General features: G+C 59.9%; 1 protein-coding gene across 1 annotated transcript; it reads left to right on the top strand.

Moving 5' to 3' along the window:
* Positions 1-47,780: 47,780 nt before the first annotated feature.
* Positions 47,781-61,583, top strand: PHF24 (PHD finger protein 24). Its single transcript, XM_077816982.1, has 7 exons — positions 47,781-48,170; positions 52,146-52,331; positions 54,737-54,815; positions 55,385-55,587; positions 57,475-57,641; positions 58,087-58,188; positions 61,487-61,583. The coding sequence occupies exons 1-7, from the start codon at positions 47,781-47,783 to the stop codon at positions 61,581-61,583; spliced, it is 1,224 nt and encodes a 407-aa protein (XP_077673108.1).
* Positions 61,584-70,157: the final 8,574 nt, after the last annotated feature.

Here is a 70,157-nt window from a genome sequence, read left to right as displayed (position 1 = left end):
GGGTGTGTGTCCGTGTCTGGGTTGGTGTGGAGGGTGTGTCCGTGTCCCGGGGTGTGTGTCCGTGTCTGGGTTGGTGTGGAGGGTGTGTCCGTGTCCCGGGGTGTGTGTCTGTGTCTGGGTGGGTGTGGAGGGTGTGTCCGTGTCCCGGGGTGTGTGTCCGTGTCTGGGTGGGTGTGGAGGGTGTGTCCGTGTCCCGGGGTGTGTGTCCGTGTCTGGGTGGGTGTGGAGGGTGTGTCCGTGTCCCGGGGTGTGTGTCCGTGTCTGGGTTGGTGTGGAGGGTGTGTCCGTGTCCCGGGGTGTGTGTCCGTGTCTGGGTTGGTGTGGAGGGTGTGTCCGTGTCCCGGGGTGTGTGTCTGTGTCTGGGTTGGTGTGGAGGGTGTGTGTGTCCCTGTGGAGGGGCTGTGGTGTGTCTGTGCCATGTGTTTGCACACGGGGGCTCAGTGCCCTTTGCCGAGTGGCTGGGAACCCGCTGTCCAGACTCCAGGCCCCCAGCTCCCTGCTGCCTGGACCTGTCACACTCCCCTGGCTGGCAGTGCCCGGGCTCCGGGCTGCCCGGCGGAGGCTGCTCCCTGCGGGAAGGTGCGGGCCGGGAGCTGGCAGGCTGCACAACAGAGGGCTAATGTATGAACCTGTTAATGAGGGCGGCTGCCTGGAGGCACCTGCAGGACGAGTTCAAGGAGACAGACGCGGCTTTGAACCGGCGCATACTGCCAGCGGCTTCCCTTTGGGCTTAGTTCTGTCACGTGTTTGCCAGGGAGAGCAGCTCCTGTGTAGCAAGCAGGAATCGGTCACTTGTGGTTCATTTTAAGACGTCTCCTCAATGGGGCTGAGTGAGCGACTGATGACTTGGATGACCCAGACACCCAATAGCACAAGGCTCAGCGCAAGTCAAAGAGCCGATATTTGTTGGTATCACCCCTTGAAAGGAGAAAGGCAAGAGCTACTGCTGGATCCCTGCCCCTGGGGCCGTGCAAAAGCCAGATCTGCTGCAGACTCCCCCCTCCCCCAAAGTATTATTCCCATTTTGCACAAGGGGAAACTGAGGCACAAAAAGGGGGCATGAGTTGCCGAAAAGAACCATGGAGTCAGAGGCAGGATCATCTCACAGTCTTGTGCTCAGCGGGCTGGGGGTGTAGTTTTGGGGGTGATGGGCTGTGGGTGACACTACAGGCTGTGGGTGCTGTAGGTTTAGGGTGTTGTTCTAGAAATGGAACTGAGGCAGGACCCTCTGCCAGGTGAGGATCACCCTGCGGACCATAAGCTGATCCAGGCATCGTCACTGGAGACCAAACGGCCGCTTCACAAGAGAGGTGGGCACTTGGAAACACCTACCCACGTGGTCTGCGGCTGGGCACAGTGGGTAAGTTTAGCTAGCTGGAGAGATTAGATTGGCATGAGCTCCTTGTGCCTGGCCAGCTGCCCGGGGCGAGCAGGGGGAATGGGTAAGAAGTGCCATGCTGTTTCTATGGCAGATCCCGGAGCAGCTGGAGACTCAGCTGGGGGAAGGAAAGGAGTTCAGTGACTTCCAGATGGGCTGGGAGGAGGCAGGGGTCAGCGCTGGGGCCAGTCAGGCAGGGGGCCCTGGGTCAGGGCAGGGCCTGGGTTCAGACTGGACACTGCTAAAATCTCTCAATCACTATCTCCCAGCAGCCCAGCCCAGCTCGGGAGATTTCGGCCCTCTGGAGTGTCCAGTCCTGGAGAATTTAGTTGCACCTGACCAGAAGCAGGGGCTGGGGGCAGGCTAGCTCCATGCCCAGCTCCGTAGCCGGGTGCAGTTGAAAGGCTGCCCTGGCTTGAGGGGGATCGTGGTGTGCTCACTCTGGGGCAGCCTGGCTGTATCTACATAGCTCTCCCCGCCAACAGCCCCTAGCCTGGCCTGTGGCGGTGGGCACAGGGAGCCTGCCCGGTGGTGGGTATCCACCTGCCAGGATCTGGAACCTGCCCAAGAGACCTGCCAGCCCCCGGCACCAGCCAGACCAGCTCTGGGAAGGGTGTGATCTGGGCTCGTCCTACACACCCCCTGCTCCCCTCTGCTCCGGCGAAGGGGCTTCAGCAGCCGGGGCCCTGAAAGGCAAGTGACGTGAGCGGCACCCGCTGGCCCCTCACTGCCCTCCCCATGGGAGCAGCTCACACACCTAGAGCCCGGGGGGCGGAGGGGAGAGTGAGCGGCAACCCACCGGCTGCCTGCAGCGCTGCCCCTCAGCCCCACCGCAGCCAGGGGCTGCCCTGGTGTAAATGAGGGCAGGATTTGGCCCATGTTGTGGGGTGGTTCTGTGTCGTGTACGTGTCTGAGAGAACGGGTTGGGGTGGGTGGTGCTGGCGGGTATGTTGGCGGGGTATGGGTTTGGGGTGACGTGGGAGTGTATGTTTGGGGGTGGAGGACTGTGGATGGTGGTATGAGGTGTAGGTTGGGGGTGATGGGCTGTGGGTGGCACCGTGGGTGACACCGTGGGTGTAGTTTTGGGAGTGATGAGCAGAGAGCTCACCCCCAGGCTGAGCCCAGCCAACCACTGACGCTTTAACCATCCAACACAGCCTCACAGAGATAGCGACTCCACCCTCTCCGCTGTCTGCACGTGCCCCGGTTCGGTCCCTGTCTGCCCCGAGATGGGGGTCAAGCCCTCGGAGCTGGGAGGGTGAGTCACCGGACAGCCCCGCTCAGCAACAACGCTGCAGAGATGACCCAAGTTACTGGTTATTGGGCCTTCCCGCCCTTCCCGCCCTAGACATCAATGCTGAGCCAAAGTCACACCCCACATGTCCCCCCCCACACACACACCCCCGCACACAACCGTACCCCACACGCATGCACATGTACCCCATAAGCACACCCGTACCCACACACATGTACCCCCACACATATCCCACACGCACACACCCCACACACACACCCGTACCCACACACATGTACCCCCACACACACACCCCACACACACCCGTACCCACACACATGTACCCACATGTACCCCATACGCACACCCCACACGCATGTACCACCCCACACGCACACACACGTTCCCACATGTACCCCACATGCACACACACACGTACCCCACACACACACACCCCACACACACACCCATACCTACACACATGTACCCCATACACACACCCTACACACATGCACCGCACACCCCCACACCACACACCCCCACACGTGCACACACATACCCCATGCACCCACAGACATGTACCTTCCTAGGCTGCCATCTTGACATTAGCCCAACCTTCAGTGCACAGCCATGTCAGCCAGAAGCTGGGAATGGACGACAGGGGATGGATCACTCGATGATAATAAATAAAAATAAATAAAAAATAGCCAGAGCTTCGCGAACCAGCTGAGCAGCAGGGGACAGCAGAGCAGCTCACAGCAGGAGTTTGCCTGGGAGTTCGCCTGGAGTGAGCCCAGTGAGGCTTACGTCTTGCAAACTGCTCTGAGGAAGCTCATAGTAGGAAGGTGATATGGAAGGGGGGGGTTCAGCTGCTGTGACCTGCACTGGATGTGCCATGTTTGTCTTTCTTCCACAGGACAGAAGCGACTTTGTCTGTACAAAGTGCAAGCTGGTCTCCATATTGGAAGAGAAGATTGAAGGTCTGGAGCAACAGATAACGACCCTGCGTTGCACACGAGAAACTGAGGATTTTCTGGACAAAACTCAGGATAGGCTTCTAGGGGCACAAAGCTCTAAAGGTATAGAGCAGGTTGCACAGAGGAGCCAAGAGGCCAGTGAAGAAGCTTGGCAACATGTGACCTCCAGAAGAAGAAGGGGGAATGTCCGGGTTCCAGTAACACAGACACAGGTAACTAACCGCTTTCATGTTCTCTCCGCAGGTACCGTTGCGGAGAGTGGACCAGATGATATGTCTGGGGCGAGAAAGCAGAAGGAGACTCCGCTGGTTGGAAGGCATGAGATGCGATGTCCTGAGGTTGGGGGTTCCACAACCACCACTCCCAAGAGGAGAAGGCGGGTGGTGGTGGTCGGGGACTCTCTCCTCCGGGGGACTGAGTCATCTATCTGCCGCCCTGACCGGGAAAACCGAGATGTCTGCTGCTTGCCGGGGGCTAAGATTCGCGATGTGACGGAGAGACTGCCGAGACTCAACAAGCCCTCAGATTGCTACCCCTTCCTGCTTCTCCACGTGGGCACCAATGATACTGCCAAGAATGACCTTGAGCGGATCACTGCAGACTACGTGGCTCTGGGAAGAAGGATAAAGGAGTTGGAGGCGCAAGTGGTGTTCTCGTCCATCCTCCCCGTGGAAGGAAAAGGCCGGGGTAGGGACCGTCGAATCGTGGAAGTCAACGAATGGCTACGCAGGTGGTGTCGGAGAGAAGGCTTTGGATTCTTTGACCATGGGATGGTATTCCATGAAGGAGGAGTGCTGGGCAGAGACGGCCTCCATCTTACGAAGAGAGGGAAGAGCATCTTTGCCAGCAGGCTGGCTAACCTAGTGAGGAGGGCTTTAAACTAGGTTCACCGGGGGAAGGAGACCAAAGCCCTGAGGTAAGTGGGAAAGCGGGATACCGGGAGGAAGCACAGGCAGGAACGTCTGTGAGGGGAGGGCTCCTGCCTCATACTGGGAATGAGGGGCGATCAACAGGTTAGCTCAAGTGCTTATATACAAATGCACAAAGCCTTGGAAACAAGCAGGGAGAACTGGAGGTCCTGGTGATGTCAAGGAACTATGACGTGATTGGAATAACAGAGACTTGGTGGGATAACTCACATAACTTGGTGGGATAACTGACTGGAGTACTGTCATGGATGGTTATAAACTGTTCAGGAAGGACAGGCAGGGCAGAAAAGGTGGGGGAGTAGCACTGTATGGAAGGGAGCAGTATGACTGCTCAGAGCTCCGGTACGAAACTGTAGAAAAACCTGAGTGTCTCTGGATTAAGTTTAGAAGTGTGAGCAACAAGAGGGATGTAGTGGTGGGAGTCTGCTATAGACCACCAGACCAGGGGGATGAGGTAGATGAGGCTTTCTTCCGGCAGCTCACGGAAGCTACTAGATCGCATGCCCTGATTCTCATGGGTGACTTTAATTTTCCTGATATCTGCTGGGAGAGCAATACTGCGGTGCATAGACAATCCAGGAAGTTTTTGGAAAAGCGTAGGGGACAATTTCCTGGTGCAAGTGCTAGAGGAGCCAACTAGGGGGGAGCTTTCCTTGACCTGCTGCTCACAAACCAGGAAGAATTAGTAGGGGAAGCAAAAGTGGATGGGAATCTGGGAGGCAGTGACCATGAGTTGGTTGAGTTCAGGATCCTGACGCAGGGAAGAAAGGTAAGCAGCAGGATACGGACCCTGGACTTCAGGAAAGCAGACTTCGACTCCCTCAGGGAACGGATGGCCAGGATCCCCTGGGGGACTAACTTGAAGGGGAAAGGAGTCCAGGAGAGCTGGCTGTATTTCAAGGAATCCCTGTTGAGGTTACAGGGACAAACCATCCCGATGAGTCGAAAGAATAGTAAATATGGCAGGCGACCAGCTTGGCTTAATAGTGAAATCCTAACGGATCTTAAACATAAAAAAGAAGCTTACAAGAAGTGGAAGGTTGGACATATGACCAGGGAAGAGTATAAAAATATTGCTCGGGCATGTAGGAATGATATCAGGAGGGCCAAATCGCACCTGGAGCTGCAGCTAGCAAGAGATGTCAAGAGTAACAAGAAGGGTTTCTTCAGGTATGTTGGCAACAAGAAGAAAGCCAAGGAAAGTGTGGGCCCCTTACTGAATGAGGGAGGCAACCTAGTGACAGAGGATGTGGAAAAAGCTAATGTACTCAATGCTTTTTTTGCCTCTGTCTTCACTAACAAGGTCAGCTCCCAGACTGCTGCGCTGGGCATCACAAAATGGGGAAGAGATGGCCAGCCCTCTGTGAAGATAGAGGTGGTTAGGGACTATTTAGAAAAGCTGGACGTGCACAAGTCCATGGGGCCGGACGAGTTGCATCCGAGAGTGCTGAAGGAATTGGCGGCTGTGATTGCAGAGCCATTGGCCATTATCTTTGAAAACTCGTGGCGAACGGGGGAAGTCCCGGATGACTGGAAAAAGGCTAATGTAGTGCCAATCTTTAAAAAAGGGAAGAAGGAGGATCCTGGGAACTACAGGCCAGTCAGCCTCACCTCAGTCCCTGGAAAAATCATGGAGCAGGTCCTCAAAGAATCAATCCTGATGCACTTGTATGAGAGGGAAGTGATCAGGAACAGCCAGCATGGATTCACCAAGGGAAGGTCATGCCTGACTAATCTAATCGCCTTTTATGATGAGATTACTGGTTCTGTGGATGAAGGGAAAGCAGTGGATGTATTGTTTCTTGACTTTAGCAAAGCTTTTGACACGGTCTCCCACAGTATTCTTGTCAGCAAGTTAAGGAAGTATGGGCTGGATGAATGCACTATAAGGTGGGTAGAAAGCTGGCTAGATTGTCGGGCTCAACGGGTAGTGATCAATGGCTCCATGTCTAGTTGGCAGCCGGTATCAAGTGGAGTGCCCCAGGGGTCGGTCATGGGGCCGGTTTTGTTCAATATCTTCATAAATGATCTGGAGGATCGTGTGGATTGCACTCTCAGCAAATTTGCAGATGATACTAAACTGGGAGGAGTGGTAGATACGCTGGAGGGGAGGGATAGGATACAGAAGGACCTAGACAAATTGGAGGATTGGGCCAAAAGAAATCTGATGAGGTTCAATAAGGATAAGTCCTGCACTTAGGATGGAAGAATCCAATGCACCGCTACAGACTAGGGACCGAATGGCTAGGCAGCAGTTCTACGGAAAAGGACCTAGGGGTGACAGTGGACGAGAAGCTGGATATGAGTCAGCAGTGTGCCCTTGTTGCCAAGAAGGCCAATGGCATTTTGGGATGTATAAGTAGGGGCATAGCGAGCAGATCGAGGGACATGATCGTTCCCCTCTATTCGACATTGGTGAGGCCTCATCTGGAGTACTGTGTCCAGTTTTGGGCCCCACACTACAAGAAGGATGTGGATAAATTGGAGAGAGTCCAGCGAAGGGCAACAAAAATGATCAGGGGTCTAGAACACATGACTTATGAGGAGAGGCTGAGGGAGCTGGGATTATTTAGCCTGCAGAAGAGAAGAATGAGGGGGGATTTGATAGCTGCTTTCAACTACCTGAAAGGGGGTTCCAAAGAGGATGGCTCTAGACTGTTCTCAATGGTAGCAGATGACAGAACGAGGAGTAATGGTCTCAAGTTGCAGTGGGGGAGGTTTAGATTGGATATTAGGAAAAACTTTTTCACTAAGAGGGTGGTGAAACACTGGAATGCGTTACCTAGGGAGGTGGTAGAATCTCCTTCCTTAGAGGTTTTTAAGGTCAGGCTTGACAAAGCCCTGGCTGGGATGATTTAACTGGGAATTGGTCCTGCTTCGAGCAGGGGGTTGGACTAGATGACCTTCAGGGGTCCCTTCCAACCCTGATATTCTATGATTCTATGATTCTATGATTCCCTGGTCTGTTCACTCCCTCTGGGGCACCTGGCACTGGCCACTGTCGGGAGACAGGATACTGGGCAAGATGGACCTTTGGTCTGACCCAGTATGGCCATGCTTATGCTCTTATTAGCCAACCTGGGGGTGACAGGGATGGCTACCTGGCTGTGTTCATGCCCACATGGGTTTGGGGGAATGCAAGGGATATATGTGGGGGGGTGTTCTGCAGGGGTGAGGGGTGAGTGCGAGGGGGGGCATTCTGCAGGGGTGAGGGGTGAGTGCGAGGGGGGCATTCTGCAGGGGTGGGGGGCGAGTGCGACAGGTGTATGTGGGGGGGGCATTCTGCAGGGCTGGGGGGCGAGTGCAGGGGGCGGTGATGGTGCTGCCTGTGGGAGCCAGCTGAGGTCTCTCAATCAGGGTGATCTGCAAACAGACCGGGGCAGACAAACCCCAAACACTGGTGGGTATTCCAATACTTAGATTTACCCAGCCAGCCCAAAACAGCTTCTCTAGCACCTCCCTGGGTACTCAGACGTCCACACAACGCAGTTCCCTTAAAGTACCAGCCTCAGGCCTCCATCCAGACACACATGTCAAACAGAGGATGATAAACTCTGAAAATCTTATTTCATCATATAAAAAAAAAAGTTCCCCTGACCCCAAAGGACCAAGCCCCAGACCCAGGTCAAATGATAACTCAGATCTTACCCAAAATACACGCTTACAGTCAATTCTTATGAACTAAACTAAAATTTATTTAAAAAGGAAAGAGTGTTGGTTAAAAGATCAATACACAGACAGACTTGCATTCAATTCTTGAGGTTCAGCTATACAGCAGAGATGAGTTTGTAGTGGCCAAAAGTCCTTTTAGAAATAGTCCATAGGTTATAGTCCAATGTCCATGTTCAGGGTGACTCCAGTCAGTGACTGGGCATCTCAGTCCTTGTGGTTTAAGGTTCCCACTCTTGAAACCCAAAGCAGATCTGAGATGAAGAAGGATCGTATCCCGAGATTTTTATATGTTTCCTGCAGCCATTTGGCCTGAGAAAACAATAGGCTTAATTTTCCTTCTTCCAAACATCCTGGCAATTAGACAGGATCATTTATCCATTAAACAGTTCAGACACAGGTTATCACAACCTTCAATGAGACACAGACAATACTATTGCACTCAAGTGTCTTCCTAAATGTTAATATTCCTTTTTTGATCTTTGAATCAAAGCTATAGCCATAGCCAAGACTTGTTTGCTGACATCACAAGACCTGAGCAAACATCTCCCCTTCTACCTCTAACAATGCAGACCTGCATTTCAAAGCTCTGTTCATTTCCATCTCTTCTTAACCAGTCTCTAAAGTCCGGCCCTGGGTCAGGTCAGTCTGGGAGTTAATTAACTCTTTCTGGCCCTGACACCTTTCAATGAGATATTATATTACACTCATAACGTCACAGGGGGGTATTCTGCAGGGGTGGGGGGCAAGTGCGAGGGGGGGTATTCTACAGGGGTGAGGGGCGAGTGCGAGGGGGGGCATTCTGCAGAGGTGAGGGGCGAGTGCGAGGGGGGGCATTCTGCAGGGGTGGGGGGTGAGTGGGGGGGGAATTCAGCAGCTGTTTGTATGAGCCCGCACTGGGCAACCAGAGTGCTCCATTTGCACTCGGGCTCTCGACCGTCCTGGCACTGTACGTGGCCCAGCCGGCTCGCATCCCCGCCCCCCCACAGGAGTGACCCCAGCCTGACGTGCGCCTCTGGGGGATCAGAACTGGGGCCTGCACAGACTCCCTCCCGCCACCTTCCTGAGCCCTGGCCCTCCCGCTGCCCGCTCTTCATCCCGGACCTGAGCCAAAGCCCAGTGGAGACAACGGCGCGACTCCCCCTGGTCCCACTCCTAGTGATGCCCCGTCTCCATCCACCCCAATAGCCCTGTGCCAACTCGCGCAAGAGCCTCCTGCTCCGCAGCACCCGCCCTGGGCGGCTCCCCGGCCCCTTCTGCCCCTTACCGCTCCATGGGAGCCACAAGCATCTCTGCTGCTCCCCCAGCTCCTGCCGTCTCTCTCGGGCTACTGCTTGCCATGCCCTCAGCCCAGAGGGTGCAGCCTCCACGCACTGGCTTGGGGCTGGAGCACGCGGAGAGGCAGGGAGTGTTATTAACCAGGAGGATGATTCGATTGCTGCTGAGTGATATCGCTGCACATCCAGCCCTGCCTGCAGTGCAGCGAGGGAGCACAATCAATACGGCGCTTTCCCGGAAACCCCGGCCAGCCAGAGTCCGAATGGGCTGCCAGGAAAGGGGTGGCCGCCCCAAGGCTGCTCGAACAAGATGCTGGGTCTGGGTCTGCGTCCCATCCACATCACCCAGCCCAGGCCCCCTTGTCTGTGCAGGGGGCTGAATGAACCGCAGCTCCCCAGAAGGGGAGGTGGTGAGAACCCCTGTAAATGCAGGGTCCCGCATCCGGGGACCCAAAGCCAGGGATCACCCTGCAGGGAAAGGAAAAGAAATAAATGTGACGGGAAGAAACTGAGTGGATATGGCTCTGCCAGCCCCCACGGCTTGACCAGACCTTTCATTCTGTGCCAAGAACTACAAAATCCCCTGGTGCCTGCCTGACGGAGGGCGATGAGCGGCCCTGGCCTGCTGGTGCAGAGGATGCTACCGCGCCAGGCAGAATGGCTGGGTACCAGGGGCTGGAGGGAGCAATTCCTCTCCCAGCTCCATTTCTGGGCTGAGTGGATCTTGGCCAGGGTTAATGGGTGCTGGAGGCCAGGTCCCAGTACCCCATGAGATGGGCTCCCCGACTCTCCAGCCACCAGCCCCAGGATTCTGCCCCAGCCCCCGTCACCCAGGACCCTGCCCCAGCTCCCAGCCACCTGCCCCAGGGGCCTGGCCCAGCCGCCTCAGCCCCAGGCCCTGCCCCAGCTCCCAGCCACCAGCCCCAGGGGCCTGACCTAGCCCCCCGAAGCCCAGGACTCTGCCCCAGCCCCCATCAGCTCCAGGCTCTACCCCAGGCCCAGCCACCCACCCCAGGAGCCTGCCCCAGCTCCAGCCACCCACCCCAGGATCCTGCCCCAGCTCCCATCACCCAGGACCCTGCCCCAGCTCCCAGCCACCTGCCCCAGGGGCCTGGCCCAGCCCCCTCAGCCCCAGCCCCTGCCCCAGCTCCCAGACATCCGCCCCAGGAGCCGTTCAGCAGTGTACCCAGCACGGCTGCATGGGACTCGGCTGGGGAAGCGGCTGCAGCATGACCCACCCGGCAGCGAGTTAATGGTAGTCCCAAGCCCTCGGTCTTCCCGAGGGCGCAGCGCATTGCCAGCGAGTCAGCGTCACTCTGCCCACTGTACGGGGCAGGAAAGTGAGGCAGAGGGCAAGGAGAAGTGACTCGCCCCAGGTCACAGAGTGAGTTCGTGTCAGAGCCAGGATTTGAACCCCTGCCTCCCAGTCCCACTCAGCAGCGAGGGCGGTGGGAGAGGGGGCAGAGCTGGGTGGGGGCCCTGCCTCCAGAGCCAGGGAGCCGGTTAAAGCGTCAGGGCGATAAGAAAACTCATTAACGGCCCACAGTTCATCTGCAGCTCCGCGAACTTCTGCCGCCCTCTGCCGGCTCCTCGCCACCGGCCTCCCCGTCTGCCCCCTCGCCAGCCTGCAGCTCAGCTGGACTTTCCGGACCTGGCACCAGGCTGAGCCATGGAAACAGCACAGGTGCCCGGCTCACCGCCACACGCTCTGCCGTGGCTACTCGGACAGTGGCAGGCCCACGGTCAGCTCAGTCTGCTGGCCAGAGGGAAGCGGGTGGCCTCAGCAGAGCCCACGCAGCACCTGGGGAGTCTCACCCGGCGGACTGAGTTCCCACTGGATTTCCTGCCGGTCGCGTTGCTGTGTGATCCTCTCACGACAGGGGCTCACACGGGAATCCAGTGGGCAAAAGACTATGGGAAATGCCGTGTCACTGCTCCAGGCACCTTGCTGGCTTTCGGCGGGGCTGGGAAGAGGAAAGAAGGGAGAGGAATTTAAAGAGCTGGGGAGTGAGGATGCTCTTGGCGGAAGCCCGCCGTGGAGTCAGCCACCTCCCAGGTGAAAGGAGGGGTTTGAATAGGCGGTTTGTGCGGAGCCCCCCATGCTCAGCTAAAGCCCCCATGAGCTTGCAGCATGACAGTCTGGGGGGCAGCAGAGCTGTCCTGCACAGGAGAAATCCCAAGCCCCCGAGCCCAGCTCCAATGGCTCAGCAGGCAAAGCACACAGGGCAGAGCTGGCCGCTTCACAGGGGTCAGGACGCAGCTCTGGCCCTGGTCCAGATTTAGCCCAGAATTCAGACACTTCCGAGAAAGAATCGAGGTTTCACACCTGGGGGAGCTGGACAACCTGCCTCCTAGTGAGAGACTCAGGGAGCTTGATCCATTGAGAGCATCCAAGGGAAGGCTGAGCGGTGACTCGACCCCGATCGACAGGTACCTCCTGCGGGAGGAGATCTCTCATTGCAGGGCAGGCTGGAACGAAGGGAGAAAGATTAACTGTGGAGGGAACTGACCACTGGAGAACCCCCCCCCCCCATCACCCGCAGTCCTTAAAGCCAGGCTGGGGGTCTCTCTAGCTGAGCCAGAAGCATGGGGCTGGACGCAGGAGTCACACGGGGGACTCTGGCCTGCCTGGTGCAAGAGGTCACAGGGGATGAGCACCATGGTCTCTTCTGGCCTGCAGCTCCTATGAATTCTGGAAAAAGAGAAGGAGGACTTGTGGCACCTTAGAGACTAACCAATTTATTTGAGCATAAGCTTTCGTGAGCTACAGCTCACTTCATCGGATGCATGCCGTGGAAAATACAGTGGGGGATTTATATACATAGAGAACATGAAACAATGGGTGTTACCATACACACTGTAACAAGAGTGATCAGGTAAGGTGAGCTATTACCAGCAGGAGAGCGGGGGAAAAAAACCTTTTGTAGTGATAATCAAGGTGGGCCATTTCCAGCAATTGACAAGAACGTCTGAGGAACAGTGGAGGGGAGGTTGGGGGGGTTAAACATGGGGAAATAGTTTTACTTTGTGTAATGACCCATCCACTCCCAGTCTTTATTCAAGTTTAAGTTAATTGAATTCTGGGACTTGTAGTTCTCAGGGAGCAGGGGACTTAGAGGCTGGGCTGCAAGGCATGCTGGGAAGGTTGCAGGGAGTATAAAAGCCAGTCTTTGCTCAAAACGGGGAAAGAGGTGGAGGGCACTAAGGGCTGTTTGGGAGCCTCTCCATGGAGGCAGACAGAGAGGAGGGCTGTTGAGGGGTTCTGCGCTGGCCATGTGGGAGGACTCGGGGCCAAGGGAGGTTTGGCTAGGAACTGTTCTTAGCCTGGCGGGGGAGGAGGGTTTTAGTCTAGCTGGAGGGCTGAGAAGAGGCTATGCTGGCCTAGACCTTGGCGCCTTCTCCAGGCACCCTCTGCTGCCACGTCAGCTCTGGTAGCGTCTCCACGAGCTGTCAGCGGCACAGCTCCCGGCTGGAGCACTGAGGAGCAGGGTGCCTTTGGGTGCTCCCAGTCCCCTCGAGGGGGACCCAACGGCAAGGCTTTGAGTCCTCCCGGCTGCGGGCACTGGAGCAGGGGAATACATGTACCAGCGTAACCTGGCTCACCCCTCCCAGGGCACCTTTCTTGGCTGACAGGCCTCAGTGTCTCCTCTTTGCAGGGGTTCGTCCTGTCTCCCCAAACCCGGATGGACGGACACCCAGTCTCAAGTCCAGTTTGACCCCATTTCCTCAGGCTCTCACGCTACATCCTAGAAGCGAAGCGATGCTTGCCTCATGTTCTGCCAGCACAAATCAGCTTTTACAGCAGTTTCAACCCCAGGCGCCCCTCCACCCAGGCCTGGCTGTCCCCTAGTTCTTCTCGGGCCACATTCTGAGATACAGACCTTTCCGAGTCATTCCCCTTTTGTCCACAGCCTTCAGCCAGCCCCGACTTGGTCAGTAGGCTCCTCGTCCACACACCACAGCTTGCTCCTGCCTCCATTCACACTCAGCCCTCAATGAAATCTCCATTCACCAGCCCCTCCCAGGTCTCCCGCCTGAGCCACTCTGCACCAGACGCCCGCTCCCCCCAGGGAGGCCTGGGCACTTCCCCATCTCCGCAGCATCTTCCTGGGCCCTTTTCTCAACTGCTGCCCGGCTCTTTAGAGCGGCAGGTGCCATCAGGAGGCAGCTAACTAGTCCCTGCTGAACCGATTCTGGTCCCTCTTAAAGGGGCTGGTCGCCCTGTGGCAGCCAGCGAGACCCAGAGCGCAGCCTGCATCCAGCCAGGGCAATCCCAGAGAGCACAGACCAGCTTGGCAATTCCCCAGCACTGGGGATCTGAGCTGAGAACGGAGCCGGGCGCTGAAGGAGTCCAGCACTTAGCCGTGATCTCCAGGTGGGCACACAATGGTGAAGGAACTCTGGGGCCAAACTCGCCCCTCCCTCCTGACGGCATCAAGCTGGAGTAACTCCTCTGCATGAAGAAAACAAAGGGCAAGGCTCAGATCCTCCTCCCAGGAGAGTCACGCACGGCATTGCAGAGGGTCACCCAGCTCTCTGCAGTGCCAATACCCAGGCCTGGCATTCAGACAAGCGCACCCTGTGATGGCAGCCTCGCGTGGGGCACGCTACCCCGCTGCAGCTCCTTCCACCTGAGCCTGGTAGGGCACTTTGTCCGTAAGCCCCAGGGAGTGAGGAATGGACAGAGGGGCCCCAGGCTGAGATACGCTCAGAGCAGGGACACACGGGTGGCTGGGGGGGTCTGTCCAACGCCCAGTGTCAGTTAGAGGGGTCTCAAGGCTGCTCTAATTTGTGGCCGCAAGGGGCCATTTTGGCAGCTGGGAATAGCCAGGTTGCAGCCATGCTCTCTTTACCCCAGCCATGGCCCCAAGGTGGGCACGGGGAGGTTAACCTCTTGGTGCCCCACGCTGGCATTGCCTGGAGAGGAAATCCATTTCCAACAACCCGTTAAAGGCCTGCCCCGGGACAGCCGGTCTGTGCCACACCCCAGCCGCGACAGCAAAGGAGATTCCACACGGTGCAGCCTGGCTGCTTCCGGGGGTGGAGGCGCTGTGTGCTCTGGGGTCTGGGCCTGTCCCAGCACTGCTCCAACAGGTTCAGTCACGTCTCCATTTGGGCATCCTGGGTAGTGCCCAGGTCATAGCCTGGCTCGTTCTGGGCATGGGCTGGGCTCAGGGTGTGGCTTGTTTAGCCCCGGGCACCGCAGCGCGGCCTCCAGGATGGGGACCAGGCCCGGTCCCATTGGCTGCACGACCGGGTGCTTTGTGGCCTGGGTTTCTCCGGTGGCCTCTGCGTGGTGATGGACCCTCGTTCGCTGGGCGGCACCGGCCTCTCGGCATGGCTGGCACCAACGTGCCCAGCCCAGCCGCTGCTGAGTCCTGAGTCTGCACAGGAGGCTGAAAAGCCGCCCATAGCGCTGAGCTGCTGAGTCACCGGTGAGCTCCTCTGCTGGGGGAATGCAGCGACTCGGTAATGCCGTGCAAGGCTGCTGCGAACCTGAGCGCTCGCCAGCCGCACTGGGACAGGCAGGACCAGTGCCGGAGCCGCGCGGCTGCAGGGAACACTGCTCCTATAGCCTCTGCCAGGCTCCCTGGCCTGGCCCAGCCCGGCCCTGGGTATCTGGAAGGCTCAGTTAAAAGCCCCCCACTGCCCAGGAGAGTCACTGGGTGATTGGGAGCCAGCTGAGAAGACTCTGGAGTAGGGGGACCCAGAGCACAAGCTTCAAAGCCTCCCAGCAGCACCCCCACCCTGCATCTAGAGAGCCCCCCCACCGCACCCTGGGCACCTCTCTGGCAGTCCCTGGCAGTTCTCCCCTTTGGAGAGTGAGGTTCTGACCCGGCCAGGGCACGACTGCACCCGTGCGTGAGCTCCCTGTGCCCTGGGCACGCCAGGTGCAGGGACCCCCGTCAGGATGCCTGCTGCTGCGGCCAGATAGGTGAAGCCAAGGCTGGCCTGTGCTTGCAGCTAGCAGAACCCTGGCTTCACACCCCAGCCGTGGGGGCAGGGGCTCCCTGGGCCCCATGGGTGGAAGTGTTCTCCAGCCATGGCCCTGTTGCCGGCACCCAGTGCCGAGAGGCTGAACAACAGCTTGAGTGGTTCGTTACCCGGTGTGCTACACCCAATAATCACAATGGGGTGGAGAAGCAGAAAAGTTTATTTGCAGCTGCAGAAAGGTACAGGGAGAATAAAATCTCAAATCCTGCACAACAGAGCAGGAAGTTACACAGGCTTTTATACATCCTTTTTCCCAGCATACTTATCCAATAGCAAGCTGCCCCAAGTATCCATATAGCCAGCCAATCCAGTTCCCAGCTAGTTCCCTGATTCTCTGGATCATTTGTTAAACTATACATAAAGCTGCTTTATTCAGCATTGTTCTTCCATATCTCCCCTGTTTGGCCTTGCTTAGTTTCAGGCAGTCTGACTCTGCAACATATTGTTGCAGATTCTCAGCATAACTGCTGTGTGTGCCTCCAGGCCGGGGGGGCCAAGGACACTTGGGCCTAGTACGCAGAGCTGCTGCGAGTGCCTCCAGGCAGGAGGGGGGGCCAAGGACACCTGGGCCTAGTGCGAGGGGGCTTCATCGACACTCGTGGTCTTCCATCCCCTCGAGTTACCTAGTGGCCATGCCCCAGTGTTCCCAACAACTCCCCCCTTTGAGAACACTCAACAGCCTTGGCTCTGAGTTTTCTCACTTGGGCTACTTATTTCTTTACAATATGACTTTGCATAAGCACTTTGTGATAGCCCTGAAAAGAATGACTTATTAACTTTTGCAAAAGGGCCCTGACACATGATACTGCACAGCATAATACCAGTAATACAAGCAATACAGGAAAGAGAATTTTCAATAGCAGGCTAAATAAACCACCAAGCCAAGACGACAAACCCCAGCCTGAAAACAAGGTTTGCAACCAATCGTTTTCTGGGGCAGTATAGGCAACCTGTGCTCCGGCTCGGGCATGGGCCTCAGCCTGTACCACCTTTTTATAGATTTCATAACTGCTATCATTTACATATACACAACATCGGGGCCTGACGAGGGCACAAACCCCTCCTTGGGATGCCAAGAGATAGTCCAAAGCCAGCCTGTTTTGGAGGGAAAACGTCCTGAGCTGCTGTACCTCTTTATTTAAAGTTTTTACTGCTGACCCTAAATTACTAACCAAGTTTTTTAACTTTAAGGCCACCTTCTTAAGTACCATCTGCAGCCTTACAGTATAGCAGCCTATGCATGCCATGGCTGGCCCAGTAAACAGTGGTGCTATTCCCAGTACAGAGCACCCTACCAGCTTCTCGGTTGTGAGGGGATTCTTCATATTGCTCTCTAATGCCATAGTCAGTCGCCGCAGGGTCTTTTCTCGTGACTCAACAGAGGTGTCTCGGGCATTTTTAATCTTTTCTTTGGGCAGTATGGCAGTTATGGAAAGATGAGGAACTCCATGAGCTATATAACAGCTACCTGTCCAGTTGGCTGGCAGCACCTTGTAAGCCTTTCGGCCACATACAAAATAGTGACCCTGTAGGGCTCAGTAAGGACTGTTTCTTAAGGCGATTCCTGGGATATTTAAGGCTGCTTTGGCTGCTTTTTTAAACAATTTATATGCCTCTATGGGAGCATCTTATTTTTTTGATTGGGTACAAGTGGGGGCGTTTCTAATTGTGCTGTTCAAATTACACTCGCCATAGGGATCACTACAAACCCACCATTGGCTTGATACATTGGAGATGTTAACTGGACAGCAAGTTACATTTCCAACCCCCTTTTTTGTGGTAAGATTATTTGTAAGTGTTTCCCTAAAAGGGGAGGAACCATTACACCCACACTGCTGGCCTCCCCTGTTGGTCTTTATCCAATACCCATCAGCCCACTGTGTAATAACACAGGAGCTTTTTCCCACAGGATGCCCATAGTGATCAGATTGGTTTCAGGTAAAACATAATACTCCCTCAGTGAGTACTGCAACTGAATACTCCTGGTCCTGATAGGTGGCTTGCTGTAAAGAGATCTTGTTCCAGAACGGCGAGTCTGTTCTTTCCTGCTCTTTGGTGGTGGCTAATTCTGCTAGGGTCAAGGGCAGCATGTCAAGGGGCATTCCCGTTTTGGGGGATAGTGGAGTTGGAGCACATACCCAGCAATCAGTCTGGTTTGTTAAAATAGCAACATGATGCGCAAGCAAAACAAAGGAGTTATGCTCCCGATATGCACAGTTTGGAAATACCAATACAGAGAATAACAATGTTACCCAATTAATTATTACCAGAGTCTTCCCAACCCAGGGTCTCCAGTACCCGGGTGGGCCCATTTTAGCATTAAGGTGCCCGCTATTTGTGTCTTTTAAACAGTAGCTTTAGCCCGAGATCTCACTAGATGAGGAGTCAGCAGGTTGGACGGTCCACTGTTCTGCTGATGAGGGGGCGGTTACTGCCTTCAGACGAGAGTGATGGATCCAGTTCTTGTGTCCCTCGATCTTTGCCGCTGTATGGGAGATCAGCAGGACGGTATAGGGTCCTTTCCACTTTTCCTGGAGAGGCTCGTCTTTCCAGGTGCGAACAAGCACAGAGTCACCGGGCTGTAAGGAGTGAACGGGAGAGCCCAAGGGGACAGGCTGGGAATCCTTGGTATACCTGTGACAAGAGAACAGCAGACAGGGAACACATATACTGTGACAAAAAAACATTACCCAACTCCCATTTCCCTGACAGAACCGGGGTGCCATTCATAGGCCATGCCCTTCCAAACATAATTTCAAAGGGACTGAGCCCTAATCTACCCTTTGGGAGAACGCGGATACGGAGTAGGACGAGGGGCAAAGCATCAGGCCATTGCAGTGAGGCTTCTTGGCACACTTTTGAGAGATGCCGTTTAAGGGTCTGATTGGTACGCTCCACTACCCCACTGGCTTGCGGTCTCCAGGGCGTATGGCGTTTCCAGGGGATCTGTAAGGCATGTGAGATGCTTTGAATGATTTTTGACGTGAAGTGTGTCCCATTGTCAGATTCCATCCACAGGGGGAGTCCAAAGCGAGGAATGATCTCCTTAACAAACTTGAGGGCCACTGTTCTGGCAGTGCAGTTACAGCATGGGAAGGCTTCTGGCCATCCGCTGAACCGATCCACTATGACAAGGAGATATTTGAACCCTTGGGTCTGAGGAAACTCAGTAAAGTCTATTTGCCACACTTGTCCAGGGCCCGGAGTGGGTTCTAGGGCAGCTGGTGGCACAGGATGTCCCGGTCGGGGGTTATTCTTTTGGCAGACTAAGCAGTCCGCTTATACCTGGGCAGCCAGGGGTCGGAGTCCGGAAGTGATAAAGTATTTTCCCATTAGCTGGATAAGTGCTTCCCTGCCAGCATGAGTGGTTTGATGTCGTTTCTGCAGCACTGGCCGGATTAGGCCCTTTGGTAAGAGGACCTTCCCTTCTGGGGAATGGAGCCATCCCTCCTTTCACAACAGCATAACCCGCCCTCCTTTGCCCATCTATTACAGTACTGCTACCATCAGTGTACCACTCATAATCTGCATTTGGGAGGGGTACATCCTTTAAATCCGGACAGCTGGAGTACTGGACATCTATGATCTCTAAACAGTCATGTTTCTGTTCCTCTGTTTCTGGCAAGAGGGTGGCTGGGTTAAGGGAGGGGCAAGGCTGTAAGGTGACTTCAGAGTTCTCTAACAGCTTAGCCTGGTACCGAGCAATCCGAGCCTGGGTGAGCCAAAGCCCTCCCTTTGCATCCAATAAGGCTCGGACCATATGGGGAGTATAGATTTGCATAACCCCTCCCAATGTTAGCTTCTCCGCTTCCTCAAGCAATAGGGCAGTAGCTGCGACTGCCCGTAAACATGCCGGCCAACCCTTTGCAACCTGATCCAATTGCTTAGAAAAATAAGCCACGGGAGGTCTCCATGCTCCTAACAGCTGTGTGAGCACTCCTAGGGCCACCCCCTTTGTTCATGTACATACAACTGAAACGGCTTAGAGAGATCCGGCAGGTCCAGAGCTGGGGCTTCCATTAATTTTCTTTTCAGGATTTTAAATGCCCTATCAGCCTCTGGGGTCCAATAGAAGGGGTCATGATCCGCTCCTTTTACACAGTCGTACAGGGGTTTAGCCCACAGTCCAAACTCTGGGATCCATATCCTGCAAAAGCCTGCCATACCCAGAAATGCCATGAGCCGCTTACAATTATTTGGAGAGGAACTTGACAGATAGATTCCTTTCTTTTTTTTTTTTCTCGCTTGAACGCTGACGCTCCCCTTGCCTTAGCTGTAACCTGATCCCTCTCCACCTCAGACAACAGGGTTCTCAGGAGGATATTACAGTCGTCTCAATCGGCTTGTGACTACTGAGGCACTCCTCAAAGACTGAAATAAACCTGCTTGCGTTCGTTGAGAATTCCCCAGCCTGTGTTTTAAAAGCTGCTAAGTCTATTGGATTGAATGGCACATGGGTGTAAACTTGCATAGTGGTAGCCTGACGTCCGTCTGCCCCTGGGCAAGCCACAACAGTCTCGGTAAGCAAAGGATAGAGTCCCACCGAGGGGGCAATCTCTGTAACCCGAGGCATCCTACCCTTATACGGTGGGAGTGTGGGGGCCGAAGGGGACACCGGCTCTGCCATTACAGTGGGGGTTGGGGGTCTGGGGACTAACATTAGCTGCTACCGAACCAGTCGGAGTCAGATTACAGTGCTGTAAAATATCTGGTCGAGTACATAAAGTCAGAAACAAATGCGCATACATATGTTCATTCCCTTTCCTTGTTCTCTGACAGAACAGGAGTAACTGAAGGATCGTGTTGTAATTAATTGACCCTCCTGGTGGCCACCACTCCTGGTCCTCTAGTTGATATTGAGGCCAGTCAACTGTACAGAATCGTTTTAATTGGCTCTTAGTTATCGGATCCGCACCAAATACCTTCCAGTTTGCTAGAATGCACTCTAGGGGCGTACACCGTGCCCTAACCTCTGAGCTCTGTCCCTGTCCCATACCTACAGGGTAACTCTGGGCGTCCCCAGGTTCCAACAGAGCATACAATCTGGATTTTAAAAGGTTCCTACCTTATCCAAGGGACCGGTTCTTCACCGTGGCCTGCAGCTGCTCCTCCCCCATGTCTAAGGGACCGGTTCTTCACCGCCGTCCACAACAGCTTCTCCACTATATGAGTGCGTTGCACCGTTGTGCCCTCTGGGGTCGATCAAATTGCATCTCCTCCGAGGCCCCCGATGAACTCACCGGTGCGCGCTGGGCGTCGGTTCTCGCCGCAATCTTCGACCTCCAGGAGGGGTCCGGGCAAGGCTAAATTGCAGCCTCGTCGCCCACCCAGGGATGCCAAAAGCTGTTGCCGGCACCCAGTGCCGAGAGGCTGAACAACAGCTTGAGTGGTTCGTTACCCGGTGTGCTACACCCAATAATCACAACGGGGTGGAGAAGCAGAAAAGTTTATTTGCAGCTGCAAAAAGGTACAGGGAGAATAAAATCTCAAATCCTGCACAACAGAGCAGGAAGTTACGCAGGCTTTTATACATCCTTTTTCCCAGCATACTTATCCAATAGCAAGCTGCCCCAAGTATCCATATAGCCAGCCAATCCAGTTCCCAGCTAGTTCCCTGATTCTCTGGATCATTTGTTAAACTATACATAAAGCTGCTTTATTCAGCATTGTTCTTCCATATCTCCCCTGTTTGGCCTTGCTTAGTTTCAGGCAGTCTGACTCTGCAACATATTGTTGCAGATTCTCAGCATAACTGCTGTGTGTGCCTCCAGGCCGGGGGGGCCAAGGACACTTGGGCCTAGTACGCAGAGCTGCTGCGAGTGCCTCCAGGCAGGAGGGGGGGCCAAGGACACCTGGGCCTAGTGCGAGGGGGCTTCATCGACACTCGTGGTCTTCCATCCCCTCGAGTTACCTAGTGGCCATGCCCCAGTGTTCCCAACAGCCCCAACACTCAGACGCCAGCCTCCCACCCCGATGCAGACAGAGCCACTTCAACCAGTGCCAGGAGGGAGCTGGGCAGGGAGCCTCCGGCCTGGACAGCAGCCGTTCTCTCTGCTCCCCACCCCCAGGGATCTCCAGCCACCGCCCGGGGCCTGGGCCCAGCTCCCGCACCATCCGCATCTCTAAGGCTTCTATTTCTGCCCCTCCCCATGCCAGGTACTCCCCTCCCAGCCCATAACAGCCCCCTGGCAGAGCACTGAGGAGCTCTCCTCCTTTAGCCCAGGATCCTCCCATAGGATTGAGATTGCTGGAAGTAACACAGGGAAGAATAGACCCAAATCCCCGAGTCTCCCTCTGACACCCCTCCCCTCCCCAGCATGAGGTTAATCCCATAGCAGCAGCGTACAGGCCCTGCCTTCCAGAGCCAGGGACATTGCAGAGGGGTGAGGAAGAGTGGGGGCAAATCCTTTGGAGACAGCGGTCCCGGTGGGGTCTCGCTGGCCAGCTCCTGGCTGATGCTCAGGGCCCAGGGCCTGGGAGCAGCAATTCACTCAATGGGCCAAGGGCTGAATGGTTTCTGGGCCTTGCTCCGTTTGCAGCTGAAGAGAACTGGATCTCACAGCCCCAAGCGAGGCAGCCTGGGGCTGGCCCCATCTGGATCTCACAGCCCCGAGCGAGGCAACCTGGGGCTGGCCCCATCTCTTCACTGGCATGTGACAAGAGCATGTCCAAGCCCAACTGCTCCAGCACCACGGGGCCGGCCCCCACAGTCAGGAGTCAGACTTAAAATTTGCACAGCTCTCCCACAATGATCAGTGGGGCTGCTCTACCTTGGCCTGCAGGTGTCACCTTCCCTGCTTCCCTCTGCACCCTGAGACTCCAGGGCATATCCTGGCCAGGGGGCTTTTTGCCACTGACTTCACTGGGGCCAGGATTTCCCCTTCCTCGTTTTCAAATGGAAGCTGAGACCCTCATGTAACCACAGGACTCCAGCAGCCGGGGCTTTCAGAAAAAAAGCAAATGTCATAAGGCTCGAGCTGAATTCATGAGAGCTGGCAGTTGGGCCTGGCCCTATGTGAGCACCCCGCCCCAGACATCCACCCTGCCCTGGATCCTGCTTCATTTCCTTTGAGAGGGGTCCTGTCAGGCAGCCCAATGGGTCCCCACAGGCCAGCAACAATCCTTGTCTTGTTCAAGCCAATGGTAAAAATCCCACTAACTTCCATGGTACAGGATTGGGCCCCATATTTGCAGCAGTGGAAGGCAAGGGTTGGATTCTGCCACATGGTAGCGGTGCTATGTGCCAAGTAAGATATCAGTCCGCACGGGTCCGGGTGGCAAGGAGGGCCCGTGGCGGGAAAGTCTCATTCTGTGGGAATCCGCTGACCTCTTGGGCACCCGCCCCCACCATCCCTCCTACCTCATGCCACAGGGGTGCACTATAGAGCCGGGGTGGAGCGGGCTGCACCCTGCCACAGTAGCCCTTCACTTCCCTTTGTTGAGAAAACAGACTGAGCTCCCGGCGTCTCTCACTCTAAGGCAGGTTGGCCAATCCTTAAATCGTGGCTCTTCCCCGAACCCTCTGCAATTTACCAACATCCTTCTTGAATGTGGGCACCAGAACCGGACCCAGGATCCCAGCAGAGGTTACACCAGGGCCAGATACAGGGTCAAATTACCTCTCTGCCGCTACTCGAGATCCCCCTGTGTTTGTACCCCAGGACTGCATTGGCCACAGCATTGTGCTGGAAGCTCATGTGGAATTGTTTATCCACCAGAACCCCTTTTTAGAGGCCTCGCTTCCCCCAGGACATGAGCCCCCGTGGTGCCGGTCTGGCCAGCACACCTCGAAGGGTGAGCTCCAGTTTGTTTTTAACCCGGTTTGGTGTCGAGGGGCTGGGGGGTCATGGTGGAGGATTCTGCATGCAGGTTAGAGCAGCCAAGCAGTAGTAGGGGCTTGACGCGGAGTGGAAGGACTGTGCCCGAGAGGACACGACATCAGCTCCGCTGCCTCTCGGCCGCCCAGCCCGGAACAATAAATGCTCGTCACAGGAGCCTGGCTGGCGGTGGGGGCTGGACACATGGCCAGCGGGGTCTGAGACTGGATGTACGGGGGGTGCTCTGTGTGAAGGGGGGTCCATCGCACAAGCCTGCAGGAGAGGGCAGGCAGGAAGGGCTGCTGAGCCTGTGGCCACGGGCCGGCTCACAGGAGGGGTGAGCTCAGACTCGGGGGCTGCAGTCAGGGCAGTTTGGAGTTTTCCAAATCCCTACAACTCTCTAGTGCTTCCCACGAGGAAAGCGACTGGCTAAGGAGGCCCTTTGCTCAGCCCCTGCTCCTGGCTCGCCTGCCGCATTGTCCCGGAAGAGGTTCATCGATCTCCAGGTGCCCCCACTGGGGATCGTGTCTAAGCAGCCAAGCGTAAGCAGCTCTGCCCTGATCCGGTTGTCTCAGGCACACGTGGGATGCAGCGGTTGGAGCCGTTTGCAACAGGCCGGTGTCCATCCGGGTTGTGACACCCACACCTGGCTTATTAAAGCACTTTTCGTTTGAATGGGCCCAGTTTTCCCATGATCCAGATCGCTGTGTGTGACTGGCCGATGGTCATTATTTACCGCTCTGCCAATCGGTGCGTCAGCCGTGAGACTGAGAAGCCGGGATCCTACGTTTACTGCCAGCCTGGGGGTGAAAGTATTGACCAGTACTGACCCCTGTGGAAAACCACTGGAAACACCCCCACTCATGAGGGTTCCCCTTTGACAGCTACCTCTTCGGATCTGTCCATTAGCCATTTCTTAAGCACGGGTTTCCCTCGGGGGCTGGGACCCGGCTGCGTTTTCATCTCAGCAGGCTTGGAGCCTCCTTTTTGATCCACCCACTCACTCATCTGGCCATGCCCTTGACCCTCCCCAGCTGGGTGTGATAACCCCACGCCCCTGTCTGGACCAGCTGGAGGAGAAGGGAGCCTTGCCCTGGTCCCAGGCCCTGAAAGGAACAATGAGTAACACGGCCTGCAGTGATGCAAGAACACGGGTACCAACCTCAAGCCAGGCTGGCAGGATGCTGGGCAAAACCCCCACATTGGCTGGAACTTCTATACTTAGATTTTACCAACCAATGATCAGGTGTGAACTCCCTCAGGTGCTGGAACAGCCTGATCATGAAGTCCCAGACGGTCCCCGTGGATGCTCCGATCTCCGTCACCGCACAGGGGGGCCTGTCTTTGCGATAGATGGTCCCTGCAACCAAGTATCACCGCAATATTCAGGTTGCTCCCAGCCCTAGCTTGACAAAGCCCTGGCTGGGATGATTTAGTTGGGGATCGGTCCTGCTTTGAGCAAGGGGTTGGACTAGATGCCCTCCTGAGGTCCCTTCCAACCCTGATCTTCTATGATTCTATGACCCGTCACTTTCCCCAGGACAGCTGTACATTAGATCTCACACCAAAGACAGCAATTGTAGCCAATCCTATAACAAACTACATACCGCTCTATTAACTAGGGGAAGGAAATGAGAATTATTTACAAGGTGAAAGCCAGTAACATACACATACAAATGAGATACAATCTAAGTTTCAAAAGGTGATAGACACTTCTGTATCAAGCGAGCTCTGTGAGTCTGTGATGGGGTGTCCGCCCCACACCAGCCTGGAAAGGGTTCACGTGTCTCAGAAGGGGTTAAGTTACCTGATAGGACACACCTGGAGGAAGGGCTGACCCAGGAGGGGCTGCAGCCAGGAAGCCTGCACTCATTGTCCCGGCTCGGAGAGGGAAAGGAGGGAACCCTGGGAAAGGCAGGAGCCCTGGGATCCTGGCCGAAGGGGAAAGGCTTACCCAGAGGGGTGGTGAAGAGGAAGGTTGATAAAGGCAGAACAGGAAAAGGCAGCAAGGATGGCACGGGGCAGACCTTGGCGGCTGATTGGAGGGTCCGTGGGCTGGGCCCAGAGCAGTGGGCAGACCTGGCTTCCCCTACCAGCCACCAGGGAAGTGACATAGCCTTGAATTGGAGAACTGCTGGGAACGATACACCGAACCAGTGACTTGGATAACCCAGACGGAGAAAACCATTGTGAGCTGGCTGGAGAGCCAAGCCTCGACAAGGGAGCACCCGGTCATGAAGAAGGAGAAACCTGGCTCCTGAGAGAGAGGGAGACCATGGGGCCATCAGCGCGGCCAGCAGCTAATCCCCAGCTGAGCCACAAGGAGGCGCCCTCGCAGTGAGTAGCGATACCCCGTTACAATGTCCTTTAGGGCTGTCCCAGGCTAAGCGCTGGGGATCTCTTGCTTGTTCCTAGGAAACCTGTCCCCCCGCAGAGTCCAAGCAGCATGGAGATAATCAGTTCCTTCTGAGAGGGGTTTTTGTCCCCCTCCTGCCATGGGCTCTGAGCTGCAGACTCAGCTGATGGGAGGAATCCAGTAGCAAGACTCATCTTTGTGGGGGGAAGAGGAGAACAACAAAGTCTTTTGTTCTCTTTGCCGTCCCCCAATAGTTCGTCTGGTGTTGATGGCCCTTGGCGTGAGCTGGCACCTGGTCTGCCAGCGTGCACCATCCTGCCCCCAGGGTGGTGATTTCGGGTCAGCTTTGGCTGGAGCAGGGAATTCAGAGGAAAAGTGGGAGGGGCCGGGGAGTCTGAGGAGCTCAGAGGAGACCAAGGGGGCTCCGCACGCGTGTGTTTGGGGGGAGAGGGCCTGGGGTGAAACCAGCAGCAGCACAATGATGCTGAGCAAAGGCAAACGTAGGCTGCGAAACGTCCGGATGCTGGCGAGATCCTCTGGACAAGTCTCCCACCGGAGCCCTGGAGAGCAGCCCCGGGGGCGTCCTGCGCTGGCCGTAGGGCCTGGCTGGGCCCCGCAGGCTCCTCCAGCCCCAGCGTCGCCATGGTTCTTGCCATGCTCGGTCACTGCTGACCAGGCACGCTCGGCTGCGCAGGCCCCCGCAGCCTGTGACCCCTCTCTGCTCCGGCGTCCCCAGGGAAGAGGGTGCCGGGTCACCACACACAGCTTACACACACACGGTGTGCACGCACCGCACGGCACCACACACGCACCGCACGGCACACACACAACACACACGGCACCACACACGCACCGCACGGCACCACACACACACGCACCGCACGGCACACACACACGCACCGCACGGCACACACACACACGCACCGCACAGCATACACACGCACACACACGGTGTGCACGCACCGCACGGCACCACACACGCACCGCACGGCACACACACACACGCACCGCACAGCACACACACAACACACACGCACCGCACAGCACCACACACACACACGCACCGCACAGCATACACACACGCACCGCACGGCACACACACACGCACCGCACGGCACCACACACACACACGCACCGCACACACACGCACACACACGCACCGCACGGCACCACACGGCACACACGCACCGCACAGCACCACACACACGCACCGCACACACACGCACACACACGCACCGCACAGCATACACACAACACACACGCACCGCACGGCACACACACACGCACCGCACAGCACACACACGCACCGCACAGCACCACACACACACACCGCACAGCACACACACGCACACACACGCACCGCACAGCATACACACACGCACCGCACGGCACACACACACGCACCGCACGGCACCACACACACACGCACCGCACAGCACCACACACACACACGCACCGCACACACACGCACACACACGCACCGCACGGCACCACACGGCACACACGCACCGCACAGCACCACACACACGCACCGCACACACACGCACACACACGCACCGCACAGCATACACACAACACACACGCACCGCACGGCACACACACACGCACCGCACAGCACACACACGCACCGCACAGCACCACACACACACACCGCACAGCACACACACGCACCGCACAGCACACACACACACACGCACCGCACAGCACACACACGCACCGCACGGCACACACACACACGCACCGCACGGCACCACACACACACGCACCGCACAGCACACACACAACACACACGCACCGCACACACACGCACACACACGCACCGCACAGCATACACACAACACACACGCACCGCACAGCACCACACACACACATGCACCGCACACACACGCACACACACACACCGCACAGCATACACACAACACACACGGCACCGCACGGCACCACACACACCGCACAGCACACACACGCACCGCACAGCACACACACGCACCGCACAGCATACACACACACGCACCGCACAGCACACACACAACACACACGTTCCGCACAGCACCACACACACACACGCACCGCACACACACGCACACACACGCACCGCACAGCATACACACACACGCACCGCACACACACGCACCGCACAGCATACACACAACACACACGCACCGCACAGCACCACACACACACACGCACCGCACACACACGCACACACACGCACCGCACAGCATACACACAACACACACGGCACCACACATACACACGCACCGCACAGCACACACACACACCGCACAGCATACACACAACACACACGGCACCGCACGGCACCACACACACACACGCACCGCACACACACGCACCGCACAGCACACACACGCACCGCACAGCATACACACAACACACACGCACCGCACAGCATACACACAACACACACGGCACCGCACGGCACCACACACACACACGCACCGCACACACACGCACACACACGCACCGCACAGCATACACACAACACACACGGCACCGCACGGCACCACACACACCGCACAGCACACACACACACACACACACGCACTGCACAGCACACACACGCACACACACGCACCGCACAGCATACACACAACACACACGGCACCGCACGGCACCACACACACGCACCGCACACACACGCACCGCACAGCACACACACACACGCACCGCACAGCACACACACGCACCGCACAGCACACACACGCACACACGCACCGCACAGCACACACACGCACCGCACAGCATACACACAACACACACGGCACCGCACGGCACCACACACACACACGCACCGCACAGCATACACACATACACACACACGCATGGCACAGCACACACACGCACCACACAGCATACACACACACACACACAGCACGACACACACACACACGCACCGCACAGCATACACACATACACACACACGCATGGCACAGCACACACACATACACACACACGCATGGCACAGCACACACACACACACACACACGTGCGCATCCCGCCCAGCACACACACACACACACACACACAGCACGACACACACACACACGCACCGCACAGCACACACACACACACACACACACGTGCGCACCCCGCCCAGCACACACACACACACACACACACGCAGCAGGGACTTGCCTGGCTGGAGTAAGCCTGGCAGCTGAGCCCCAGCCCAGGCTGTCCCCCTGCCCCGGCGGGCACACAGGGCACAGGGCACACAGGGCTGCCATTGTGGGGGAGCTGGGCCGAGGCCCCTCGCCAAGCAGGTGTGGTGAGGCCTGCTCACTCTGCGCACAGCCGTGCTGCGGCCTGGCACGTCTGGAGGTGGAGCCCCGGAGCTGGACAGCCCTCGCCCTGGGACTGACCGTGCCCTGCTCACCACCGGCCGGGCCAGCCCCAGGGCTGGTGTGACGAAGTGGGACTGTTCTTAATGTCTCCTCTGAATAGTGTGGAGGTGCCTCAGTTTCCCCTAGGCAGTTCTTAAGTATCTAGGGGGTGGGGTAAGGGTGTATGATCGTTGCAGAGCCCCAGAGGGCAGGTGTGTGCAGGGGTCTGAAGACAGAGAATGGCCGACACCCTGTTTCCTGGCCACTGATGGCCTGGGCCCGTCCCCCCTGCAAGGTGAGAGCTAAAGGGTTGGAGAACAAAGGAATCCGGTGACCTCCTGGCCCCGGACAGGGACAAAGCCCAGGGGAGGAGGGGCTGGAGGGGGTTTCAGTTTGGGGCTGGCTGGGACGGAGGGGCAGAGGATGCTGAATGCTCTGAGGTCAGACCCAGGAAGGGGGAAGCCGGGTGAGCTGTGTGTCCTGCAGACAGGCTGCTCACAGGAAGGCAACTGCCCCAGAGTCCTGCCTGGGAGCAGTTCCAGAGCATCGCCCGGGGACTCCATGACACCCCCAGTCAGGGGTTGCCTCCCATGTGGCCAGCGTGGGGTCGGAGCTTGTCAGTTTGCAGGTGCTGAGCCTGGCGGGGCTTGGAGGAGACAGTGCCAAGGAATATCCAGGTGTGCAGGGAGTGGGGTGAGGGGGGGCTCCCCTCAGAATCCGTGCTGTGCCCGGTGCAGTGCTAGGGGGCGCTGGGCTGCAGGGAGCAGGGTGGCAAGTAGTGGACATGTGACCCGCTGAATAATACTGTGCCCGGTGCCCCAGGCAGTGCCATGGTGCCGTCCCTCTGAGGGAGCTGAGCACAGCTCCTGTCCCGGTGCTGTCACTGGGATCAGAAGGGAATCTGTGATTGCAGCGTCCTGGCCAGTCCCTGCGTGTGCGGTTACTTTCTGCCTCCCTCAGTCCCCACTTCAGCTTCACTCAGACGTGGGATTCCTCTGCACGTCCTGGCCCAAACTCTGTCGCATGCCGTCCACCCCAGAGGTGGGTGCATTTCCGCGGCAGGTGGGTGGGTGAGCCCCGAGTGGGCAGCCTGGGAAGGATGTGGGAAGCGTTGGGATGATGGGTCATGAGCAGCGCTGCTGTGTATGGGGGGGGACGGGGACGCAGATGGTGTTTTAGCAGTTGCATGGGAGAGCGATGAGTTGGCCAGTGGGCTGGAAGCAGCCACGTCTCTCCTCTGCCTCCAGGGGAGAATCTACAGGACAGTCACAGGGGTCAGCTGGGACCCACTGCCCCATATCCCCCATGTCCTTCAGGCTCCCTCCCTCCCTCCCGCGCTCTCCTGGGAGCACCCGTTTCCTGCCTGGCCTTGAACTGGTTCCTTTGGCCCAGAGGAGGTTTGGAGTGTGGGTCTGTCCTGCTGCCCCTCTGTTCGCACCGCCCCACTGCAGTTCTGCCCCGGAAGTGTGAGGGGCTGGATTCTGGTGCAGAGCAGAGAGGGAAGAAGCTGCTGGGGAAGCCCTGCGGGGAGTGGGGGGCATGAATCAGCCCCAGGCTGGTGCTGACTCCCCAGCTCTGCCAGTGTCCCTACATCCTGCCCCCTGCTGCCCCAGCCCTGTGCTCACAGACCCCCACCACCATCTCAGTCAGTGCCCTTCCATCCTGGCCTCCAGTCCTAGTCCTCCCCCAGTTACTCCCTCGTGTGGCCAACCCTGTGCTCTTGGGTACCATGGCCCATTCAGAAGGATGAGAATCCACCAAACTCATTTCACTTGTGACCTAGCCTGGGATTTGATCCCAGCTCTGCAAGGGAGAAGGGCCAATGCACATGTTCCCAGAGACCCCCCCCCAGACCAGCTGACATGCGGCAGAGGCCAGTCGGTGTACCCCGGGCGCGCTGGGCCTGCCCTGGCCACAGGGGCATGGGCTGGGGAGCCCCCCGCCTTTCCGTCTCTGCTGCTCCGGCTCTGTGAAGGTGCCTCTGCTAGGCGGGGAAGGGTTAAAGCACCCAAAAGCTGCCGGATCTCCTGGGCTGGGGCTGGGCGGGGTGGGGAGAGGCTGGGCTGACCTTGCTCCTCTCTTTCCTGAGTGGATGCAGTCCCGCGCTGCAGTCCTTGAGGTTGTCACTAATGAAAGCAGCTCAGCCTGGGAGCCGGAGAGGAGACGTGGGGAAGGATTTCATTGGTATCTCCCAGCCAACGTCAGAATGGTTAAAAACCCGCTTCCTCTCCCAGCGAGGAGCCTAGCGCAGCTCAGGCCGTAGCTGGTACGGGGCCAGCAAGCCAGGCGGCATCTGCTCAGCCCCGCTTTCTCTTTGCCTGCGTGCGCGCTAGCCTCGGCCACCAGCTGCCAGCATCTTCCTCCTCCCGCGTCCTCCAGCAGCATCCGCTCCGGGTACCAGCCTCCCTTCTCCATCCACAGGCATCGCCTCTCCGGGGCAGCGAGGGAGCCCCGCCAGGGATGCAGTGAAGGCGGGCAAGGAGGAGGCTGTTGGGAGAAGCAGACGGAATGGGCACCGTGCGGGCAGCTCCTTAGGGCTCGTGCCGCGGCGCGTCCGGATCCCCACCCCGGTAAGTGGGGCGTAGCCTCCGTCGGGGGAGCAGTGCCGAGCCTGCTGCGAATGCACGGCGGAGAGCGTTCGGGAACTCGTTAGTGACAGGGTGGGGCACTTCACCCCGCTGGCCCCCTTCCTCTCCAGGACAGGCACCCCTCTCGCTGGCAGGGAGGAGCAGGGGTTCAGAGCTGGTCTGAGCTGTGGGGGACTGGCCTTGGTGTTGCCTTGGGGCGGAAAGTCAGACACCGGGGCCAGTCCGTTGGCTCTCTCCCTTGGGTGCAGGGTCCCGATGTGGGTGCTGGGCTGAGGAGGTCTCCTAAGAGCGGGTGGGCGTGGGAGCTCCGTGCCGGGGGGGGATGCTGAGTATGCTGCAGAGGAGGGGACTGTGCGGTCTTGGTATTTCTGCCGCCCTCTGGGAGATGGAGACGTGCGACAGAACCACAAAATCTCCTGCTCTCTGAGCCCGCAGAGCCGAGCCTCCTGCCCCAGGGCCAGGGTGCCAGGCTGCCCTGAGCCCCATCGGCTGCCTTGCTGCAAGCTCGCTCAGCAGCCTGGAAATGCCCCAATTCAAGCCGCTCCAGCCCTTCCCTTCTGGCCGTTGCTTGAATCTTGTCCGAGTGACCTGAGTGCTGGGGAAGGTGCCGGCGGGCAGCCCCGGGGCTAGAATCCCCGGCTAGCCACATAACAGGGGCAGCATGGGCACCGGCTGTGCCCCTGTGCCCCCGGGGCTGCCACTTGGGTTCCGGTGCAGCTCAGTGCCAAGGCGGGGGGCAGTCAGAGCCAGTGGAAATAGCATCCTGGGCCCCTCAGCGCTGCCTCCAGAACCCACCTTTGCTCAGCTGCACAGGCCTGCCTGCCCCTGCCCACGCCCACGCCCGGGCCAAGCAAAGGGGGCCAGCAGCCTGGCACCAGCTGCACTGCACGGGCCTGGCACGGCTGCTGGTCAGTCCCTCTGCCTCCCCCGCCCCCACAGGCGACCCTGCAGCGCCCCGGCCCCAGTGCAAGCGGCGAGCAGGACCGCGCCGGGTGACCAGACCCAGGGGCCACCAGGAAGCAGGAGCAGAGGGTGCGGGGAGCACCCTCTTTGGCTTCCCAGGAATGCTAGCCCAGCCTCCTACCCCCTGCCAACCGGCGCAGGCTACTGGCCCATGCTGCCTGCTCCCCAGGCTCCAAGAAGGGGCAAACGCTGGATGCTACAGAGGAGACTGCAGGCCTCTCCCAGCCCCACGGCTGTGAGGGAATCGCCCTGAGCCCAGCTGGGGGGACAATGGGCCCTGAGACCCTGTCCCCTTTCCAGACGCCCGCAAAGCCCCCAGCCCGCCCCGAGCTGTACCTGGTTGCCCTGCGCATAGATGGGGGCCGTCAGCCCCACAGGGACCCCATCCCCCGTCCCAATGAGGCCAGGTCCCAGGGTCGTTCCTGCCCTCCTGGAGAGCATGAGCCCACAGCTCACTGCTGAGCCCCAGGGGCAGTGCCCCCTGCAAGGTCCGTCCTGCCGTGGCAGCGCCCAGCCCCAGGCTCCCCACGCTTCCACCCCCTGGGCCATCGCCCGGAGCCACTTCTGGAGCTTTTCCTGGCCTGAAGTCTGTCTGTCCGTCTGGCCCAACTGGGGCCGGGCACCTCGGCCCCGGGGCAGCATCACGGGCTCCAGGTGCCCACCTCAGCCCTTTCCTTGCCCAGCCAGCGTCGGCTGGAATCCAGAGAGCGCAGCGCGGTGACTTGCTCCCAGCCCTTCCTTCCCCCGGGACCCACGGCAGGGCTGTGCCCGTCAGGACTTGGGCACCCCGCGCTCAGTGCTCCCGGCTCCCTGCTTCCCCAGCTGGCCACACCTCACGCTCAGCAGCTCTTCCTGGCTCTCTCCCGCTCGCCCCCAGTGCCCTCCCAGGGCAGCCCTAGCCCAGCCCTCCCCAGCCTTTGACTGCAGCCTCCCCTCCACACCCTCATCGCCCGGCACACATGCCAGCCCCGTGAGCCAGGAGGCCGGGCAGCCCCGGGCTCCAGTGGGGAAAAGCGAGGGGTGAAGGGATGGGTGGCGGGTGACTGGCAGAGCCGAGAGAGGGGCAGGGCGCATGCCTGGACCGGAGGGAGCCGGCGAGCTCCGGGCACCATATAACAGAGCAGTGACCGTCCCGTGGCCTGCTCCCCTCCGGGGCACTCAGTGACAGCCACCGGCACAGCGCCACGTTGGACAGGGCACCCCAGCTGCATCCTCCTCCTCAAGCCACTGCAGCCTCCTCCTCGAGACACAGGCCACCTGCCTCCAGCCGCGCTCTCCCCCGGCCAGGGCAGGCACCAGGGCCCTGCTCCCACGGCGGGGATTCGGGGTAGGCAGCAGGAGGGCGTCTTTCCCCTCTCCACCGTGCGCCAGCCTGGGCGTCTGGCTGCCATGTGCTTCCCCGCATGCACCCCTCACCCAGTATAGTGGGAGCAGCTGCCCTGGCATGGACACCGTCGCTGCGCCCCGGCAGGGGCAGAGCGTATGCCCTCCGTCAGGGAGACGCGGGCCTGCCCAGCCGGGGATCTCCTCTAGCCGTGGGCTGTCAGACGGGGGATCCGCCCTGACATGGCAGCCCGTAGCGGGCAGGAGCAGTGCCCACGTTTAGCCGGCACGTTACCCGGCGGTGCCTGCGAGGCTGTAACCCTGCAACAGGCTGCAGCGCTGGGGAGGCCCAAGGAGGGAGGGGGAGCTGCACCCAGACCAGGCGGAGCAGCTGGAGGAGACGCCAGCCCCAGGGGCAGCCCGGCTGCTGGGACTGCCAGCCCCGCCCCGCTGTCTGACAGACCCAGCACGGAGATCTCAGTAGCTAGACACGCAGCCGCGGCTGGCTTCCCTCCTTCCCAGGGGCTTTCCCCCGAGGGGGCTGGGGCAGGCAGGGCAAGAGAGAAGCTCCTTCCCTCCCGGCTCCAGGGAGCCTGCGGCACAGAAAGCCCAGAGGGCCCCATGCAGACGCCAGCTGTGAGCCGCCGTTTGCACTAGTGACAGACGTATGGGCCAGGCCCAGTTACTGGAGTGGGGACGGAGCAGGGGGCAGGGTTCAAACAACCCAGCGCTGGGCTCACAACCCTACCATAACAACCCAGCCCTGGGCTCTCCGCCTGACAATAACAACCCCGCCCTGTGCTCACAACCCTACCATGACAACCCAGCCCTGGGCTCTCCGCCTGACAATAACAACCCCGCCCTGTGCTCACAACCCTACCATGACAACCCAGCCCTGGGCTCTCCGCCTGACAATAACAACCCCGCCCTGTGCTCACAACCCTACCATGACAACCCAGCCCTGGGCTCACAACCCTACCATGACAACCCAGCGCTGGGCTCACAACCCTACCATAACAACCCAGCACTGGGCTCACAAACCTACCATAACAACACAGCCCTGGGCTCACAACCCTACCATAATAACCCAGCCCTGGGCTCTCCGCCTGACAATAACAACCCAGCCCTGGGCTCACAACCCTACCATAGCAACCCAGTCCTGGGCTCTCCGCCTGACAATAACAACCCCGCCCTGTGCTCACAACCCTACCATGACAACCCAGCCCTGGGCTCTCCGCCTGACAATAACAACCCCGCCCTGTGCTCACAACCCTACCATGACAACCCAGCGCTGGGCTCACAACCCTACCATGACAACCCAGCGCTGGGCTCACAACCCTACCATAACAACCCAGCACTGGGCTCACAAACCTACCATAACAACACAGCCCTGGGCTCACAACCCTACCATAATAACCCAGCCCTGGGCTCTCCGCCTGACAATAACAACCCAGCCCTGGGCTCACAACCCTACCATAGCAACCCAGTCCTGGGCTCTCCTCCTGACAATAACAACCCAGCCCATGCTCACAACCCTACCATAACAACCGAGCCCTGTGCTCCAAAACCTGACCATAACAACCCAGCCCTCTTTCTCACAGCCCTAAGACAGCACACCGACAGATGCTTGGGGGTCAGCGGGATTTCGGCTGGGCCGGGGCAGTGACTGGCCTGGGGAGCAGAGGGGGCTGAGGGTGAACGGATTGTAGCTCAGGGAGCAGGGGTGATGCATTGACCTTAATGGTGCAGTGGGGCGGGGGCTCTGGGGCCTAGGACCCATCGATTTGCGTTGGGGGCTGGGTCAGTGGTTTGTAGTTGTGGGGGGTGGGGGCAGATTCCTGGGCGTAGGTGGCTGGGGAACGACACGGCGGGGGCTGTGCACTCTGCTGGAGACCAGCTGCTCAAATCCCGGTTAGCACAGCTCCAGCAGGGCCGGCGTAGTCAGGGTTGAGCAGAGGGGCCGGAGCAGGGACTAGCTGGGGAGGGCAGGGAGCTGCAGGTCAGGGCTGAGGGCCCCTGGCAGGCGGGGTTAGGGGCCCAGGCCTGGACTAGTTGCTGACAGAAACGGTGCCTGATCCCAGCCCCCCAAACTGTCCTTCCGCAGCGGACACAGGGAGGCAGGAAGTCTCAGTGCAGCACCCCGCCACCCCCTCTCCTCTCCAGGCAGCAGGGGGGATCCCGGGACGTGGCCCCTCCAGATTCCGGACTGGGATTTCAGGACAAGGGACCAGCCCCAGCGACTCCATGCCAGGGTCCAGGGAGCCCTGGCCAGGCTGGGGCGGAGCGTGGGGAGCCCATGTGGTGCGAGTTCAGGGGCTGGCGGGGTAGGAGTGGGACCTGGCAGGGAGGGCAGCTCTGAAGGGGGCAGGGCCGGGAGCAATTGTTTTACAGGTCGGAGCTGCCAGCAGGAAGGTGCCCATGGTGCCAGGGCTGGATCTATTGCCTCCCACTGGAACAATCCCTCCCTGCCTCAGCCCAGCCCCTCACCCCCCCTCACCACACTGACTGCGCCAGCCATTCCCATAGCAGCTCCATGCCCTGCAGAGCCCCCCACCGCAGCCAGCTCTCACCCCCAGCCCCTGGCACCTTCCCACCACGGACCTGCTCACCTGTCTCAGAGGAGATGGGATCTCCTGAGCACTGATCCCAGCCCCTCTCCATGCCTCAGTTTCCCCCTTCTAAGGCGGGGGGGGGAATCTCCACCCTGCCTTGCCCTGTTTGGGGAAGCCAGGCACAGGCCCTGGAGGGAGGGGGGCTGGGGAGGGGAAAAGGGGCTTTTACTAGGGGGATACAAAGCAGGAGAGACCTGCCATCATGCAGGTTCCTCTCCCAGGGAAGATCAAGGCAGCTGTCCCCCGGCCCTCACTTGCTGAGCTGGAGCTGAGCCCGGGGGGAGCCAAGAGGCATTTTTAATGCCCTCTGACGGCCGAAGGGGGCTCCGAAGGCCGCCCAGCGGGGCAATCTGCTGCAGAGGAGCCTGGGCTGGAGAGAGCCCTGCGGGGGCAGAGGGAGGAGGGCTTCTGAGCTGGCCCCCGGCTGGCGGCTGGCTGAGCTGGCAGCTCCTCTCTCCAGTCTGTGTTTGATGGGGCTGCCGGGCACCAGGCAGGGCAGGGCAGCACAGAGCCCTGGGGTTTAGGGAACCGCGTTCTTCGCCCAGGGGAGAGGCGAGGCCTGACATGCCCCATGCACAGAGCCGGCAGTACCAGCATTACGCCAGGCACCCCCCCCGAACCCCCCCACAGTGCCTGAGCCCTGCCCCGGAAGGGGGGTCAGTCCCCACAGCCACTCTGCCAGAGCAGGGGAGGGTGTCCCTGCAGTGGACACTTGTCCCCTAGGAACCAGGCTGAGACTTGCCAGCTCGTGTCACACGGAATCTCAACTGGCCAGCAGACCATGCTGGCTTCCTGCCGCTGCCAGCATGAGCCCTGGCCCTCTTCCCAAGCCCTGAGCCACCCGTCCGCCAGCTCGGCCCCTCTAGCCGTGTGTGAGTCGTGCATGCACCCCGGCACCGCGGCTGTAGTCGGGCTGGCCCTGGCGGGCAGAGGAGATGGTGAGTTCCCCGTTCCCCCGCCTGTGCTGGGGAAGTGGACGAAGGCCTTAATGGGGTCAGAGCGGGAGAGGAAGATGGGCCTGCGAGGGAAGGGGAAGGCAGGGTCCAGGAGCGGTCAGGGTGGGGATCCCCTCTGTCCCAGCTGGGCCAGCCAGAGGTGTGGGGTGATGAGACCCGCCTGGGGCCAAATGCCTGGGCAGGTGGCTCAAAAAGGAGGCTCCAAAAACAGTCAAGGGGGAGCTGCTGAGGGGAAAGGTCAGTGCAGATGCAGCCCCAGGAAGGCAGTCGGGGTATCCCCTGAGCCTGGGGGGACGAGGCTCTGGGCCAAGGGGCTCAGGACCACCCGGCCACAGGAAGGAGGGTGCAAGCCCCTGACTCTAAAAGGGGAGCGGGTTAATCTGACTCCATTAGGCCCCAGGAGAGGGGCTGTTATTGTAAAGGCTCTGGGTGTGAGTGAGTTACTTTTGGAACTTGTGGGAAACTGAGGCAGGGTGCCTGCAGGGCTCCCCAGGCCAGGGGGTTGTGCCCTGGGATAGCATCTGTCTACACACTCCTCCAAAGATTCCTCCTCCCCCCGTCCTGAAAGCCCTTCCCATTCCTATGTACCCCTCCTGTCGCTGGGAGTTTGTTTCACACCCTGCAAAGAGGCCCCCTGCCTCAGTTGCTCTTGGCTGTCCCCTGGGCATGTGCTGCTCCCAGGGTCTGTGGTCATCGCTCTGCACTGTGGGAGGAGCATAGGTCTAGGAGCCAGCTCCTCCTGAGGGCTGTGCCCTGCTCTGACACATATGGGGTGTGACCCTTGGGCCTCAATTTCCCCTTCTGTATGTGGGGGTGCAGTTCCGGGTCTGCATAGCAGGGGTGGGGAGGAAGCGTTAGTTCGAGCCTGGGAGGTGCTTGTGATGTGCCGAGCGCTTTCACCCCCAAGCCTTCCCCCGGGGCTGAGCCCTTTGCCAGCAGGGGGGTGGCCTCTGCCCCCGGCTCCCAGTGGGGAGGGATGGGTGGCGAGCTGGCGCAGGGGTGGAGGGATGCTGCAGCCTCTTGCATGAAGCCTGGCGCTGCCGTGTGAAGGTTGAGGACAGAACAGCGTGTGGAGACTGCAGCTGTCTGCGGCCAGATTTGGCGTCTCCAGAGAGGAGATCTAAAAATAGCCCCTAGGCTGTGCCGGGCGACAAGGTCAGGCTGGCACTAGCCTGTGCCAAGGTGAGCGGCGGCACCGGGTACTCCATGCCAAGGTGTCAGCACATGCTGAGGGACCCGCCAGCAGGGCTCAGCGTGCTCCGGGGGGCAGGGCTCTGCGTGCCCCAGGGGGCAGGGCTCAGCGTGCCCCGGGGGGCAGGGCTCTGCGTGTCCCGGGGGGCAGGGCTCTGCGTGCCCCGGGGGCCAGGGCTCAGCGTGCCCCGGGGGGCAGGGCTCTGCGTGTCCCGGGGGGCAGGGCTCAGCGTGCCCCGGACAAGGCTGGCACATCAGCAGCACTGCTGCGTAGCGTCTCTGCCATGGCTGTGGGGCGGGAGAGCTGGAGACAGCCAAGCAAGGGTCAGGGGAGAACATGCCCTGGCTGGAGAGAGACGGGAGGGGGCTGCAGAGGGGAAGGCTCTCGCACCCCGAGCGGACACGCTGAACACGTGAAGGGAGCGGGGGAGGTCCAGGAGGTTGGCTGGACCCAGCGCCTGGGTGGGTGAGAGCCCGGGAGAACCATTGCAAGCTGAGGCCTGCAATGCCCGGGGAACCCAGGGAGCTGCTGGGGGCATTTCCCCCTGAGCTGCCTTGCGTGTGGGAGACTGTGACACGGGGAGCGTGGGTGCCAGGGACGGCGTCGAGGGCAGGGGTAGCTGCACCAGCTGCTTTTGCCTGCCTATCCCGAGGGCCTGTGCGCTGACCCTGGGGCATGGGGAGGGCAGCCTGGGAGACGGATGCTGCAGCCTGAGGTTCTAGCCACGTTGTTCGGTGCTCCCCTAAAGCCGGGGGGCACGGCAACACCCTGGGGCACACTAGGCACCACTCGCGCCAAGCTGTTGCAGTGGCAAGGGGGTGGAGGCCGGGGTGGCGGGAGCCCAGAGCCCTCAGCCAGGCAGGGAGGGAGCTCACGACGCTCTGAGCCCATGAGAGCGTGGAGCAGGCCCTGTGCCCCGCGGCAGCTCTGCCAGCAGGGAGGGCTTGGCAAAGGGGTCCCGGGGCTGTGGGAAGGGCCCGCGCGGGTGCGGGGCTGATAATAAATACAGGGGAGTCGTCTGTTCTGGCCGGGCAGGGCTGCCAATGGACCCGAGACGTGTTGGCTGGGGACAGGGAGCACCCAGGCCCCCGGCTAAGGAGATTCTAGGCCCAGGCTGGCGTGGGGGATGAGGAGTGATTGGGGGCCCACAGAGGAGGTGTTGATCTCGGCCTCAGTAAAGGAAAATCAGCAATTCCTCTGGCCACAGATCAGCGTGGCGGAGCCATGGAGGCTGGCGAGGGACGGCGCCAGGGCACGGGGGACATGGCTCCTTTAGCACCAGATGCCTACGGGGGCAGGGGGCTGGCACGCTGACTGGTGGTACTGCACTCGGAGTACGGCTGCTTGGGGTGTGGGTGGGGTTTTGGGGGCACTGTTATTTGCAGTATGGTTCCTCCAGACACATTGATCTGGGATACGGATACTGTTCTTGGAGTGCTGTTCTTCAGGTCCTGTCACCCCTCGCACCATTGCTGTTGGAAAGGGCATTAAGAGTACTGTTACTTGGGTACTGTTCCGGTTGTTGAGGGTACCAGTACTGGTACTCAGTCTGCTGTTACCTGAGGCACTATCACTGTTATTCAGGGTGCTGGTGGTGTTCCTCTGAGGGCTGTTTCTCAGGGCACTGGTACTCAGAGGGCTGTTACTTGGGGTACCGTTACTCAGGGAGCTGCTGCTCAGTTCTCTCTGACCTCTCCCCTGTGTAACTCCGTCTCTGGTTGCCCCCTCCCCTCCCTGCGTAGCCACAGGGCCAGGGGCCAGTTTCTGGCCCTTTGGAACCGGTGTCTTCTCTGCGCCGCTCCCAGCAGTAGGCTTGGCCTCTCGTGCCAGGCAGCCGGGCAGGGGCGGGGGATGGAGCAGCATCCCGTGGGGGGCAGCGGCCCCTCCCTGTGCGCCTGTCCCGGTGTCTCTCCCGCGCCTGCTGACAGGGCAGCGCAGCGGGTGGGGGAGGCGAGGCTGGCGAGAGCAGATGAGCTGAGGATTCCCGGAGGCGGCTGCCCACACAGACGCTGCGTTGCGACTCACACGCCCGCCTTCCCTTTCCTCTCCACTCACGCCTCTCTGGAAATCACGTATCCACACGGTGGGCCGGGTTCCAGACGGGGATGGGAGGGTGCCTGAATACACGCCTTTGTGTGTGTGTGAATACACGCCTCTGTGTGTGTGAATACACGCCTTTGTGTGTGTGTGAATACACGCCTCTGTGTGTGTGCGTGAATACACGCCTCTGTGTGTGTGCGTGAATACACACCTCTGTGTGTGTGAATACATGCCTCTGTGTGTGTGTGTGAATACACGCCTCTGTGTGTGTGTGAATACACGCCTCTGTGTGTGTGAATACACGCCTTTGTGTGTGTGCGTGAATACACGCCTCTGTGTGTGTGAATACACGCCTTTGTGTGTGTGCGTGAATACACACTTCTGTGTGTGTGAAAACACACCAATATGCATGCCTGTGAATACATGCCTCTGAGTGTGCATGTGCATGTGAATACACACCTCCGTGTGTGCATGTGTGTGAATACACACCTCCGTGTGTGCATGAATACGCACCTCCGTGTGTGCATGTGAATACATACCTCTGTGTATGCATGTGCATGAATACATACCTATGTGTGCACGTGTGCGTGAATACACACCTCTGTGCAAGCATGAAGACATGCCTCTGTGTGTGCGTGTGCATGAATACACACCTATGTGTGTGCGTGTGCATGAATACATGCCTTGGTGTGTGCGTGAATACACACCTCTGTGCATGTGTGTGAATACATGCCTCGGTGTGTGCATGAATACACACCCATGTGTGTGCACTCATGTGAATACACACCTCTGTGTGCACGTGTGCGTGAATACACACCTCTGTGCAAGCATGAAGACATGCCTCTGTGTGTGCGTGTGCATGAATACATGCCTTGGTGTGTGCGTGAATACACACCTCTGTGCATGTGTGTGAATACATGCCTCGGTGTGTGCATGAATACACACCCATGTGTGTGCACTCATGTGAATACACACCTCTGTGTGTGCATGTGCGTGAATACACATCTTTCTGTGTGTGGATGCATGTATGGGTGCATGAATACATGCCTGTGTGTGAGTGGGGGGGTGTATGAAGACACACCTGGGTGTGTGTTTGTGTGTGCACATGAAAATGCCCCTCTCTGTGTGTGGGTGTGCAAGAAAATGGCCCTGTGTGGGGGGAGGTGCATGGATACATGTCCATATGTCTGCCTGAACACACAAGTGGCCATGAACATATCTTGGTGTATGTGTGCCTTTGTAAATCTACCGCAGGCATGTCCGTGTGTGTGACTAGAGAGCTGAGTGTGAGTGTGTGTATGTGTTTTTCTGCCTGGGTGTGTATGATCATGCCTCTGTGCACGTGTGTGCGGTAGTCAGTGTTTGGGGGTGGCTACACACCTGGCTCAGTGTGTTTGTGCAGAATTATGTCCGGGGATCGGAGCACAATAGAGTGTTTGTGTTTGCAGGTGTGTATCTGTGTGCAGTGTGTGGGTGTCTCTGATTGTGTCTACAGCAGAGCTTGGCGAGCACTCACTGACTGGCAGAGCCATTGCCGGGCACCGTATTTGACAGCCTAGCGAGCAGGTGAACAAACACGATCAAAGCCACTCGCGTCTGCTCGTTTCCTTTGACACGCACCGTGTAGCTGTAACTATTTCAGATGATACTTCCGAGCACAGCGGCGAATGCACCGGGGCGTATTTTATACAGCAAGGCAGGCTCAGTGTTCTCTGTGAGTGTTCCCTCATTGCAGCTCCTGCTCCTCAGGACTTTTCCAGCCCCATAAGCGTGATAATGATTGTCAAGGCCCTGTGGGCCCATTAGCTCACTAGTCTGACCCTCCTGCCCCTCACAGGCCAGGACGTTCCCCCGCATGCAGGGGAAAATCACCCCCCTGTTCTCCTCCCGTCCGTTCAGCCAGGGGTCGCATTCACCCTTTTGGCCACAGCCTCGCACTGGGGGCTCGTGTTGAGCTGTTTGTCCGTTCTGGCCCGAGTCACTGCTTCCCAGGGCACGGCCCCGCTTCCATGGGTCTGGCCGGATGCCCTGTCCCTACGTGTAGAACGCCACATGGCTAAAACCCCGCTTGGCTTTTCACAGGCCCGGCTTACGCAGTGACCCCAATCGCTCGGTGGGGCCTCGTCACCGTTTATAGCTCCGCCACTCTGTGTGCCCGCCGCACGTTTTACCAGCAGGGATTTTATCTTTACTGCCCGGATCGGGGCGGGGGAGATGTTGAAAAGCGTCAGGCCTAGGATGGAGCTTGGCGGCCTCCCGCTAGGGCCCCATTCGATGCGGATTCCCCTTTCGAGAGCTCCCGTAGCCGGCCCTGAACCGGCTCCCGCGGGCTCCGGTGATACTGCAGAGCGCTCGCTCTTTAATCAGACTATCCGTGTCCTCGAGCTCTTACAGCGCTGCGGCGGGGCGAGCTGGGGCGGGGGGCTGCCAGGCTCCCAGGCGGCCGCGCTCTCCGCAGGGCTGTGGCTGCGGATTAGCAGCGTGGGAATTGGGGCGTTTCTGCTCGGTGTTTGTGTGCATATACACACCTCTTCCTGCAGGGCTGGCGGGGGGAGGGTGCCCTGCTGGCTCTGTGTGTGTGTGTGTGTGTGTGTGTGTGTGTGTGAAGGCAGTGTGTGCGTGTGAGGGCAGTGTGTGGGTGTTTCTCAATGCGTATATGTATGAAGGCAGTGTGTGTGTCTTTCTCAGCGTGTGTGTTTCTGAGTGTGTGTGTGTGCGAGGGCAGTGTGTGTGTTTGTGTTTCTGAGTGTGTGTGTGTGCGAGGGCAGTGTGTGTGTTTGTGTTTCTGAGTGTGTGTGTGTGCGAGGGCAGTGTGTGTGTTTGTGTTTCTGTGTGTGTGTGAAGGCAGTGTGTGTGTTTGTTTCTGAGTGTGTGTGTGTGCAAGGGCAGTGTGTGTGCTTGTGTTTCTGAGTGTGTGTGTGTGCGAGGGCAGTGTGTGTGTTTGTGTTTCTGAGTGTGTGTGTGTGCGAGGGCAGTGTGTGTGTTTGTGTTTCTGAGTGTGTGTGTGTGCGAGGGCAGTGTGTGTGTTTGTGTTTCTGTGTGTGTGTGTGAAGGCAGTGTGTGTGTTTGTGTTTCTGTGTGTGTGAGAAGGCAGTGTGTGTGTTTGTTTCTGAGTGTGTGTGTGTGCAAGGGCAGTGTGTGTGCTTGTGTTTCTGAGTGTGTGTGTGTGCGAGGGCAGTGTGTGTGTTTGTGTTTCTGAGTGTGTGTGTGTGCGAGGGCAGTGTGTGTGTTTGTGTTTCTGTGTGTGTGTGTGAAGGCAGTGTGTGTGTTTGTGTTTCTGTGTGTGTGTGAAGGCAGTGTGTGTGTTTGTTTCTGAGTGTGTGTGTGTGCAAGGGCAGTGTGTGTGTTTGTGTTTCTGAGTGTGTGTGTGTGCGAGGGCAGTGTGTGTTTGTGTTTCAGTGTGTGTGTGTGTGCGAGGGCAGTGTGTGTGCTTGTGTTTCTGAGTGTGTGTGTGTGCGAGGGCAGTGTGTGTGTTTGTGTTTCTGTGTGTGTGTGTGAAGGCAGTGTGTGTGTTTGTGTTTCTGTGTGTGTGTGAAGGCAGTGTGTGTGTTTGTTTCTGAGTGTGTGTGTGTGTGCAAGGGCAGTGTGTGTGCTTGTGTTTCTGAGTGTGTGTGTGTGCGAGGGCAGTGTGTGTGTTTGTGTTTCTGTGTGTGTGTGAAGGCAGTGTGTGTGTTTGTTTCTGAGTGTGTGTGTGTGCAAGGGCAGTGTGTGTGTTTGTGTTTCAGTGTGTGTGTGTGCGAGGGCAGTGTGTGTGTTTGTGTTTCTGTGTGTGTGTGAAGGCAGTGTGTGTGTTTGTTTCTGAGTGTGTGTGTGTGCAAGGGCAGTGTGTGTGTTTGTGTTTCAGTGTGTGTGTGTGCGAGGGCAGTGTGTGTGTTTGTGTTTCTGTGTGTGTGTGAAGGCAGTGTGTGTGTTTGTTTCTGAGTGTGTGTGTGTGCAAGGGCAGTGTGTGTGTTTGTGTTTCAGTGTGTGTGTGTGTGAGGGCAGTGTGTGGATGTGAGGGCAGCGTGCATGTCACAGGCTCTAAGGAGCGAGGACACTGGCTTTTGGGCTGCATCCCTGTGGCTGGGGGAGGCTAGTCTCAGGGAAGGCGATGGGCCCTGCCCCACGGCTGCCAGCCAGCCTGGCCCAGTCTCTCCCATTGCAGCAGACGGTACTTCCACTGCTCTTATTCCTTGGCACTAAGGTGGGGGAGGAGATGTGGGGCAGGGCCCACGGGGCCCAAAGGGGTGGTGGGAGCCTGAGGCCCACATGCGCAGCGTGACCAGCGAGCAGCCCCATGGCACAGGGCCCCACGCCGCCCGCCAGCACCCTCTTGCCCCGGCTGTGCTCATGTCCTCTCCTGGTGCCATGGTGCCCCCATGGCAGAGCCCACCATGGCCCTGCCCTCACTGTGCACACGACGCTCCCCTGGGAGCGTGGCGCCCGCCTGCCCACGCTGCTGCTTCCCAGCAGCTGCTGTCTGCCCGCCCCGTGCCCTGGGCTCCTTCCTTGCATGGTTCTCCTGGCGCCGGGCCTGTCCAGACAACGGCGCCCGGGCTGGGCCAATGCTCCTGGCTGGGCCTGCAGCGTGGCTCTCCCGGGCGTTTGGTTGGCAATGGCAGCGCCTCCCTTGGCTCTCCCCTCCCTCGTCAATGGGCCGTGCCACAGGGAGGGGCGCTGCTTTCCGGGGGCTCCAGACCCTCCCCCCGCCCTGCGGGGCCCTCGGCATGCCCCGCGGGCACGCTGCAGCGGGGGGCCCCGGGACCTGCACGCGATTCCCCCAGCACAGCATCCGCAAATCACTTACCTGCCAGCCCCGGCCCGCGGGAGCCTGGGTTGCCCTGGCAACCGGGGAGGAAATCAATCGCGCCCGCCAGCCAAGCAGAGCGCGCAGGGAGACGGGCAGCGTTTGGGGCGCGGGGCCGCTCGCTGGCCCAGCGGGAACGCGGGGCGGGGGGGCGCACGCGTGATGTGGGGGCAAGTGGGGCCGCTGGGAAGCCTCGCTGATAGCACACGACTGGCAGGGGACACGGAGTCGCCCGGGCGACCCCGGGCCCAATAACAGAGGGTGCAATGGGGCACCGAGGGCTGGGACGTACTGGGGTTTTGTGTCCTCCACCTGAACGGCAAACCTGTGGATAGCGGGGGGCTTGAATGTGCGTATGGGGTGGGGGCGTCTGTGCACGTTCCTGTGTTTGGGTGTGTTGCATGGGACAGGGGGCTGGGGGTGTTTGTGTGCGAGCCGGTGTTTGGGGGTTTGTGTTGCACGTGACAGGGGGCTGTGGGTGGGAGAGGGAGGGGGGTGGGTGCATGAGCGTGCCGGTGTTTAGGTGAGTGTGTTGCATGCGACAGGGCTGTGGGGCTGTGCGTGGAGGAGGGAGACGCGTGTGCGCTGGCATGCGGAGCGTGTTGCGTGTGACAGCCAGCTCGGGGTGCAGGGCTGGGGCTGAGCTGGGCTCACACTCCCTGACCGGGCCAGGGCTCTTTGAACTGTTCATCTGACAGACGACGCGCAAAGCACGATTTCCACGCCGGCTTAGGCACCATCTGCTCCCGGAGAGTCCATCCCGCTGCAGGGTTTGCATCTGCAAAGCTGGATCCACACACTGGCTGACGCCCCTTCCCCGCGGCGGGGCCAGGAGAACACCCTGGGCTCCGCTCTCCAGGGAAGGGAAGGCCAGGCAAGCAAAGGGGTGCAGGGACTAGCTCAAGGCCCTGGAGCTGGTGTCTGAGCTGGGCCTGGAGCTGCCACAGCCTGGCCCAGACCCCTCCTCCGCCACTCCGGGAGGGGAGGCAGCACGTGTTTGTGTTTGCAGGTGCGTATCTGTGTGCGGTGTGGGGCTGTCTCTGATTGTGTCTACACCAGAGTCTGGCGAGCGCCACGCAACGGGGGAGCAGCGTGAAGGGTTGGGGCTGCCCAGGCCCCGGGAAAGGGTCAGAGGAGAGCTGAGGGGATTCTCCATGGCTGATCTCTGTTTGTCCCATCCTCCCCTGAGCGCCTCTTTCAGGCCAGAGCCACAACCACACCCAGGGCAGGACCTGGGCACTTTCTACAAGAATCTGGGTATAATCCCGGGTCAGAGCCTAACACGGATCAGTCGATTCCCCACCACTCTCCCTTACCCCTCCCTGGAGCTTCAGCTGGACAAGGAATTCTTCTTCACCTCCTGTCCCACTCTGTGGTGCTGGGTTGCTGAGTGCTGTTAAACAGCTGCTGCGCCCTGCCCCAGAGGTGGCTGCATTTCCGACCTGGGCGCGTGAGTCTTGTGCAGCGTTGGTGTGCGCTGTTAAACAGCTGCTGCGCCCTGCCCCAGAGGTGGCTGCATTTCCGAGCTGGGCGCGTGAGTCTTGTGCAGCGTTGGTATGCGCTGTTAAACAGCTGCTGTGCCCTGCCCCAGAGGTGGCTGCATTTCCGAGCTGGGCGCGTGAGTCTTGTGCAGCGTTGGTGTGCGCTGTTAAACAGCTGCTGCGCCCTGCCCCAGAGGTGGCTGCATTTCCGACCTGAACGCGTGAGTCTTGTGCAGCGTTGGTATGCGCTGTTAAACAGCTGCTGTGCCCTGCCCCAGAGGTGGCTGCATTTCCGACCTGGGCGCGTGAGTCTTGTGCAGCGTTGGTGTGCGCTGTTAAACAGCTGCTGCGCCCTGCCCCAGAGGTGGCTGCATTTCCGAGCTGGGCGCGTGAGTCTTGTGCAGCGTTGGTGCGCGCTGTTAAACAGCTGCTGCGCCCTGCCCCAGAGGTGGCTGCATTTCCGAGCTGGGCGCGTGAGTCTTGTGCAACGTTGGCGTGCGCTGTTAAACAGCTGCTGCGCCCTGCCCCAGAGGTGGCTGCATTTCCGAGCTGGGCGCGTGAGTCTTGTGCAACGTTGGCGTGCGCTGTTAAACAGCTGCTGCGCCCTGCCCCAGAGGTGGCTGCATTTCCGAGCTGGACGCGTGAGTCTTGTGCAGCGTTGGTGCGCGCTGTTAAACAGCTGCTGCGCCCTGCCCCAGACGCAGTGGCCTTTCAGTGGTGAGTGAGTCCTGTAGAGGCAGCTGCCATGGCGCACCCCAGGAGAGGCTGGCTTTTGGTGAGGGGAAGGGCTGGGAGCTGTCAGCCGGTAGCCACGAGGCAGGCTGCCCCTGAACCCCCCACCCCCTCTTTCCTGCCAGCAGAGCCATGGGGGTGCTGATGTCCCGGCGCCAGACGGTGGAGCAGGTGCAGAAGGTCAGCCTGGCCGTCTCTGCTTTCAAGGACGGGCTGCGGGAGCGGCCCTCCACCAAGCGCAAGGCGGAGGCATGGGGCGGGCGCCGGGGGACACTGGAGCACGAGGTGCGGGAGGTGCAGGAGGAGGAGGAAGAGAGGCCGGAGGCCGCTGGCCCCTCGCAGACGCAGCGGGAGGAGAGCCATGCCAACCGGGCGGCCTGGGAACGGCTGCGGGACGGACGGGGCGTGGAGCCAGAGGAGTTCGACCGCGCCAACCGCTTCACACCGCCGGCCTTCGTCCGGCCCACGCGCGAGCTGCACGATGACGAGCCGCTGGAGATCAGCCTGGAGCAACGGGAGCAGGTGAGTGCTGGGGGGCACCGGGCATGGAGACGGGGGAGCCCAGGTGGACACTTCAGAGGAGCCGGCGTAACCTGCTGTCCCCGTCACTCCCCAGACTGGGGCAGGCACCAGCAGCCAGCGAGTGGGAAGGGGCAGGAGGCTCCCAGAGCTTGGGGCTGGCAGACGGACCCGCTGCTCCAGGGCAGGTCAAATCCCCTCGTCCTGGGTGCCAGGGCCCAGCGGGGGACCATGCCGAGGTGGGTGACGCCGCGGGTGCTGCTGAAAGCCCCCGGCTGCCCCTCGGTGTGGGGAGACCATCTGGGTGCTGCAGGCCCATGGCACAAGTCACTGCAGCAATCACAGCCACGGGCCATGGGGGGCTTGGCCCCCTCCTGCCTTAACCTTTGACCCTCGGCCACAGGCCTGCAGCCTGGGTCAGCTTGGCAGCACGTGGGGGGGGGCATGGGTCCCCGCTGTGCCCAGGCCTGTGGCCTGGGGGTGTTTGTGCTGCTCTGGATGCCACTGTCCGGTGGGTGCTGGAGAAGGGTCACGTGCACAGGGAGTTGGGGCTCTTGGCCCTAGAGAGGCCTTTATGGTCCCCAGGAAAGGAGCCCAGCCAGCCGTGCCAGCCTGCCCAAGCCGAGCGGAGAGCCAGGGCCCCTCAACCCCGACCCCCGCTCCCCTGGCCCTGGGCTCGGCGCCCCTCAACCCCGACCCCCCGCTCCGCCAGCCCTGGGCTCCTCCGCACCGGCTCTGCCGGCGCCCCTCAACCCCGACCCCCCGCTCCCCCGGCCCTGGGCTCGGCGCCCCTCCACCCCCGACCCCCCCGCTCCCCCGGCCCTGGGCTCCTCCGCACCGGCTCTGCTGGCGCCCCTCAACCCCGACCCCCTGCTCCCCCAGCCCTGGGCTCGGCGCCCCTCAACCCCGACCCCCCGCTCCCCCAGCCCTGGGCTCCTCCGCACCGGCTCTGCCGGCGCCCCTCAACCCCGACCCCCCGCTCCGCCAGCCCTGGGCTCCTCCGCACCGGCTCTGCCGGCGCCCCTCAACCCCGACCCCCCGCTCCCCCGGCCCTGGGCTCGGCGCCCCTCCACCCCGACCCCCCCGCTCCCCCGGCCCTGGGCTCCTCCACACCGGCTCTGCTGGCGCCCCTCAACCCCCGACCCCCTGCTCCCCCAGCCCTGGGCTCCTCCGCACTGGCTCTGCTGGCGCCCCTCAACCCCGACCCCCCGCTCCCCCGGCCCTGGGCTCTGCACTCAGTACGTCTAGCACCTGTCGGCCCTCGGCTGCAGCGCTCCCCCATGGGCCAGGGGCTGATCTGCTGATGCCCTCAAACGGCCCGTGCAGTGCTCCCCACAGCTCCAGGGCCCAGGCCCCTCAGTCCTGACCTGCAGCCCCCCACTAGGGGCTAGAGAGGCCACGGAGAGACCTGGTGACCCCGGGTGTGGGTTGGGGGGGTGGTTCCACAGCGCAGGCAACCTCAGCTTGGGGACAGGGAGAAGGAGCTCCCCATCTGTCCATCCTTCCTGTACACATCCCTCCCCCTACACACCCCTCCATCTATCCCTCCCTCCCTCCATCCCCATCCCTCCCTCCATTCCCCCCTCCATCCCCATCCATCCCTCCATCCCTCCCCATACACACCCCTCCCTCCCTCCTTCGCTCCATCCCCATCCCTCCCTCCCTCCATTCCCATCCATCCCTCCATCCATCCCCCATCCCTCCCCATACACACCCCTGCCTCCCTCCCTCCCTCCAGCCCCATCCCTCCCTCCCTCCATCCCCATCCATCCCCATCCACACCCCTCCCTCCATCCTTCCCTCCCTCCCTCCCTCCATCCCCATCCCTCCCTCCTTCCATTCCTCCCCATCCATCCCCATCCACACCCCTCCCTCCAACCCTCCCTCCCTCCATCCTTCCCCATCCCTCCCTCCCTCCATCCCCATCCATTCCCATACACACCCCTCCCTCCATCCCCATCCATCCCCATACACACCCCTCTCTCCATCCCTCCCTCCCTCCCTCCCTCCATCCCCATCCCTCCCCTTACACACCCCTCCCTCCATCCCCATCCATCCCCATCCACACCCCTCCCTCCATCCTTCCCTCCCTCCCTCCCTCCATCCCCATCCCTCCCTCCTTCCATTCCTCCCCATCCATCCCCATCCACACCCCTCCCTCCAACCCTCCCTCCCTCCATCCTTCCCCATCCCTCCCTCCCTCCATCCCCATCCATTCCCATACACACCCCTCCCTCCATCCCCATCCATCCCCATACACACCCCTCTCTCCATCCCTCCCTCCCTCCCTCCCTCCATCCCCATCCCTCCCCTTACACACCCCCTCCCTCCCTCCATCCCCATCCATCCCCATCCACACCCCTCCATCCCTCCCTCCCTCCATCCCCATACACACCCCTCCATCCATCCCTCCCTCCCTCTCTCCATCCATCCATCCCCATACACACCCCTCCATCCATCCCTCCCTCCATCCATCCATCCCCATCCCTCCCCTTACACACCCCTCCCTCCCTCCCCATCCATCCCCATACACACCCCTCCATCCATCCCTCCCTCCCTCCGTCCATCCCCATCCCTCCCCTTACACACCCCTCCATCCATCCATTCTCTTACACACCCCTCCCTCCCTCCCTCCCTCCATCCCCATCCATCCCCATCCACACCCCTCCATCCCTCCCTCCCTCCCTCCATCCCCATCCCTCCCCTTACACACCCCTCCCTCCATCCCCATCCATCCCCATACACACCCCTCTCTCCATCCCTCCCTCCCTCCCTCCATCCCCATCCCTCCCCTTACACACCCCTCCCTCCCTCCATCCCCATCCATCCCCATCCACACCCCTCCATCCCCATACACACCCCTCCATCCATCCCGCCCTCCCCTCTCTCCATCCATCCATCCCCATACACACCCCTCCATCCATCCCTCCCTCCATCCATCCATCCCCATCCCTCCCCTTACACACCCCTCCCTATCCATCCCCATACACACCCCCTCCATCCATCCCTCCCTCCCTCCGTCCATCCCCATCCCTCCCCTTACACACCCCTCCATCCATCCATTCTCTTACACACCCCTCCCTCCCTCCCTCCCTCCATCCCCATCCATCCCCATCCACACCCCTCCATCCCTCCCTCCCTCCCTCCATCCATCCCCGTCCCTCCCCTTACACACCCCTCCATCCATCCATCCATCCATCCATCCTCTTACACACCCCCTCCCTCCGTCCCTCCCTCCATCCCCATCCATCCCCATACACACCCCTCCATCCCTCCCTCCCCTTACACACACACACACATCCTCCATACCCATCCATCCCTCCCTCCACCCATCCCTCCCTCCCTCCATCCATCTCTCCCCATACGCACCCCTCCATACTCCTACACACCCATCCCTCCATCTCTCCCCATCCATACCCCTCCATCCGTCCCTCCCCATACACACCTCTCCATCCCTCCCCTTACACACCCCCTCTATCCCTCCATCCCTCCCCATCCCCCTACACATCCATCCCTCTACACACCCCTCCATCCCTCCCCTTACACACACCCTCTATCCCCCATCCCTGCCTATACACACCCGTCCGTCCCTCCATCCCTCCCCTTACACACCCCTCCATCCAACCATCTATCCATCCATCCATTGCCATACACACCTCTCTATCCACCCCTCTCTACCCCCCACAGCCCTCTGTCTTTCTCCCCCCCGACACACACCCCTCCTCCATCCATCCCCATATGTACCCATCAATGCATCTGTCCACTGCCCTCTCTCTCGTGTGGCCCCCATCCCCAAAGGAGCTGAGCCCCCTTCTCCCCGCACACAGCCCCCTCGCTAGTTACAGATCCTGGCCTCGGGGCCTTGCGCCCTGCGTTGCTGCCCCGGGCAGGCCGAGGGAATGGGGGAGCGGGGCGCCGAGGCGGTCCGTGTGACGGGTCCCCGCCTGCTCACCCCGCCCCCCCGCCTGCCACGCCCAGGTGAGCAGCGAGGAGATGTGCGAGATCTGCGAGGTGTGGACGGCGGAGAGCCTGTTCCCCTGCAGGGTGTGCACCCGGGTCTACCACGACGGCTGTCTGCGTCGCATGGGCTTCCTGCACAACAGCAGCGCCGTGGAGGTGACGGAGACGGCGCACACCGAGACGGGCTGGAGCTGTTACTACTGCGTGAGTGTGGCGGGGGGGGCGCTGCCCTAGGGCCAGCCCCGGGCCCCACGGCTCCCTGGGGAGCCGCACGAAGGGTGGGCAGGGAGCTCCGAGCTGGGGACGCCCACAGCAGGCTCTGCCCGGGCAGCAGCAGGCAAGTCCCCGACCCCTGCCCCATGGGGTGAGCTGCGCCCTGACCTGCCCCGAGGCCCAGGGCCGTGCCTGGGCCAGGGCCCCGCTGCCCCGTGGGGCACAGGGCAGGAGCCAGAGGCTGACGGAGGCACCTGGCTGGGCCCAGACCCGCACGGCAGAGGCTCCGCTTCCCATAACCGAAACCCTGCGTCCCCCCCAACCCCTTCACCCCCCCGCCGAGCCCAGACAGACGGTGTCACTCCCGACAGCCCTACAATAACACCCCTGCGCCCCCACCCCCCCCCAGCATTCCCCAGCAGCCCTACAATAACACCCCAGCGCCCCCACACCCCAGCATTCCCCAGCAGCCCTACAATAACACCCCAGCGCCCCCACCCCCCCACCATTCCCCAGCAGCCCTACAATAACACCCCAGCGCCCCCACCCCCAGCATTCCCCAGCAGCCCTACAATAACACCCCAGCGCCCCCACCCCCAGCATTCCCCAGCAGCCCTACAATAACACCCCAGCGCCCCCACCCCCAGCATTCCCCAGCAGCCCTACAATAACACCCCAGCGCCCCCACCCCCAGCATTCCCCAGCAGCCCTACAATAACACCCCAGCGCCCCCACCCCCCAGCATTTCCCAGCAGCCCTACAATAACACCCCAGCGCCCCCACCCCCAGCATTCCCCAGCAGCCCTACAATAACACCCCAGCGCCCCCACCCCCCAGCATTTCCCAGCAGCCCTACAATAACACCCCAGCGCCCCCACCCCCCCAGCATTCCCCAGCAGCCCTACAATAACACCCCAGCGCCCCCACCCCCCCAGCATTCCCCAGCAGCCCTACAATAACACACCAGCGCCCCCACCCCCCCACTATTCCCCAGCAGCCCTACAATAACACACCAGCGCCCCACCCCCCAGCATTCCCCAGCAGCCCTACAATAACACCCCAGGGCCCCCACCCCCCCAGCATTCCCCAGCAGCCCTACAATAACACCCCAGCGCCCCCACCCCCCAGCATTCCCCAGCAGCCCTACAATAACACCCCAGCGCCCCCACCCCCCCCACTATTCCCCAGCAGCCCTACAATAACACACCAGCGCCCCACCCCCCAGCATTCCCCAGCAGCCCTACAATAACACCCCAGGGCCCCCACCCCCCCCAGCATTCCCCAGCAGCCCTACAATAACACCCCAGCGCCCCCACCCCCAGCATTCCCCAGCAGCTCTACAATAACACCCCAGGGCCCCCACCCCCCCAGCATTCCCCAGCAGCCCTACAATAACACCCCAGCGCCCCCACCCCCAGCATTCCCCAGCAGCCCTACAATAACACCCCAGCGCCCCCACCCCCCAGCATTCCCCAGCAGCCCTACAATAACACCCCAGGGCCCCCACCCCCCCAGCATTCCCCAGCAGCCCTACAATAACACCCCAGCGCCCCCACCCCCCCACCATTCCCCAGCAGCCCTACAATAACACCCCAGCGCCCCCACCCCCAGCATTCCCCAGCAGCCCTACAATAACCCCCCAGCGCCCCCACCCCCCAGCATTCCCCAGCAGCCCTACAATAACCCCCCAGCGCCCCCACCCCCAGCATTCCCCAGCAGCCCTACAATAACCCCCCAGCGCCCCCACCCCCAGCATTCCCCAGCAGCCCTACAATAACCCCCCAGCGCCCCCACCCCCAGCATTCCCCAGCAGCCCTACAATAACCCCCCAGCGCCCCCACCCCCAGCATTCCCCAGCAGCCCTACAATAACACCCCAGCGCCCCCACCCCCAGCATTCCCCAGCAGCCCTACAATAACCCCCCAGCATGCCGCAGCCCCGCGCTCGCGCCTGTAACCTGACAACAGACCTCGCCATGTTCAGAACAAAATGCAAAACCTGCTTTGTCACTTCGGCTTTCCCCTGCCAAATCCTTCTCGACCCCGCTGCGCGACACCGCACTGCACGCACACCCCTCCACACGCACACGTGTGTGCACAGCACCCCGCCCCCGTCCACACGCACAGAGCACAGCTTCCCTTCCGTAACATGCGGCCTGCAAGCGAACTGAGCTAGTTCCACTGCACACCGGGAAGGGAGAAAGAGACAGACGGGTGGCTCTCCGTATTTCCATGGCTACACGCTTGGGAGGCGCCAGATGCTGCTGGGATGGGGCTGGCAAAGTCCCTGGCGGGATTACAGATCCCGCCAGGCAGCTGGGATGGAGCTCCGGGGCTGTTCTCCAGGTGCTAACGAACCCCTGGGTGTTTCTCTCTGAACGTCTCTCCCTGCGGCAGGATAACCTCAACCTGCTGCTGACGGAAGAGGAGATGTACAGCCTGATGGAGACCTTCCAGCAATGCAAGATCATCCCCGGTGAGTGCTGCCCTTCGCCCCGCCTCAGGCTGCAATGTACTGGCCCCTGGGTGTGTATATTGCTCCCCCTAGGGGCTACAGAAGATAAAAGCTCTACTACGGCTGACAGCTGGTGGAGTTTCTCCTTTAACTCAAGCAGAGAGACCAGGGTTTGCAGGCCCAGAGTTAGGCCCATTCTGTACACGTGTGGGATACCTAGAGCCTCACACAGGCACCCCGAACTCCAGCAGCGCACCCCCAGTTCTGAAAGCCCTGGGTCAGCAGGTGAGCAAGATTTTAGGCCCAGATTTGCTCCTTGTTTATTCACCTGCCAAGACCTACACTCAGGTTCCATGTTTCCCTGGCCAAATCGAGGACATCAGAGGTGCCCAATGCAGAGTGTGCCTGTGATGTCATGGGGGTGGGGTGGCAAGGGACCCCGGGAGGCCTGGCTGCAGGTCCCGGCTGGGGAGTGGACCAGCGTGATTGTGACGGCAGCGCCGGCTCCTTTGGCTGGGCGGGGACCCGCGGGTCAGCGCTCTCCCCTGGGCACAGCACAGGGCTGACGGGCGCCGGGCTTGGCCTTGCAGAGACCTGCCTGATGCAGGACAGGTTCCTGCACTACAAGCACCTGGTCCACAAGCGCCACTTGGACAGGCCGATGAGCGAGGAGCAGGAGGAGCGAGCCGCCCTGCAGTTCTCCGCGCTGGACCCCGACAAGAAGGGCCACGTCGAGTGGCCGGATTTCCTCTCCCACGAGTCCATCGTGCTGCTGCAGAAACTCCGGCCACAGGTACTGAGACAGCCCCCCCCCCCCCCACGAGCGCACGGAGCCGGGCCCCCTGGGCAATGCCACAGGGCGGGCGCTGGGCACCCCGTGGAGGCCAAGGGGGATCCTTGAGCATCCTAGAGACTGCCCCAGTGCCTCTCCCCATCCCAATGAGCTGCCCATTCCTTGAGATCTCTCTTTCTGCCCGACTTCTGTTTGTGTGTCCGGCCCTCCCCATATCGTCTATCATCTATCTATTCCCATACACCCCCTGTATCTATCTAATCTATCTATCTATCCATCCCCACACATCCCCTCTATCTATCTATCTATCCCCACACATCCCCTCTATCTATCTATCTATCTATCTATCTCCATCCACCCCCTCTATCTATCTAGCTATCTACCTTAGTTATTTTAGAGCACCAATCTCCAGGGTTCATACCCAACACACCAAAGCAGACTGTGAGGAGTCACAAAGGGATCTCACAAAACTGGGTGACTGGGTAACAAAATGGCAGATGAAATTCAAAGTAAATGCAAAGTAATGCACATTGGAAAGCATAATCCCAACTATACATATAAAATGATGGGTCTAAATTAGCTGTTACCACTCAAGAAAGATCTTGGAGTCACTGCGGATACTTCTCTGAAAATATCCACTCGATGTGCAGCGGCCATCAAAAAAGGGAACAGAATGTTGGGAATCATTGGGAAAGGGACAGAGAATAAGACAGAAAATATCATGTTGCCTCTCTATAAATCCATGGTACACCCACACCTTGAATACTGCATGTGGATCTGGTCGCCCCATCTCAAAAAAGATCTATTGGAATTGGAAAAGGTTCAGAAAAGGGCAACAAAAATTATTAGGGGTCTGGCATGGCTTCCATATGAGGAGAGATTAATCAGACTGGGACTATACAGTTTGGAAAAGAGACGACTATGGGGGGGATGTGATAGAGATCTATAAAATCATGACTGGTGTGGAGAAAATAAATAAGGAAGTGTTATTTACTCCTTCTCATAACGCAAGAACTAGGGGTCACCCAATGAAATGAATAGGCAGCTGGTTTAAAACAAACAAAAGGAAGTATTTCTTCGCACAACGTACAGTCAACCTGTGGAACTCATTGCCAGGGGATGTTGTGAAGGCCAAAAGTATAACTGGGCTCATAAAAGAACTAGATAAGTGCATGGTGAACAGGTCTATCAATGGCTATTAGCCAAGATGGTCAGGGATGCAACCCCATGCTCTGGGTGTCTGTAAACGTCGGGACTGCCAGAAGCTGGGAATAGATGACAGGGGATGAATCACTCAAAATTGTCTTGTTCTGTTCATTCCCTCTGAGGCCAGCACTGGCCACTGTCAGCAGACAGGATACTGGGCTAGCTGGACCATTGGTCTGACCCAGTGTGGCTGTTCATATTTTCGAGTGGCTGGTCCACAAAAGAGGATAAGAGCCTACTAATGCAGGCACCCAAGGAACTTCTCCTTTTGCTCCAGCCCTAGAGGCTCATACCTTCCCATGCTGAGAGAGAATCCCAGATTTGAACCCCTCTCTCCGCCCGAGAGGGGTAGATTATATGGAGGCCCCATCACTAGATCAGCCTCCCCCTTTGTACGTCAGGCTGAGACAGTGGCCGTCCCAGCTGAGGTGTGGTCTCCTCTCCCCACACCAATCATCAGGATGGGGCTGAATTCCCACCGCCCCGGCCTGGGATAGCTGGAGAGGGACCTGCCCAGGACATCCCTCAGTGTTGCCTGGGGCTGGCATGGCTATGATGAACCCAACCCCTTGGCTTGTGTCCCTGTGCCTGAGGGGAGCTTTGCCCCCCTGCAGCCTCTCCAGCCATGCCCAGGAGCTCCAGCCAGCCCCCCTGTCCTCCTCCATTCTCTCCCTCCTGCAGAATTCCCTGCTACGGCTACTGACAGCCAAGGAGCGGGAGCGGGCGCGAGCCACCTTCCTGCCCCTCAACCAGGATGGCCAGGGGCTGATCAGTGAGGGCGAGTGCCGGAAAGCCCAGCACACGTGGTTTCGGAAGCACCAGAAGGAGGCCCCGTCCTGCAATGTCAGGTAACGGGGCCGGGCTGGCCAGGGGGAGAACCCTTCCCCACACATGCTACGGACGAACGCCAGAGCCGGGGGAGCACCAGGAGGCCCAAACTCCTGGGGTTAGTTAGCGGGGCGATTCTACCCGGAACCCCTGCCCTGTGTCTTCCCAGCGTCAGCCAGACCCCCCGGCCCTCCCCCCGCATCCCCCCAAGCAACAGCTTCCACTTCCCTCTGCGTCCCCCCATCTCCCTCCCAGCTGCCTGAGATTGGCATGGGGAGCCCCCCCATCTCCCCTCACACCCCTGACGCCACGTGCCCAGCGTGTGGGGCACAGCTGCAGCGCAGCCGGCCCTGGCGACGCACGTTCGTCATAAGGCTACCCCAGGGCGCTGGTGGCATCCCAGCCCGGCTCCTGTGGCCCAGGGGCACGTCTGCAAAGACGGGAAATGCCCTTTCTCCTCCGCAGCATCAGCCACGTGGGGCCCATGTCGGAGAGCAGCCCTGCCAGCAGTGGCAGCAGCCAGAGCCAGGAGAAGACCCTGCTGGGCACAGAGCAGGAGGAATCCAGGTGAGTGGGGCGGGGCGTGGGGGGAAGGTGGGTCCTGCCGCAGGAGTCTCCAGGCCCATGGCCACAGCCTCCGTTCAGCTCTGCTGGGCACAGGCTAGCCGGGCTCCCCCACATCCCAGTGCAGCTTGTCCGGAGGGCCCCGCCCCACTGCTGGGGGGTGGGGTGTTAAAGGGGTATCATAGCAGGGTGGGGCTGGAAGGGTCCTGCAGAGCTCATCTAGGCCAGCCCCCTGCCAAGTAAACCTGGACCCCCCTTGGTGGGGGTTTGTCCTGCCTGGCCTTAAAAACCTCCAGAGATGGGGATCCTACCACCTCCCTTGGGAGCCTGCTCCAGAGCTTAACAACCTGAGCGTTAGAAAACTTTTCCTAAGAGCCAACCAGCCGCTCCCTTGCTGCAGATTACGTCCTGTCACCATTGATCTCTGTCCCCTTTAGAACAGCCCTTGACACAGCCGAGGGCTGTTATCCGGTGGGTCGCCCATAGCCTGCTTTTCTCAGGACTAAACAATACGAGCCTGTTTCACAACTACCTCACCCCGTTGCCTGGCGTTCACCTGGCACCCACTCTAACGCCCCCAGCCTTTGCTGCAGTCCGACCACCCAGCGAGTCCCCTTGTACACTGGAGTTTTCCTTCCTAAGCATAGTGCTGGCGAGAAACCGGTGTGCCAGCATGGGCTGCTGGAGGTGCGATCTGCCGGGTCAGACTGAGCTGGTACCTCCTTGTGGTCAGTAGTAATTGCAGCTCGTTTCCCCAGTAGACCAGTGTCCTTGCCCCCATTTTGCACATGGGGAAAGTCTAGTGACTTGCCCAAAGTCACCCAGTAGGCGAGGAGCAGAGCCAGGACTAGAACTCCGGTCTCCAGAGTCCCACCCTAGTGCTCTATACACAGGCCCACACAGAGCCTCCGGTGCCTTTTTGCAAGAGTGGTGACATTTTCCAGGAAAACCTGTCTTCAGCAGCTTTCCTGGAATCCACAGAAAGGAGCAGCTTAATCAAGATGGCCTTCTTCGACAGTGGTTTGAGCATTGGCCTGCTAAACCCAGGGTTGTGAGTTCAATCCTTGAGGGGGCCATTTAGGGATCTGGGGCAAAAATTGGGGATTGGTCCTGCTTTGAGCAGGGGGTTGGACTAGATGACCTCCTGAGGTCCCTTCCAACCCTGATATTCTATGATTCTATGACAGCTAGAGCAGAGCTGCACCCGTCAGCCCGGAGCGTCATGCTGATGGTCTCCCATCACAGCCAGCAGCAAACAGATGTATTGCTACCCCCCAGAGGTGGCTGCATTTCTGTAGTGGGGGGTGGTGGTGAGGGGAGTGATCCCTTTATATTCAGTCTGGAAAGCAGCTGGAGCGCCTCCAGGGTAATGAAAAGCACTATAGATATATGAGGCAGACAGTGTAATTATCTCTCCCACCCCCACCCCCCCAGTCCATGCGTCTGGAGAAAATGTTCTGTCTCCTATTAAAATCACTAGGTGGTTGAGGAAATTCACCCAGATGGGAAATCACCTCGGTAAGCTGGAGCTCCATGTATTTCATGGCGTTCAGTCCACGCAGAAAGGGCCAGCTTCATCGCTGAAGTTAACGGCGTCCCATCAGTGCAAAGCTGCAGGGACAGAGGGCTGAGCGCGGCTCTCTGTCTGCCAGACGCCTCGGCTTCTCCGCCCCGGGAAGGATCGTGTGATGGCGTCCCTTTCCCAGGCGGGCGGGAGCACTCTGGTTAAAGCACCCAGGCGTGGGTGTGTTTGGGAGCCCGGCTCGTTAGCAGAATCCTCCCGGGGGACAGATATCTGCTGGCAAGTGAATACATTTTGAAATGGAATAGTCCGCAAATCCTCTCTTCCTTTTCATTCTCCTGCCCAGGAAAGAGGGAGCCGGGGCTACTGGTTAGAGCAGGGGACTGAGCGTCAGGATTCCTGGTTACTAGTCCTCTGTCACCGACGCACTGTGTGACCCAAGGCCCTTCCCCTCCCTGTGCCTCAGTTTCCCACCTGTACAAATGGTGCTGCCCTGTCTCCTGGGGGTGTGGGACGGCTCATTCACGTTTGTGAGGTGCTAAGTATTGTTAACTTAAGATCAGGATCCTCCATTTCCACGGTCACAGCACAGGCACAGACCCCTAAAGCCGCTCCGCGGCTGCTGCCGGACAAACCCCGGACTTCGGGGTCGGGCCCTGAAAGGTCGGAGCATGACGCAGCAGGTGGGCGGGCAGAAGACGCTGGACCTGCGCCAAGCGCTGCAGAAACCAGCTGCTGGGCTGGAAAACGTGCTACTCTGTGCCCCTGCCACCTGTCGGCCCCCCTCATTGCCGGCTCCGCCGCCCTGGCGGCTCCGCAGGCCGGGAATCACGGGGAGGCCCCAGAGCGCTACCCTCCGAGCTCCTGTGTGCAGCTGCTTAGGGCGGGAGTGCCCCAGCCCCCGGGGCCAGGAGCCTGCCAGCTGCACCGCGACTCACTCGGAGACAAACACTGAGAAGCACTGAAGGCCCTGCAGGCACGAGGCTGGCGTTCCCGTAACACTCAGACATGTGCTAAGGGAAGGGTGTTTTACTGGGCAGGCAGGGAAGGGGAAGGTTGCCGATACCCTAGGTACCGAGTTTGAACAGGTACGGTGCAAGGTGAGCAATAGCGGTTCTTGGTTGGGTCTGGGGGGCAGCCCACTCGAGGGTCATGGGTGGCTCTTCCATGCCTGGGCTGCCCTCTCCAGTCCGGGCTCTCGTCCAGCAAATAGGCGCGTGCAGGCTCCCAGGCCAGGATCACTTAGCAGTGTATCTAATCAGGATCCCTCTGCCCTGGCTCCCTGCCAGCTGCCACACAGACCTGCACCCAACTGTGATGTCCGGCCGTCACAGCCTTCCATCTGGGACTCTCCATCCAATTCCTGGGGGGTCCTCTCTGCAGCTCCTGGCTTGCCAGGCGGCTGCTGCTTCCCCTAGGTGCCCAGTCAGATCCCGGTTCAGGGTCTTTCATAGGGTTTCTGTGCCCCCTTACCTGGCCAGAAGGAAGGGGATGTGCAATGGGGCGGGGCTGATGGGAAATGTAGACCCCTGCTTAGCAGGTCCATCATGCCAGGCTCTGGTGAGGGGACCCTGTCTCCCCAGTGGTCCCTACAAAGGCAGAGCCCCTCATGCCCCGATGGAGCGCGGCATGCTGTGCTCTGTAGGGCCCATGGGCTTGCTGCTCCGTGGCCAGGCTGGGCTGGCCAGGAGCTGCCGCGTAGCACAGATGGGCTGGGCTGGGGACAGAGCCCTTGCCCATGTGGCCCCCACACTAAGCCCCCTCCGCTCTCCCCAGCAGGCTTGTCGACTGGCCGACCTTCCTGAAAGAGAGCGTCATCTACATCCTCGCCGCCCGCCCCAACAGCGCCGCCATCCACCTGAAGCCGCTGGCATAGCCGCTGCCCGGGACAGGGGCTGGGCGAGGGCTCCCAACCTGGACGATGCATGAGCGGGCGGGAGGCCGGATGCACGGAGCCCAGTCCTAGCCATTGTGTTCTGTATTCGCCGAGCTTGCAGCCGAAGGAGCTGACAGTCTGCTTCACCCGCCAGAGGGGCGCTCCAGCCTGCTGCCCCATCTCCCATGGGCCTCAGGTAGCCGCACCCGGCTCCCCTCCCTCACCACGGCCCAGCAGACTTCAGATGGGTGGAGCGAGGCCCCAAACCCCACACCACGCCCAGCCACACCCCCAGCTCAGTAGAGTTCTGGTTTCTGATTGGCTGAGAGGGAGCTGCCCCCCCCCACACCCCCACGAAATTTGGCAGACTTCTGATTAGTGGAGAGAGGACTGAACACAAACAGTCCAGCAGCATTCTGGCTTCTGACTGGCAGAGAAAGCCCATGCAAGCCCCCACTTACGCGGCTGGACGGTTCCCAGAGTCGAGGTAGCCCTGTGCCGTCGCGGCAGGTTGGCGGACCCCGATGGCTGTGGACTAACGAGGCCCCTGCTGGCCCGGCAATGGCACGGGCGTGCCCGGTGGAGAGCAGAGGGAGGCGTGTTGGCTGAGCCGGGGCAGCAAGGCCTGCGGGGCTGCCCTGCCGCTGGCAAGCTGGGCCGGGCACCGTCCCAGCCTCTCCCCTGCTCTCTGGGACCCGCCCCCAGACACACATGCCATCCGCTTTCACCAAAGGCTCTCAGGGCTGGTCCCCAGCGGCCAGGGCAGTGTTACCCTCTCCGCTCTGCACGGTGGCTCTTGACACCCATATTCCAGCCTCCCTCTGTGAGCAGATCTCCGGCTGGGAGAGCAGCCTGCCGGGGAGCTGGGCATGGAGCAAGAGCTGAACGCCATGAGACCCCAGCTAGGACATGGCATACCGGGCCTGGGTCACCCCTCACCACCACCACCAGATCAGCAGTGTGACCGCCGCCACGGAGCTGCTCCTGGTTCACACCCGTCTCCTGGAGAAGAGTCAGACCCTGGTCTCTGTCTGAGCGACAGTCCTGCCCTGGCCGAGAGGGCTGGGTGGGGGACAGGGTGGATTCGGGGCAGAGCGGCTCCGTGTCCCCAGGAGCGGGCATGTGGGGAACTGCTTTCCTCAGGCTGGCAAATACCCGGCCCACCGCTGCGGCTGCATAAACGAGCCACAGAGAACTCCCTTTGAGCCGCTCCACCTCCCGGGTCAGGCGCCAGGCGCTGCTCTGCCAGCCAGGAGGCCCATCAGGACAATCCTGAGAGCTGGGCGGTGTGTCGGCTGCTTGTCACGGGGCCGGCTTCCCCTCTCGCTCCCATCAGTGTCAGCTCCAGTGAAGTGAGTCGGGTTCACTGCGGTGGGGGGGAGGAGGATCAGGCCCCCTGTGTTTATGGAACGAGGACGTGGCCGGAGTTGTCGAAGCGTTGCCGCGAACGTAACCTGGGCCTCGCCCCGGGATGTCTTTCTAGAAGACGCTTGCTAGCTCACTCACCAGTACTGGGCTGGATGCAGGCGTCATGGGGCGGGGTTAGGCAGGAGGGCAGGCTGGAGGGTCACAGTGGTCCCTTCTGGCCTTGCCATGCGTGAAGAAGGGAGACGAGTTTCTTGTATTTCTTAGTCCTCTCAAAGTTGTCAGACGCCAGCTACCTGCCTTGACTACGCAGCATCGCACGTCTGCGAATTCCGAGCCCTCCGCCAGACTTTATGGAATCCGTAGCCACCCGTGACTTCACAGCCATAAGCCAGGATAGAAGTCATGCCCTCCTGCTCCAAAAGCACCAGCCAGTGCCCGGAGTCAAAGAAGAATCTTCTTTTACTGTTAGCCGTACAGGAGCTATGACACACAGCTGAGCAGTTCCAGTTCCACCTACCGGGGGCAATGGTGACACGTGCACTAGCTTTGCACATCTTTCACAGGCACAGTGCTAGCAGCCCCCATTGGCACTCGGGACCCGATAGCTGTTCATAACAGGGCCTCCTGTTCCCTACAAAGAGAAGCCAGTATTGCACCATGATGCAAGATCAGCAAACTCGTCTGAGACGCTATCAGGAGGGACCAGATTTCCACCCACCCAGCTTACCCACCACAGAACACGGCCGCAGGGACCAGCTACCTTCCCCTTGAACGCAAAGGCGCAGCCTGCCCAGAATGCAGTGCCTTGACCCAACCCAAGCAGAGGGCGCTTGGTTGGAGACAGAGCATTGCATGCTGGCATCTGTAAACTCCGCACCTACGTATTCATTAGGAAGGTGGCCATGGACTCCGCCAGCTACTTGACCCACAGATCCCCCACCCCCGAAGCCTATAAAAGGGCCTGGATCAGCTTATGGCAGTGCATCAGGGGAGCTAGGAACCAGCCTGCATTCACGATGTCTAGAGCCGGTACAGAAGCTTCCAGAGTAACAGCCGTGTTAGTCTGTATTCGCAAAAAGAAAAGGAGTACTTGTGGCACCTTAGAGACTAACCAATTTATTTGAGCAGAAGCTGAGAGCCTGAGAGAGGAGATCCATGGTGAGCAACAAGAGATCACTGGATCCCTTAGCCTCCGGCAAGGGCAGAGATCAGAATCAGCAGGCTTGGGCCTCTCCAGGAGCAGTTCTGGGCAGAACTGAGGTTTGCTCTTGTGCTGTTTCTTTGGGCAGGGAAAGCAGAAGGCGTGAGGCTCCCACAGCAAGAGCTCTCCTGTGTAGACAGAGGCTCCGTGAGCTGCGCCGAGAACAGCAGAGAGGGCCTCCCCCCTCGGCGGGCTCTGCCTCTCATTAATAAGCACTTGGCCATCCCCAGAGCCAGCTGCATATGAGCTGAGCGGCTGCAGCAAATGCTGGCTCAGCTAAGGGGAGAGGGAAATCGGTCACAGTTCAACCTAGCGGAGATAAAATGGCTACATCAGGCATGGCCTGCTTCCTGGCCAGGCCCAGCCACCGCCGGAAATAAAGTCCTTCCTGACAGCTCTGCCTGGAGCACCACAGGACTCAGGAGGGAATTTCCACCCATGGGGCATTGTCACGTGTCGGGGGGTCACTTCGGAAGCACCCGATTGCCGCCCTTGCCACAGGCAGGATCCAAGACTTGCCGGAGGCAGGATCCAACTGTCTGACCCAGTGTGGCAAATGCTTTCGCTTTCGCTTTGCTAGATCGTCCAGTGGGCCTGGCTTGGGAAGGCTGAAAGGAGAGGACACAGCGCCAGAGATTGCTGGAGGAATCAATCCCATTGTGACGGGAGGGCCTAGGTGCAACCCCACCCCAGCGACAATGAGTCCATGGTCACTGTCTGGCCAGTGGGGTCGCTCTGTCTCCTGGGAAGCAGCTCATGGATGACCGCTCACTCCAGATCTTGCAGCTCTCCGTTCTTGGGGGTTCACTGGCCAATTAGCCTTGTTTCAAGTATATTCGGAGCACAACAGCTGTTGGCTTCTCAGGGACCTGCCCAGACCATCGTCCTGTTTTTAGAAGGAAGCCTGCCCTGCTGTCTGCAACGCCCTCTCCTGCTCCATCCCCGTCCATACACTATAGACTATAACCTTCCTCGTTACAGGCTTGCCCGAGTCACCGTCTCAGCAGCCCTGCCCCGCGTCCACTGGGACGGTGAATGTAACCTGGGGCCACACAGGGTGTGCGTGGGGTGGGCCCGGCGTGGGGAGAGGCTGAAGGATTGCTGCTGCTGAACGTAAAAAATTCAAGTGCACAGCAGTGACCCAAACAGGAGCGCAACCATGCTGTCTATCTAGGGGATTCCTCTGGCGCCTCTCGTCCTGGTGCGTGGGCACAGACGGCATGGAGCAACACGCCCAGACTTTGTCACCACACGACTGTTGGCACCTTGCAAACAGCTGGCGAGCTGCACCAACCATGCCTAACCCGGAGCAGATTGTGCCCACCCGTACGGCCCCAGAGGAGGTGCAGGTGAGGAGATGACAGTCCCCAGCCCGCAGTGCCCCCCAGATCAAGGTGGAGCACAAGATCCTGGGACCCACAGTCTCCACGCACCACAGCCCTGCGTCAGAAAGGAGTGGAGCCGCGGGCTGCATTGCAATGCACCCTCGGTCACGTTTGGCCCGTGGGCGTCCCAGGCACGGACCGCGATGCTGAGCCAAGGCCGCTCCCCTATCGGTCCTGCTTGTGAAAGCCGTCCCTCCGTGGGGCAGCCCATTTAACGGTGGCAGAGGGTTAGGGCCATGGAACTGCCCCAACAGACACCACCCGGGACACGGCCTGGCGAGAAGCCACGAGAGGCAGCTGCACGTCCGAGCCGACCCTGCTCTCACACACGCGTCAGCCCCCAGCGGTGCCTTTCCTCCCCGGGGCAGTCGGGAGCAGCGCTCGCAGTGGGTCTGAGGCTCTCAGGCAGCCCTCGCAGCCGGTGTGCCAGGGACGAGCTACACGTCCGAGCCGGCCCTGCTCTCACACATGCGTCAGCCCCCAGCGGTGCCTTTCCTCCCCGGGGCAGTCGGGAGCAGCGCTCGCAGTGGGTCCGAGGCTCTCAGGCAGCTCTCGCAGCCGGTGTGCCAGGGACGAGCGCTCCTCGTACTCGCACTCCAGGGCTGGCACATCGCCGAGTGCACTTCAGGATTGAAATGAGGGCAGCAGGAGGGCGCACTTACCAGGCAGGGATAATATACGGGGGGTTCCCTCCAAGAGGCCCACTGCTGAGTTAATGGGCCAGAGGAGACATGGGCAAAGGAAAGCTCAGGGACCCGGGGGCAGGTAGCTTCCTGGATCTTTCTGCTTGAGCCCAGGAGATAACCAAATGGGGAGCTACGCGCCCCAACATGCCTTGCAGCCTGCGCACGGCTGGGAAGTGTCGTCTCTGGGGGCCTGTGGTGGTGAGCCCCACGGGCTGGCTGGGGACACAGGTCTCGCTTGGCTCGCTGGGTAACAAGTGCATGGGTTACACCCAGCCAGCCAGGCCGCGTGGAGGCCAGTGTCAGGGGGGGCAGAGCCAGTCAGTTACCCAAATTCCCACACCCCATGTGGCAGCTGGGGGGCACTGGACAGGTAAAGGGGCCCGTTCCCCTGCGCCTTGTGTGGAGCCCGACCCTTCTCCCTGGGCTGCATTTTACCCCCGCTTTGCGCAGGTACCAATGGCTGCAGCGGGAGCGGGGAGCATGGGGGAGTCAGCCCCCCAGGTTTGCTGAGACAGCCCCATGGCCTGCTGTCAGTGGGACCGGGGCAACGGCTGGTCATTGGGAGGTGCCGCGAGGCTTGAGAAGGGCTGTGCAGCGAGATGTGTTCATTAAACAGCTGTGTCCAACCTCGATAGATCTGTTGGTCTTTGGATTTCGGTATCGCTCAGTTTCCAGCAGCTCTGGGGGGTTCCTAAGGGCGGTAACCCCGAGGGGCTGCTGCAATGACGCAGGGGTCCAGTGACCGTGGCTGGTGCACCCTGGGCCCGCGGCGCCTGGTGAGTCCATATCCCAGTTGCTGAGATGGGAACTTCACGCAGTGGCCCATGCTGTCCTTGGGCGCTGTGGCTGCCCTCGAGTGCCAGTGGCTTGTGAGGTGGCTCCTGGTTCCCTCGCTCCAGAGAGGCCATGAGCAGCCCATCCTCAGTGCCTCCCCTCAGCACTAGCCAGGGCAGGCCCAGACCCCCTGGGCCGAGCTCCCTAGCCAGGGGACTTGCTGTGAACTTGAACTCAGCTCCCTCCTGGGCCTTTGTTTAGCATCCTCGTCAGTGGCGTGGCCTGTGCAGCTCAGGCCTCAGCCCCTGGGGGGATACACTCCAGCAGTGGGCGCATCCAGTCTGGGCACTGGGATGGAGCCACCCAAAGCAGAGGGGGACAGGCTGCCAGGGCCCCACCAGGACTATGCCTGGTGAGACACCGTCCAGCTCCGGCACTGCCCTGGTGCCCACGGCTGCAGTAACTGAGCACCACCCCAGCATTAGCCACCCAGTTATCCCCAGCTGGGGAACCACAGCACAGCGAGGTGACAGGACTCGCCCAGGGTCACGCGGGGAGGCTGTGGCCTTGCAGGGGCTTAGAACCCCGGTCTCCCAAGTCCTAGGCTAGTGCCCTGACCATTGGGCCATCCTTCTTGTCTGAGCCTCAGCCCGAGACACCAAGGCTCCTGCCTTGGGCTGGGCTCCTGTGAAGGGGCCGCGCTGGCTGCAGCTTTCGGCGGGCGGGGAGCTGAGGAAAGTGCAGGGGGGAGATGCTCTCTCCAGCCCCAGGCTCTTGCTCCCTGGGGTGCTGGGAGCTGTGCCCAGGCAATGCTCCCCCCCGCCCCCCTCCCCAGTCACGATGACCCCTCTTGTGTCTGGCTTCCCAGATCAGTGCTCTGGGCCTGGCAGTGGGGAACAGCTGGCTTGGCAAGGCAGCGACCCTGCTGGCCCGTTAACGAGCCCCTCAGGGGCTCCCGGCTGGTTACTGTCCTGCAGATGGAGCAGCGCCTTGGAGGCGGGCGTGAGCAGCCTGGGGCTTTGGGGGCCTGTTGGGAATGCAGCGGGGAAGGGGGAGGGGATGTACTGGTCTTGGAATACAGGATTATTGTGCAGAGGAAAAAAACCAGAGGCTGCATTTCAGAGCATGGAGCTTGTGAGGTGCTGAGTCACAGCCGCTAACAGCTCTCCCCAGCCTAGCCCAGAGCCGCTCCCCGCTCCCGGCCTGCTCTGAGGCAGGGGGTCTGGGGCGTTTACACGGGGCACATGTCTCTGGATTTCCCCCAGGGTAACTGGGAGCAGAATCTGGCAGGTTGAGCTGATGCCGCCAGGCGGTTTGGGAGCCGGGCACAGGGCACGGGACATAAATGAAGAAGCAGCAGGTTCAGTGAAACAGCTGACAATGGAGCCCACCGGCCCAGCCCCCTCCCTGCACCCCACCACATCCTGCCAGGCGGAGGGGCAGTGGGAATTCCCACCCAGACGCAACTCTGGGGGAGGGGGCAGCAGGAATTTGGAAGTCAGGACACCGGGCTAGACGGGGCACTGGTCTGACCCAGTCTGGCCGTTCTCCTGTTCTAACGCTAGACGTCCACGCCTAGAATCAAGGACAAATTGTCCCTCCAAACCCCACATCTTTACATGCAATGGGTTGGAAGCTTGGTGGCTGAGCATTAGCCAGGGATTATAAGGTGATTTGTAAGCAAGGTCTGCCTGAGCTCTCCCCTGACAGCTAGTGATGAGCCAGTGGTGGGTGGAAAGGCTTCCGGATCAGACTGGATACCTATTCTGCCTACATATTCAGCAGCCAGAGCTGTGCTGCCCAAGTGATCAATTTTGGCGGGTGCCGGGTTACAAAACTGATCACCGGTCAAGGGCAGGGAGAGCTCATTCAGACCTTGCTTACAAATCATTTCATGAGTGTTTCCATTTCAGTTCAAATTTCCAACCAACGACTAAATTGGCAACACTGCATGTAATTGTGGGGTGCTGGGGAAATTAAGGAGGGGTGTACGGAAATCCCGGGCCCCCCCCACAACCCCCTAGGGCTGCACAGGGGTGGAGGAGCAGCAGTCCAATGGGGGAGCGAGCAGCAATGCCAGCTGCTTTGTGATCCAGGTCAAAAGTTTCCTCACGTGGGTGCAGGAGGATGCAAGGGTTAGAGGCAAAGGGGCACAGTGCAGGGGTTAAGGGCTCAGGAGGGAGGTGCAGGGATAGGAGTGAAGGGGATGCAGGGATTGGGGCACAGGGGTTGGGGTGAGGGAACACACACAGTGCAGGGGTCAGGGGCACAGGAGGGGGGCAGGGGTTGAGGTGAAGGGGGCATGCCCAGTGCAGGGGTTAGAGACACAGGAGGGAAGTGCAGGAATTACGGGTTAAGGTGGCCCAGTGTAGGGATTAGGGTGCGGGGGGGGGGGCAGAGGTTGGGAGTGATGGGGGGGTAGGGATTAGGGGTGCAGGAGGAGGAGCATGCATTGGACAAAGGGGGCACAGTGCAGAGGTTGGGGGGAAAGGAGGGCGGGGAGCCTGAGGAGTCCATGGGGGCCAGGGGCAATGGGGGGGTGCCACACCCATGGGGGTCAGGGGCACCAAAATGCAAGTTAGCCCAGCGTGCCATTTTCCCTAAGGCCAGCCGTGGTTACAGCAAAGTCCAGCTGGGTCAGTCCTGCCCCCCTCCTCCCCGCCCCCCGGAGCCTCCTCCTTGTCCCAGTCCAGAAGCGTGAGTCCCGCTTCAGCCACCCACACTATACCGCACCCAAGGGCCCCTCCTCAGTACTCTGTTCTGATTGCCAGGCAAAACAGGTCACCTGGTCAGCCGCCTTGGCTCTTTGTTCTCCCGCTGGCCAAAACCGGCTGGCTTCCTGGAGAGGGGGCCGGCAGTCCCAGGTCGTTAGCTGCTAGGTACCAGATGTCCTGGCCATTGTCTTCTGGTTTCAGAGTAACAGCCGTGTTAGTCTGTATTCGCAAAAAGAAAAGGAGTACTTGTGGCACCTTAGAGACTAACCAATTTATTTGAGCATGAGCTTTCGTGAGCTACAGCTCACTTCATCAGATGCATCTGTAAATTGCATCAATAAATTGGTTAGTCTCTAAGGTGCCACAAGTACTCCTTTTCTTATTGTCTTCTGGGTTTGTCATGGGCTTGGGGCCCCAGACTGCCAGGCATCAGTCACACCTGGATC

Source organism: Eretmochelys imbricata, chromosome 5, assembly GCF_965152235.1.
Source record: "Eretmochelys imbricata isolate rEreImb1 chromosome 5, rEreImb1.hap1, whole genome shotgun sequence".
Lineage (NCBI taxonomy): Eukaryota > Metazoa > Chordata > Testudines > Cheloniidae > Eretmochelys > Eretmochelys imbricata.
The sequence above is the reverse complement of the archived record's forward strand: the minus strand, read 5'-3'. Positions and strand labels throughout refer to the sequence as shown.

What these genes read in the sequence shown, in the direction of transcription:
- PHF24 (XM_077816982.1), top strand. Translation starts at nt 47,781, where the DNA reads ATGGGGGTGCTGATGTCCCGGCGCCAGACGGTGGAGCAGGTGCAGAAG. An exon ending in GCCTGGAGCAACGGGAGCAG is followed by an intron (nt 48,171 to 52,145) that starts GTGAGTGCTGGG and finishes TGCCACGCCCAG; the next exon opens with GTGAGCAGCGAGGAGATGTG. An exon ending in ACAGAGCAGGAGGAATCCAG is followed by an intron (nt 58,189 to 61,486) that starts GTGAGTGGGGCG and finishes TCTCCCCAGCAG; the next exon opens with GCTTGTCGACTGGCCGACCT.